The sequence below is a fragment of the Mercenaria mercenaria genome, chromosome 1 (genome assembly GCF_021730395.1).
Source record: "Mercenaria mercenaria strain notata chromosome 1, MADL_Memer_1, whole genome shotgun sequence".
NCBI lineage: Eukaryota > Metazoa > Mollusca > Bivalvia > Venerida > Veneridae > Mercenaria > Mercenaria mercenaria.
In genome coordinates, this window is record NC_069361.1 from 49,657,275 (window position 1) to 49,710,030 (window position 52,756).

The following is a 52,756-nucleotide window of genomic DNA, read 5'->3' on the forward strand; positions in this document are numbered from 1 at the left end:
GATGAGGGGCAAGTGACCTTAACCACTCGGCCACGAACATCCATTATAAGCCGTTCATGAAAAGAAGTGCTACTTTATTTCTGGTATCACCAAAATGCAAATAAGTGAAACCATTTTAAAGAACAAAATTGAGAGAGGAACATACAAGGATACCTCTGATTTATTTTGATGAACATCCAACTGGAGGTTCCTGACAAAAAGTATGTTTCAAGTTTTTTATTTTTTTTTATTTATTTTTTTTTTTTTGCATTGGTTACCCCTCGGTCAAATGGAACAGTCTGAACAAAATTGAAAAAGGCACATACTAGGATGCTTCTGACCAAGTTTGGTGAACATCAGTCAAGCGGTCCATGAGAAAAAAAAATCATTTAAAGTTTTGTTCTATTTATATCTCTGTCGGTCCCTAATTGGTCCAGTCAAGAGTGAGCATTTGAAAATATTTAAGAAAGACATACTCAAGAATGCTACAGACTAAATTTGGTGAAGTTTCATTGAGAGGGTCATGAGAGGAAGTTGTTAAATTCTTTTTTTATTTCAACTACTGGTAGTCTCTAAATGCAGTTTAATTTCATAGAACCATGATAGAACCATTTGAACACTGACACTTTTAAACATGCGAGGATAGTATACCGACCAAGTATGATCAGTACTTTCAGATAGGAAGATGATTAAGTAAAATGTTGAAACCGATGGACAACAGCGTTGAGAGGCAAGTGATTTGGAGTCCACGACCTTATATCCACATGGTTATGGTCAGTCCCCAGTTATACCTGTATTGACCTATTTTCCAAGTGAAACTAAAGATTTTTGAGCCAGTTTAATATTTGGGCGGCACAACATTATGGAAGACCTGCTATATTGTAAAATGCAAAATGGAAAATATTTAATGCTAAATTCGGCTTTCTAAATGCTATGTGCCACATATGACATAAATATAATTATATTTATGCTAAGTGCCAAATGCCTAATGTCAAACTGCCAAATGATAAAGTTATTCGGCAAATTCTTTAATTTAAATTATGGGGTAATTATACATATTTGTATAGATCTTTAAACTAATAACTGTTACTTTTAAAGGGAACGGCAATGTTGTTCTTCTGTTAATTCCGTCTGCTTGGATTCCTTAAAACATTTAAAAAAGGGAAAACATTCAAAATCGGCTTTAAAATGAGAAATTTCATATTTAATCAAAACAGCAGCCATTTTGTTTCTATGGCAACAAAAACCAAAAATGGTGGATTAATTAAATAACTATATGCATTCTCTGAATTGGATAAAAAAAATATTTCTGTAAAATAATTTCTCTATGTTTAAACATTTCACAATATTTGACAATAAGCATTTAGCAAATAGCATTTTTGCACTAACTAGCATACTGTATGGCATTTAGCATGACAAACTGGCCTTCCATAACATATGTTCCCCTCTCTCAAAGTTCCCCCTAGTACCACAGTTACCCTAGAGCAGACTGTTAGAAGGCTTGTTATATTCCAACCGTCCGCTAACCGGAACGGTACAATACGGGCTTCGTGGGATATAACTATTTCATGCTAAAAATAGATCTACGCAATTCAGTAGTACTTCATTCACAGCTAGCGATAGAGAAAAGTTAGGTACCTACAATCAATTAATGCACAATGTCTATATGATACACTTCTAATGTATTTCGAACTATTTGTTCCAAGAAATCTTTTAAAAGGGTTTGAAATAGTTTAACATATTTCAACAAGGCACTTGCAGATCTATGTGTATCAAATTAAATATTTGTAGCTCACGTAGGCTTGCCGTTCACGTGACCGGCGTCAGGGTCAGGGTTGAGTGAAACGAATTCGCCCCACAGGAAGTGAGGAAAATCAGCTGTGAACTCGGATTTTTTTCTTCTCAAAACAGTATTGGAATTGTACTGTATCAAAACATTTTAGGCAGGTATGCGCTAATAATTGGTTTTTTTTTTATGATTTATAGCAAGAAATAATTTGTGGAATGATAGACATTTCGACCCCTAGTCTATACGCTAGTCTAAATAATGAGACCTCGGGTAGACCGATTTTATCCTAGAGTCATTAGTTTTGACGCCCTTAAGCAGTGTAAGTTTAGTACTGTAACATGTATTTCATTAGTAATATAGATAAATCAAACCAATAAATAGTGTTGTTATAAACTATGGCATGTCTCCCTTTATTTTATTCCTGTTTTGTGAATTCTGTGGGCAAAAAGTTATCAATATTTGTATTATTGCTGACTGACCATCGAGGCATCCATATTTTAAGGCTCATGAGAAATAACGCCTTTTGATTGGCTGGCTCTCTTAACCAAAACTTCACTTTTCTGGAGCCTATATGGCCAAAATCATATTTGGTTGGTATAATTCTATGTGAATGCAGTCGAGACCTGAAACTTAAAAGGACTAAGCAAATGTCACCCCTGTCTTTAAAAAGGGGGAGAAGTTTAAACCTAGCAACTATAGGCCAGTGTCACTGACATGCATTGCATGCAAAATACTTGAACACATTGTAGTTAGTAACACCCTTGATCATCTGGATGCAAATGATATTATAGTTGACAATCAGCATGGCTTTCGAGCACGTAGATCATGTGAGACCCAACTTGTGGGCTTTGTTCATGATCTTGTCAAGTCTGTAAAGGAAGGCCAGGTTGATGTCGCTATAATGGATTTTAGTAAAGCTTTTGATGTAGTAGACCATAGAAGACTCCTCCACAAGCTTAAATTTTATGGTATCAGAGGCAATGCTCATCACTGCAGGGCTTAAGCTAGGCTAAGATTTTAGGGAGAAGTCACTTCTCCCTCAGCTAAGATTAGGGAGAAGTGGAGAGATTTTAGGGAGAAGTGGCGAGATTTTAGGGAAAATGGGAAATATTTTTATTATTTCCTGTCTTTGTTTATTAATTTAAAGTAAATAACAAATTCACTGAAAATGTCAGTGATTTTGTTTTCTTATCATTTTAAACCTTGTGAATCTAATGTGCTTAAACTGCAAATTCAAGATTTTTTTCACTCTTGCAATGATTGCCCAAACCAAGAAAACCCTTTAAATATGAAAACAATTTTAAAAATGTTAATTCCATATCAACAAAAAATAAATCAATCTCCCAGTGCTGCACTCAAAGTCAGTCACTTTAAATAACAAGTGTACAGTATGAATTAAATACATGTCAATAGCAGTGACATCACTATGACATCACACAGAATACACGTCTTCTTTGATCTGCTGGTGTCTCTTTGATATGCTGGTGTCGGCACACATTAAAAGAAACAGTAAACTGTTGTCAAACAGGTTTAACCCAGTTTCTGATGGCAGGTGTCAAAAATCTGCTAAATTTCAGTTACGTAATTTTATTCACAGAAAGTAACAGTGATAATATTATGTTTCTAAAGTTTGGGTTTTGAAAAATACGAGTAAAATGAAGTGGATTTGAGGAAATTACTCGACCTGGTCACGGTAAGATACTTTCTAAAGGTCAAAAAAGAATGTGTAAGCTTATGTAATATAAATCCCTACTGCTTTGTTTACAAAACAAGTGTCACCTTTGCACTTCTCCATAATCTGAAGTCGGCGGAGCTTAAATTATGCTTTCGTGTATTCCAGCCAAGTGTCAACAGGCCGATAGCGGATAACTGAAGGTGTGTCAATAAAAAAATCGGGCGACTTGAATTTCGCTTTGATGTTAGATTAGAGCGAAGTGGGGAGCTACAAAGCGACTATTTCGCTCAAGTCGCTCCACAAATCTAATTGTATAATTTCCATTACTAATCCATTAATTAATATTCAGTTATACCAATTTATTGCTCTCCTTTTTCTTGCTATGATTCTTAAAAAGTTAATTATTATATTATATTTTTATTACTAAAGGCATTGTATTTGTCTTATATTTTCAGTATATTTCTTTTATTAGCTCACCTGTCACATAGTGACAAGGTGAGCTTTGTGATCACCCTTCGTCCGTCATCCGTCGTCAGTCCGTCCGTGAGTCCGTCTCGTGCGTCCATGCGTCAACAATTTCTTGTCTGCACGATAATGGTTTCATTTATGATTTTATTTTAACCAAACTTGCACACAACTTGTATCACCATAAGATCTCGGTTCCTTTCTTGAACTGGCTAGATCCCATTATAGGTTTCAGAATTATGGCTCCTGAAAGGGCCAAAATTAGCTATTTTGACCTTGTCTGCACAATTGCAGCTTTATTATGTCTCCCACCACACAGTGGTGTGGGAGACATATTGATTTACTCCAGTCTGTGTGTCTGTGTGTGTGTCTGTCACAAAGCTTGTCCGCACTCTAAGTCGAACATTTCTCATCCGATTTTCACCAAACTTGAACAAAATGTGTTTGACCATAAGACCTCGGCCAGGTTCGATAACTAGCCAAATCGGTCCAGGCATCTTGGAGTTATGGCCCTTGAATTACCAAAAATTGGTCTTTTTACTCTTGTCCGCACTCTAATTCGAATATTTCTCATCCAATCTTCACCAAACTTAAACAAAATGTGTTTGACCATGAGACCTCGGCCAAGTTCGATAACTAGCCAAATCGGTCCAGGCATTTTGGAGTTACGGCCCTTGAATTATCGAAAAATTGACCTTTTTACTCATGTCCGCACTCTTAATCGAGCATGTCTCATCCGATCTTCATCAAACTTGAACAAAATGTGTTTGACCATGAGACCTCGGCCAAGTTCGATAACTAGCCAAATTGGTCCAGGCATCTTGGAGTTATGGCCCTTGAATTACCAAAAATTGGTCTTTTTACTCTTGTCCGCACTCTAATTCGAATATTTCTCATCCAATCTTCACCAAACTTAAACAAAATGTGTTTGACCATGAGACCTCGGCCAAGTTCGATAACTAGCCAAATCGGTCCAGGCATTTTGGAGTTACGGCCCTTGAATTATCGAAAAATTGACCTTTTTACTCATGTCCGCACTCTTAATCGAGCATGTCTCATCCGATCTTCATCAAACTTGAACAAAATGTGTTTGACCATGAGACCTCGGCCAAGTTCGATAACTAGCCAAATTGGTCCAGGCATTTTAGAGTTACGGCCCTTGAATTATCGAAAAATCGGCCTTTTTACTCTTGTCCGCACTCTAAGTCGAACATTTCTCATCCGATTTTCACCAAACTTGAACAAAATGTGTTTGACCATGAGACCTCGGCCAAGTTCGATAACTAGCCAAATCGGTCCAGGCATTTTAGAGTTACGGCCCTTGAATTACCGAAAAAATCCGCCTGTTTACTCTTGTCCGCTGTCTAAGTCGAACATTTCTCATCCGATCTTCACCAAACTTGAACAAAATGTGTTTGGCCATAAGAACTTACACAAGTTCGATAACTAGCCAAATCCGCCCAGGCACTTTTCATTTATGGCCCTTGAATTACTGATTGGATGCACTCATCCAGACCATCTAATAGCACATTTTCAGATTACAGGTATCACTACGTCACACTCAATGCGGTCATCCCTATTATTAGTAACAAACATGCATGGCTCAGAGATTTTCGGACAGCAGAATTCTATAGCACATAGAGTTAATTACTGTAAGGATTGCATTTGTACATTCTTATTTCACAGTAAATGATGTACCTGGCCAATGTTGCAAAATTAGTTTATATTTAAAGCACTAAAATGCATATTAACTGAGATGGTTGAATATTTGGTGAATTTTGTTTATATCTTTTTTAAATAATCATTCATGAATGAAATGTACATGTAAAAATTGATCATGTACACATGAGATTTTTCTCTAATATTCTTAGTAAAAAATGAAAATTCTCATACAATGTCTTAACAACTGGCAAAAAGGGCAGTTGAAATAAGAACATCTGCATGATTTAGATACAATAGTATAATGGGTTGTAATTTTATAGCCAATTTTAAGCTACTTAATTAATGTACCGAGTGAAGGTGCTGGACAAACTTTTAAACTATTATTTTCCACAATGTTAATAGATGATATTTGTTGATGATAATAAATGGATGGTATTCTGAAACAATCACTGATTTTGTTTAAGACGGAAAATGACAAAAGATACAAAAGGATTTTGATGAATTAAATTTGAATTTAGAAACTTTTACACATATTATTATCATTTATATAATCTTGAATGATTGTGAAAAACACAGAAAAAATATTGTTTCATTTTTGTTACGTATTTAAAATTTGTAAAATTTGCTCTGACAAATTCTACTTGTTTTTTAGCTCACCTGTCACATAGTGACAAGGTGAGCTTTTGTGATCACCCTTCGTCCGTCGTCCGTCCATCCGTGCGTTCGTCCGTCAACAATTTCTTGTCTGCACGATAGTGGTTTCATTTATGATTTTATTTTAACCAAACTTGCACACAACTTGTATCACCATAAGATCTCGGTTCCTTTCTTGAACTGGCCAGATCCCATTATGGGTTCCAGAGTTATGGCCCCTGAAAGGGCCAAAATCAGCTATTTTGACCTTGTCTGCACAATAGCAGCTTTATTTATGATTTGATTTTTACCAAACTGGCACACAACTTGTATCACCATAAGATCTTGGTTCCTTTCTGATTGTAGTCTGCACAATAGCAATTTATGGTTTTATTTGATACAGACTTCCAAAATATCTTCAACAACAATAAATCATGACAAATCAGATCCAGTCGTAGTTTCCAGAGTTATTTTATATCTGATTACCTCCCCTGATTGTAGTCAAAATGGATTTATATCAGTAGGTACTTATAGGACTTATTTGAAATTTCATTATTGTCATTAGTTGGACTGAGCCAATGAGGGGAGATAACTATGTCAAATTACCTCCCTTTATTTCAAATTAAAATGGGTATATCTCCGTAACTAATGAAGATACTGATCTGAAATTTCATTTATGTCAACAGATTTATTTGGCAGATCCTTCTTTTATACATTTGCTTTTTAATTACTTCCCTTTTATGTTACTATAAATAGCTTATTTTTAGTAACTTTTTTATTATTGGCCATAGGGAAAAACCGAGACCACTTTTCTGTGGTACAACATGGATGGTACCTCCAATTTTTAGGTGTATTTTGACATATCTGTACCTTGTAAGAATTATGTTTTTCTGTTTGGTTAAATTTCTTACTTTGTTGTTCCTGTCCTTTGGACTTCGATATTTTTTCTGAGGACCTTCTTGTCCTCAAGTGCAATGATAACAGGTGAGCGATATAGGGCCATCATGGCCCTCTTGTTTTTCTTTATTGTTTGATGCGGCATTATTATCATTTTATGCCAATTTAGGTTATGAATCATGAGTCTATTAACTGAAGCAATGTAAACTGTCATACAACTTCCCCACAACATTTGGATCGAGAACGAATTATTTCAGATTTACTTTTTTAGTCAAATTGTCACCGAGATCGAACTCGCAACATCTAGATTGGTCCAACTGAGTAGACTCATGTTTTAGTTTAAACAAAACAATATTTTTTTTTACAAAGTAAGACAGTTGTTCATGATCTCCCCACTCTGGTTCATACTGACAGATCACATTATCTAACTTTCATATGTATGTATTTTCTTTTTGATTGATATAGATTTCAATCTAAGGCTTCAATAACAGATGTTTTATTTTCCTATTGGTGTCATTTTTTGTTTACCTTCACGAATGATAATACAGAACAATATGTGATTTGATTTCGTTAAAGTTTTCCTGAATTATTATTTCTTATAACTAATGTCATAGCTCTCAGTATAGTCAGTCTAAATTTCAACATGAATAAGATAATCTAATTTTGTGTGAAAACAGTTTACTACATGTTAATAATAACATCAAGTTTAATAATAACATCAAGTAAAGTAAATGTTTTCTGTAATTCAGTCTACAGAGTTCTAAGACATGTCTGAAATCCATTTACAGTTCTTAAACAGAAAAAAAAATGTTTATAACATCATACAACCATCACACAATTCATTGAGTCTATGTAAATAACATACATCTCTCTCAATGTTTGTCCGAATCCTTTAACCATAAACCTGGGTTTTATCAGGTCATTCTAAAAATAGACACAGGGGCTGATTAGAGAATGTGCTATTGGATCCACTCATCTAAAACATCTAGGGAAACTAACATTTTTCATCATCTAAGGGGCAGTTGTGGGAGACATGCGCTTTTCTCAAAAGCATCTCTAGTTTATGATTTGATTTTTACCAAACTGGCACACAACTTGTATCACCATAAGATCTTGGTTCCTTTCTTGAACTGGCCAGATTCCATTATGGGTTCCAGAGTTATGGCCCCTGAAAGGGCCAGAATTAGCTATTTTGACCTTGTCTGCACAATAGCAGCTTCATTTATGATTTTATTTTAACCAAACTTGTACACAACTTGTATCACCATATGATCTTGGTTCCTTTCTTGAACTGGCCAGATTCCATTATGGGTTCCAGAGTTATGGCCCCTGAAAGGGCCAGAATTAGCTATTTTGACCTTGTCTGCACAATAGCAGCTTCATTTATGATTTGAATTTAATCAAACTTGCACAAAACTTGTGCCACCATAAGATCTCGGTTCCTTTCTTGAACCGGCCAGATCCCATAATGGATTCCAGAGTTATGGCCCCTGAAAGGGCCAAAATTAGCTATTTTGACCTTGTCTGCACAATAGCAACTTCATTTATGATTTGATTTTAACCAATCTTGCACAAAACTTGTATCATCACAAGATCTTGGTTCATTTCTTGAACTGGCCAGATTCCTTCATGGGTTCCAGAGTTATGGCCCCTTAAAGGTCCAAAATTGGCTATTTTGGCTTTTGCAGCCATATAGAGACTTCATTTATGGTTTTATTTGATACAAACTTCCAAAATATCTTCAACAACAATAAATCTTGGATTCCATGACAAATCAGATCCATTCCTAGGTTCCAGAGTTATTTTATATCTGATTACCTCCCCTGATTGTAATCAAAATGGATTTATATCAGTAAGTACTTATAGGACTTATTTGAAATTTCATTATTGTCATTAGTTGGACTGAGCCAATGAGGGTAGATAACTATGGACTGATTTTATGTCAAATTACCTCCCTTTATTTCAAATTAAAATGGGTATATCTCCGTAACTAATGAAGATACTGATCTGAAATTTCATTTATGTCAACAGATTTATTTGGCAGATCCTTCTTTTGTTAACTGACAATCATTTTGTTTTTTTAATTACTTCCCTTTTACGTTACTATAAATATCTTGTTTTTAGTAACTTTTTTATTATTGGCCGTAGGGAAAACCTGAGACCACTTTTCTGTGGTACAGCATGGATGGTACCTCCAATTTCTAGGTGTATTTTGACATATCTGTACCTTGTAAGAATTTTTTTTTTCTTTTTGGTTTAATTTCTTCCCTTTGTTGTTCCTGGCCTTTGGACTTAGATATTTTTTCTGAGGACCTTCTTGTCCTCAAGTGCAATGATAACAGGTGAGCGATATAGGGCCATCATGGCCCTCTTGTTATTCTAACCAACCAAATTATGTAAAGTTAACCATTTCCAATATAACTCCGTCAAAACTCACGATTTTTTAATACCAATTTTCAAAGTCAAAGATATCATAAAAAAGGATAAAATGCCTCATATATTTATTGGGACAAAATTACCAAAAGGGGGACGAGTTGACCAAATTTTATCATGAGGGGGGACTAAATGACCAATTTTGGGTGACGAAATGACCAAATTGGGGACGAGTGGACTTTATGCCGTCTAGACAATTCGACCTTAGAAGTTAGATGGGAGTTTCCTTTGGCAGGTTCTACCAAAGAAGTATGAAATACACAGAATGGCAACAGGAGATAATCTCTTGTAAGCTCATGTCAGAACATTATCTTATTGAAGCGATTGCTGACTTGATCACTCGTGGTCAAATTAACAGACGCTTGTAAAAGTATCTACATATTACACTGGCGATACGGCCGGCAAGTAATAAACCGAATAGGGTCCAATTTTCAACGACAACTGTTGATTTCTCAGACTTCCAATCATAAATTTATTCCTTCCCCGTGTAGGAAATACTAATAACATTAAAGAAACACCATTATTCTTATAAACAAACGATCTGATAGAAAGTTATTCACGACACAAATTTTTATCCTTCTGCTGTCTGTTTCATACACCGGTAAAACGAGATCTCATTCAGTTCCCACGTGATGTTGGCGAGATTTGCTCTATATGCCTTTCAAGTTGCCGATCTATTTATTTTTATAGCTCTTTGGTTCTATCTCGAAGACATTCCGACTCCAATGACATTTCAACTAAATTCATTTTCAAGTAAATCTGCATCATTCAAAAACAAATTACCATGGATCAGGTTAGAACTAACTCTAGCCTTACTCATTTGGCTTATCGGGTTGACTTTTATGATCTGATATTTTATATTTGTCATCCCTCTAAGCCTTCCCCGTATCTGCATTTTACTGCTACGAAAACGAAGACATTAAAAAATCCAAAAAAGTCACAATATACTGGTCAGACTTACTTGCTCTAATAAATTGAGGCAGTGACTGGAGAACCGGAACTGGTTCCCTAGACAGCGAACTTATTCATCCGGAATTGGTTCTCTAGCCAATTAATACGTACTTATGCTAGGGAAGTTTATTTCTATGCATAAGTATCATGCATATTACTAACTTTATGAATTTTGCCATTTCAGCATTTCATGCCCTTGCATTTATCTGCATTTACCATGTCAACAAAGTGTCATCGCCGCATACTGTCCGCCATATTGATATGATATAAACTAGTACCAGTGGAGGTAGAACTGGTTGTCGGCACTGTCTTATCAGTGAGGTGTTGGCATTGAAAGTTACATTATTTTGAGGAAAGATAAATGTTCGTTCCCTGATGGAATTTGCTGGAAGAAAAATAGGGTATTATACCTGTACTGGTTGGGAACAATTTTCCAGACAGGACCAGTTTCCGGAGACATGTAATATCCGCTTTATTTCATTGTTATTCATGTAATTGTTTCATCTAGATCATTTAGTTGTTTGTTCTTCATGTCTACAACAAACCACTAGTTTATACAGCTGTATAATGTTTGGGTTTTTGATGATAACTCACCTGCGTTTACAAAACAACTTTCTGTCTAAACGGGGCATGAAGATAGTTTGCGCATGTGCAGTAGTTCACACATGCCGAGGTATCAAGTGGGGAAGAAATAATCAAACTACATAATGATTGTCTGCTGATAACTTGTTCTACTTTTAATTCCACGCTAAAAGTTACGTAAGATGCAGGGCTGTCGATTTTTGCACTAATTTTATTCTATATCAATTGGAATTATCAAGAATTCGTATAAGACGAAATCCGAGTTTATTACAGTCAACTTCGGTTTGCTTTCGTAGCTGCTATTGAACGTCGGGCTATGTTTCATGTGCAATTTTGAAGAGATGAATGATAAAGAAATGTGAAGAAATAGTTCAGTTACTTATTTTGATATCAAATTAACAACAAAACACCGTCAAAATATTTGTCCGGATACTGGTTTACCTGACGGGAAAATAACTTATTTTAGTGACCTCATTTGAGGCCCCATGGAACCCATATTTTACGTCACAACGCGATGCTGATTACAACATCGGATGCGGAAGGAGCTGAAGTTTGTACAGTATGAACTTCATTGATGTCAAATATTTTTTTAGGGAATAATGGGGCCGAAATATGAAAATGTGTCCGGAAAATGGTTCCCAACCAGTACGGTAATTAACAAAGTTGGAACATTACTGATTCACTGTAACTGATTATAACAGTGTGAAAACTACTTTGCCATTTTAAAATTTAAGCTTCCAGCGGATTCATTGATCACTTATTGGTTTGTAACACCTCATTCCAATATGGTGGACAGTATGCAGCAAGTACACTTTTAGAGACACAGTAAAGGCAGATAAAATGCCTGGCCAGCAGGCTAAAGATTAACTGAATAAATTGAAATATGGAAACACAACAGCTTCTTTATACAGAGTATGAAGTGGTTGAACTCCTCATTTTGTTCCATGTTTTGCTGTCAGAAATCCTTTCATCAGTGTTCACAGTAACTTTAATTAAGAGCAAACATTTGTTTTTGGTGGGAGTATTTGTTTTGAAACCTCCTGATAAGCCGCTATGTACTGAGGTGCCTGATCAACTTATTGGAACATTTGTCGGTATGTGGTTATGGAAGTGATTATCACCCAGGGTGTAATTAAAGAAAGCGTTGTCTCAGTTGCCAGATTAAATCATTGGAACATTTCTCTATACAGGGAGTTTGGGAATTAAATATTACCGTACCTGGCACAGTGGTATTCAAAACAATTTTCACTTTGTTTTTGTTCAAAATGTAGTAGTTAAGATAAATCCATGTTGGTCTCTGGAAATTTTACGTTGTGTGCTTAAACTAAGTATAATAAATTGATTAGATTTTATATAAAAATAATTTCATTGAATTTTATTTTTTTATTTCAGCCCACTGATACTGAAAGTAAGTTTCTATGCCTCAAAATAGTGACAGAGAAGATGAAGAAATGATGGCATTATTGCCAAGTGACATCTGGTTCAATGGTGCTTGCAACATTCCATTCCATATAGGGTAAATTCGTCTTATTGTTAAAAACTTTTTTCCATAGAACTACAATACAACTGGTATTTATGCTGACACGAATTTAGGAAAATTTGAAGAAAAAAATTCATATAAGACTTATCTAATGTATACATTTATCAAATTATCATAGCATGACTACCTTTATTTGTGTAACAGACTGAAAATATTTCAGTCCTGACCGTGAATCGAACCTTGGACCTCTCACACCTAAGGCGGACACTATATCATGCCGCTATTATAAAAGCTATCTCAATAGTAAGGAAGTATAAGTGCACCCTTATACTCTACCCTACCACATACACCCCATCCATTTTAGACTTTGTCAGTTTGAACCTTTTATAATGGGTCTTTTTCAAAAAAGCTTGACTGAACTGCCAAAAATTGAAATACAACACAGTGTTTTCTTACAAGCAGAATTTTTTCACGCTATACACAATTGTTCCCATTCATGATACAAGTATGTAATACATGACTGTACATATATTGAAGGTAAAAACTCTTCACCCAGTGTTGATCTCAATTTCAGCATTAATTTTTACCATTGTTCCTTTTATATTTTTTTTTCAGTGGGATACTGCTATATTTAATTAACACTGCCATATCACAGTCTGGAATCCCCCATGTATTTGATGACATTGTATGCAGAGCTCCACGTCTTTCAGGGTATTTTAAAGATCTCAACATATATACATTCCTTAAATCAAGGTAATATTTTATTCATATATAGAGTTAAAATTAGAAAAAAACACTATATATGTTTATTTTTGTGTTCCCCAAATTTTTTGGGGGGCGGGGGTGGTACATAGAATTGCTCTTGTCCGTCCATCTGTCCTTCCGATCGACCGTCCCAATTTGTGCTGTTCATATTTTAAAAAATACAGGAATTTTTTATCTTTAAGTAGTTCTATTTTTGAGAAATTAATTGTAAAAATGACATACAGCATTAAACAATTTTCTTGAAAGATCCATGACTTTGTACAATTACAATTGATAATTAAATTTTCATAGAGAATGGTTTAATCAACACCAATAGTTACTAATATATAGAAATAAAATGTCCAGGCTACTGTACGGTAGCTAGTGTTTTTTGATTGTATGGTGTTTTAAAAATCTCATTGTCAAACAATCTGTCTTTGCTTTGATTTTACCTTCATTTTAATTTTCTAAATGCTTTACATTGATGAACAGGTTCAGAGGCCATGGCTTGCTCAACAAGATTGGTTTTGGTAACGCACTTCTTGGCTCAAATGTATCAGGTACAAAATTAAACAGTTAAAACTGTAATTAGTATTTTTTGTATGCTATTTGTAATAAATGAAGATTTATATTAGGGATGCCAACAAGTACCGATTTTGGTACTTGAGTACTCGTCGTTTTTTTAGCTCACCTGTCACAAAGTGACAAGGTGAGCTTTTGTGATCACGCGGTGTCCGTCGTCCGTCGTCAGTGCGTCCGTGCGTCCGTAAACTTTTGCTTGTGACCACTCTAGAGGTCACATTTTTCATGGGATCTTTATGAAAGTTGGTCAGAATGTTCATCTTGATGATATCTAGGTCAAGTTCGAAACTGGGTCACGTGCCGTCAAAAACTAGGTCAGTAGGTCTAAAAATAGAAAAAACCTTGTGACCTCTCTAGAGGCCATATATTTCACAAGATCTTCATGAAAATTGGTCAGAATGTTCACCTTGATGATATCTAGGTCAAGTTCGAAACTGGGTCACGTGCCGTCTAAAACTAGGTCAGTAGGTCTAAAAATAGAAAAACCTTGTGACCTCTCTAGAGGCCATATATTTCACAAGATCTTCATGAAAATTGGTCAGAACGTTCACCTTGATGATATCTAGGTCAAGTTCGAAACTGGGTCACGTGCCTTCAAAAACTAGGTCAGTAGGTCAAATAATAGAAAAACCTTGTGACCTCTCTAAAGGCAATATTTTTCATGGGATCTGTATGAAAATTAGTCTGAATGTTCATCTTGATGATATCTAGGTCAAGTTCGAAACTGGGTCATGTGCGGTCAAAAACTAGGTCAGTAGGTCTAAAAATAGAAAAACCTTGTGACCTCTCTAAAGGCCATATATTTCATGAGATCTTCATGAAAATTGGTCAGAATGTTCATCTTGATGATATCTAGGTCAGGTTCGAAAGTGGGTCACGTGCCATCAAAAACTAGGTCAGTAGGTCAAATAATAGAAAAACCTTGTGACCTCTCTAGAGGCCATATTTTTCATGGGATCTGTATGAAAGTTGGTCTGAATGTTCATCTTGATGATATCTAGGTCAAGTTCGAAAGTGGGTCACGTGCCTTCAGAAACTAGGTCAGTAGGTCAAATAATAGAAAAACCTTGTGATCTCTCTAAAGGCCATATTTTTCACGGGATCTGTATGAAAATTGGTCTGAGTGTTCATCTTGATGATATCTAGGTCAAGTTCGAAACTGGGTCAACTGCTGTCAAAAACTAGGTCAGTAGGTCTAAAAATAGAAAAACCTTGTGACCTCTCTAGAGGCCATACTTTTAAATGGATCTTCGTGAAAATTGGTCAGAATGTTCACCTTGATGATATCTAGGTCAGGTTTGAAACTGGGTCACGTGCCTTAAAAAACTAGGTCAGTAGGTCAAATAATAAAAAAAACCTTGTGACCTCTCTAGAGGCCATACTTTTCATGGGATCTGTATGGAAGTTGGTCTGAATGTTCATCTTGATGATATCTAGGTCAAGTTTGAAACTGGGTCACGTGCGGTAAAAAACTAGGTTAGTAGGTCTAAAATTATTAAAACCTTGTGACCTCTCTAGAGGCCATATTTTTCAATGGATCTTCATGAAAATTGATCTGAATGTTCACCTTGATGATATCTAGGTCAGTTTCGAAACTGGGTCACGTGTGGTCAAAAACTAGGCCAGTAGGTATAAAAATAGAAAAATCTTGTGACCGCTCTAGAGGCCATATTTTTCATGAGATCTTCATGAAAGTTAGTGAGAATGTTCACCTTGATGATATCTAGGTAAAGTTCAAAACAGGGTCACGTACCTTCGAAAACTAGGTCAGTAGGTCAAATAATAGAAAAACCTTGTTACCTCTCTAGAGACCATATTTTTCAATGGATCTTCATGAAAATTGGTCAGAATTTTTATCTTGATAATACCTAGGTCAAGTTCAAAACTAAGTCACTATGTCAAATAATAGAAAAAACGACGTCATACTCAAAACTGGGTCATGTGGGAAGAGGTGAGCGATTCAGGACCATCATGGTCCTCTTGTTTTTATCGAGTACTCTGTTACTCGTTAAAAGTGATTTCCATAACCGGAATAGAATAGTGGAGAATCAGCCGTATTTAGCATTTGTTCACTATTAAAGGGGGATAATTCAGTTTATTTATTTATTTTATTGGGTTTAACGTCGCACCAACACAATTATAGGTCATATGGCAACTTTCCAGCTTTGATGGTGGAGGAAGACCCAGGTACCCCTCCGTGCATTATTTCATCACGAGCGGGCATCTGGGTAGAACCACAAACCTTCCGTAAGCCAAGAGGATGGCTTCCTCACATGAAGAATTCAACGCCCTGAGTGAGGCTTGAACCCACATCGATGAGGGGCAAGTGATTTGAAGTCAGCGATCTTAGCCACTTGGCCACGGAGGCCCCCAGAGATAATTCAAAATCATTAGTTGTTTCACCATGGCTCCCGTAAGCAGTGATATAATGTTTCAAAACCATTTTTAGCTCGACTTTTCAAAGAATAGGTAGAGCTATTGGACTCGCCTGTGCGTCAGCGTCCACGTCGGTCTCAGCGTCCCGATTCGGTTAAGTTTTTGTATGTAAGCTGGTATCTCAGTAATCACTTGTTGGAATGGATTGAAACTTCACACACTTATTTACTTTGATAAACTGACTTACATTGCACAGGTTCCATAACTCTATTTTGCTTTTTTACAAAATTATTCCCCTTTTTTGACTTAGAAAATTTTGGTTAAGGTTTTGTTTGTAAGCTGGTATCTTAGTAACCACTTGTTGGAATGGATTGAAACTTCACACACTTATTCACTGTGATAAACTGACTTACACTGCACAGGTTCCATAGCTCTATTTTGCTTTTTTACAAAATTATTCCCCTTTTTTTGACTTAGAAAATTTTGGATAAGGTTTTGTATGTAAGCTGGTATCTCAGTACCCACTAATGGGAATGGATTTCAACTCAGGGACTACCTTAGCCTGGAAAATTAGGGAGAAGTGACTTCTCCCTCCTGGGGAAATAGGGAGAAGTTTTGAAATTTTGGGAGAAGTTTGGCAAACGTGAGACAGGACATTGCTTACATGCATTAAATAACAATAATATGTTTATTCAGTTCCATTTGTAGTATTATCTTTTTATGACATAAATAAAAATGGTGCAATGTTTCAACAATACAGTAAATATTTGCACTGTTTTACTGAAAAATGTTTGACAACTTGACACAACAAATCTTTCCACATATAACCAGTACTTAACATTTCTTGGATTTCTTCCTTCCTAGAGCAGCTTTTTCACTTATGTGAGCATTTTGAGTTTAAAAATTTTACATGTAGTTCCTTCAATTTGACAAACTACAGAGTCTAAAAAACTCTCAAACTTTCAATGAAATGTTATTATATTGATCAGTAGATAAAAGACTTAAAAATCAGGGTCAATATTTTTTAAAACTACGTATTTTGACATAAAAAATCTAAAAATTGGTTAAATGTATTACCTCCCTTTAACACATTTCAAAATGTACTAAAAGAGTTGTCTGCTATTTTTATCAAACAACAAATTTAATAGTTTATCAAGGGCCTTATATTTAACTTATATCTATGTTTTAATGAAAGAGATATGAAGATTAAAATGATTAGTAAGCAGATCCCGATTGAAAAATAAACGTCAGGATGTAGTCTACATTGTGATGGCAATAAAAATTTCGAAACGATTTTTATCCAAAACCATGAATTACTGGATAAGACATCTCCTTATAAAGTACCGAGGGCGTTCGGTTGACCCGAGGTTCCGTGTTTTGACCCGCGAAAATCAAGAAAAACTCGAATGTGACCCACACAAAAAAAGTGTCCCGTGTGCCGGATCGATCCGCGATATGCGTCTCTAGTTTTGCTTTGTCAATTAAAATCTTGGTGAATTTCAATTTCAATGTTAATTGTTCGCCGCCACAAACGGAAGTATGACAGTAGGTGGAGCGTCGTATGTAAATTAGATACTGACAGATGTCAATCACGCCACGCGCCGACTGACAGGTAATTAGGTTTGTAATTCGGAAGTTAATTATCGCTGTTTTACGAAGTTTTCGGGCTCTCTGATCTCAGATTCGGTCAACTTTAATTATTACTCTTCATTCTTTAATTATCGTTTACTGCAATCACATTAAATGCAAACAATTAGCAGCTTATCCTGCGGCGGCGTCAATCTGAAATCGAGTGATCATCTTTTGTTGTCATGGACACGTGTCGCCGCACGTGCCTCCCTGTGACATCCTGTGTATTGCGTATTGTGTTTACAGACTTTACATAACCGAGATGTATAATTTCGGCGCACTTTATTGCCGATTATGTTTTCCTTTCATCCAATTTTAGGGCGACTTGAACTTCGCTTTTCTGGGCGGGAAGGGCGAAGTGAAATATTTTAAAGCGAAGTTATCGCTCAACTTCGCCTAGAACGCAGTCCCTGTTTCAACTTCACACGCTTGTTCGCTGTCATGATCTGACATGCACTTTTCAGGTCCCATAACTCTACTTTGCATATTTTCAAAATTATGCCTCTTTTTTGACTTAGCAGTTTTTGGTTAAGTTTCTGTATGTAAGCTTGTACCTCAGTATATACGGGAATGGATTGAAACTTAAAACATTTGTCCACTGTCATGAGCTGATAAGCACTGTGCAGGTTCCATAACCCTGTTCTGCATTTTTACAAAATTATGCCCCTTTTTCGACTTTCGTATCATTCAGCTGACAAGGCTGTTGAATAGTCGAGCGTTGCTGTCCTCCGACAGCTCGTTTGTTGTCGGAGACAGTTGTAAATAATAACTTTGTACTAAAGGAAAACTCGAGAATGTAAAACCAACACAGATGATAACAGTTTATTGATTCTATATATTGGTGACTAATAAAACGCTAAGCCAAACTGCTGGGGCAAACTGTGAAGACGGCATAAAATTGGACTGGTTTACTTTTTGAATTATAAAGGATATGTTCTTTATGATTTACCGCTAATTTTTACATTTTCACACAGGTGTGGTGTACTTTTCTAATTGTTTATGATGTAAGCGGTTCTGCAATAAGCAGCTAATTACAGTTTACAGCGATCATGATTTTGCAAACAAGTGTTACCTGTCAGGGGTGTGCATCAATTCACACCTTCATGTTTGTATAATCTGGGTTATTGATCCAAAAGATGACATGTAGACACTTTGGTGTCGTTTAAACGGCCGTGTAAAAATTGACGTGTTTCTAGTCTTTTTTTCGAGTACTCGATAACTAAATTTCATAATCGATACTCGGAACACCGAGTGAGTACTCAGTTAACTGGTTAGCCATCCCTAATTTATACATAGTGGCCATTTACCTAAATTATACTAGTACATGTACAAGATGCTTAGAAATTGTTAAGCCCACCCACTTAGCTAAGCAGGGAGTGCACAAAGGGTCCTAAATTTGATCCCTGGACAAGGTGACATTCTCCATGATGATTTGATAGAAGAAATTGTGTCCGAAATCATTCATACTCCACCTCTGTTATATGGAGAAGTTGGCAGTTACTAGCAGAGAACAGGTTGTTACAAATACAGAATCCAGGTATATTGGTTAGGTTAACTGCCTGCTGTTACATTAATAATCGATTTTCAATGGACTGTTATGAAATTTTCACACATTAAAGTTGACGATATTTCAGCGTTTTTTGTTAAGTTTTGGGGGAATGGTGGTTGGGCCCGTAAGGAGGGGAAAATGTTGTAACCACTAAAATAGGGATTGTGCCATAACCACTAAAATACGGGAAAATTGCATCCTGATAAAAGCAATATTTTTCCAAAATACGTTTCACTAAAACAGAAAATGATTTAAAAGCACATTGTCTCATGTTTTAATTCAGTTAATTATCATTTACATCTAGAAAGGGTTTTGTTGGTTGGGATATGTAAAAATAAGAAATCAGAAATAGGGGGAAAAAGATAAGTTTTGGACAGGGGAACGGGGCCGAATTTTGGCCCCAAAAACGGTCCAAAAAATCTCTGTATTTCCAAAAAAGGACTAAGTCTTGTATTTTTCCAGATCTCTGTTATTCTCCAGTTTGCTGCTGTAAATCTTTAAACATGACCACTATTGTCCTTGTCTCATTAAAATACAAAATGACGTACTTGACAGGTTTATTAAGTAGCGTGGAGAATAGCAGAGAACTGAAAAAATACCAGTCTGTCAGAAATATCAACTTAAATTTGTGAAAATTTCATAACAGTCCATTGAAAATGCACATTCTATATTAATTAAAATAATGTTGTTGTTTTTTTCGAGACAGCTGACTTGATAGTTGGACAGTGCTTTTGTAAATGTTTAATGTAAAGTTAACAACTGTGCTTTTACCATGACTACTAAAATCGGTTGTATATTTTGCAGGTCTTACTGTCAAGAATGAGTCCAGTACTATAGAAGTGTACATTGCTTACTGTACAAAGCTAATGGACAAGAATAAGGTAATAGGGGCCCCGTATTCTTCAACATTTTAAGTTTGAAATTTAAACTTGAAAAATGTTAAATTTAATTTTTGTTCTGTGGGGCCAACCTTAAAAATACCTCCCCCACCCCCGCCCATGACCCATGCCAGTTAGGGCAAATATTTTTTATTTAAAATATTTTGTTTCAAGTAAAAGAACTGAACAGATATTGGCATACTGTGAAATCATTTAATTTCGTTGGCACGAAATTTTGGGTTTTGGCCAAAACGGCTGTTTCGTGGGGACTAAATTTGTGGATTTTCAATTTTTGAGAAAAAAAAATCATAATTTCCACAGGAATAGTTCTACTAGTACTTCTGTCCTTACATGTTAAACCTACACGTGTCAAACAGCGCTACCATGGTTACCGAATTTGCAATCTACGCCTCGGGAGATTAGTGAGTGATCATGTGCCAATTAACGACCGCATTATCTATAATTATACGACCCCAAATTTGCAAAACTTTTCAAAACTGTGAAATATTCAATGAGAATAGTTGGCGCCAATTAACAAGTGTCAAAATCCTAGCAACTTGCACAATACGCATTCATAATCGAAACAAATATAAAGTTGATCATTTGATCGTTTTTTAAACAAGAACTACTTATTGTACAGCAAATTAAAACAAACTATAATAGATTAAAGTAATGTAGTACTAGTATAACCATAATAATCCTTACATAAACCAAAGAAGTATAAAATACATTTTTATAGCTCTTTGCATAAACTATTATAAACTGGTCCGATCTTTTCTTTTCAAAATGAATGCGCGTCTGCATCTAAAATTACAAGCTGTTGAACTTGTGCATGTGTTATTTCCTACCAAGAAACGTGTAATGTAAATTAGATATTAATGCATTGGATACAAATCTAACAATTAATTTGTAATATTTAATAGTTCCAAAGGCGTAGTATTTTACTACATGTCAGTAAAATGTGTATAAACATTGCATAGCGGGGCCGAAAAAAATCAAATAACAGCCGTATTAGTGTGGTTGGCACGTGATGCTACGTCAAACTTCTATTTTTAGTATCTACTTTCACTTTGACAAACATGTCATAAACAAACCACGGGTACATTTCTAAATGAAATAGACGGTTTTGTTTCTACGCATGCTGATGTTTATCATTTATGGAGTCCCCATAAACTACACGAAAGCTGCAGGTTGGTACTGCCGCATGCATACAACTACGGATAAGATCGAACGGTTATGTTGTCTGTTTTGGCGACTTTGCGTACAATTAAAAATTATCGTGGACACAATTTGTTCGTTGGAACTTAAATTCGTGGTTGAGCTCAACCACGAAATCCACGAAAATTAATCCCCCACGAATAATAATGATTTCACAGTATTTTGACAAAGTACTGAATGGTTATATTTTGACTACAGTTTTTGGTATTTCCTTGATTTCTCTTTAAATATAATTATTACAATTTCATTCATATTATTTATCATTCTAAAGAACTCATGATTGTGATGGTAAAAGGACCATTATGTTTCAAAGTATCTTGACTAACACTGAACTTACCTTTAAATATGATTGAATGGGTGTTTTCCATTGTACATTTCAGCCATTTAGGACACCAAAAAATGTTTGAATTTTAATCTGGCTGTTATAAAACTTTCATGATATCTCATGAATAGATTATATCATAAAAGCAGCATATCCCTGTAAAATACCTGAACTTTTAAAAAGAATATTTTTTTCTAAATTTTTCATAGGCCCCAATTTGAGGAATCCAGTATGACCTCGGGCGAAAAATGCATTTTGGTCACAAAAATGACATTATTAATAGTTAGATGTTAAAATGAAAAGAAAAATGTCTGAAGACATTTAGAATTGTGTATATTAACTTCTATCAGGATCTTGGAGTTGAAAAATAAAGCGGAAATTCACAATAAACTGTTACTAAACAGTAGACTTAACTTTTTTCCCATGCATTTTATATATCTTTTTTATATATTACAAAAATATCCCCATGTCCCTGTTCCACTCTCAGTTATTTCTAATTGACAGAAGTTGACACTGGATGTTGTCTTTAGTTTCTCTAGGCAAACTGTGTATCTGTTTTTTTCCACCCTTTTCAACCGGTGATTTAAAATTATGTAAACTAACCCTAGGTCAACTAGTGTTTAAAACAAACATGGACACGGAAATTTATTGGCACTTTCAGAAATATTTTTACATTTTTGACAAGAATGACATTTTATACCAGTACAGTTGTACTTCTGTTTTCATCCCATAACTATTAAACCTAGAAATATTTAATTTAGAAGAAATAATAATATTTCACTGGATCTTGCAATAAAATACTTTGGGTTGCAGCATTTCTTTGTTGTTTTGTTCGTCTGTCAGGGGAAACAAACAATATTTTATTTATTTTAGGCCAGAATGATCCAGCATATGTCATGCTGTGTCCCTTGATCTGCGTCAACATTTTTGCTTAAACATCTTCTCCTGTGAAACTAGAGGTCAGAATGTTAGCAAACTTGGTCTGTAACATCCTGGCATGGACCTCTAGAATTTTTTATGCCCCCGAAGGTGGGCTTATTAAAGTCGCACTGCCCGTACGTCCGTGTAAATTCTTGTCTGGGTTGTAACTCTGTCATCCATGAAGGGATTTTGAAATAACTTGGCATAAATGTTCACCATACTGAGACGACGTGTCATGCCCAAGACCCAGACCCCTAGCTTCAAGGTCAAGGTCACACTTAGAGGTCAAAGGTTAACAGGGTCTGTTCCGTGTCCGGTCCATAACTCTGCCATCCATGAAGGGATTTTGAAATAACTTGGCATAAAATTTTACTATAATATGACAACATGTCATGTGCAAGATCCAGACTCCTAGCTCTAAGGTCAAGGTCACGCTTAGAGGTTAAAGGTTAACAGGGTCTGTTTCTTGTCTGGTCCATAACTCTGCCATTGATAAAGGGATTTTAAATTACTTGGCATAAATGTTTCCTATATTGAGATGACATGCCATGTGCAAGACCAAGACCCCTAGCTCCAAGGTCAAGGTTGTTTCTTTTCTGGTCAATAACTCTGACATTCATCAAGGGATTTGAAAATAATTTGACACAAATGTTAACCATATTGTAGGTTATAATGCAGTAATTCGGTCCAAAATGTGCTTCTGTGGTGTAGTCGAAAGAAGTCCCTAATAAATAGATCCTAATTTTTCCATTTTTCGCGCATTTGCGCGTAAATCAGGGGCCAAATGGGCATTATTTCACTCAAGGAATGGGTTTTACATAAAATAGGACACGTTTCATGCTAATACTCGCATGTTTTCGAGTTGTTTACTTGAAAACGAAAGTAGGGTGTTTATTCTGCGGACCGCTTTCTGAAATGCGGCAATATGAGGGTACCTGACTTCAGTTGACTTGCATTTCACTGCATACTATTCAACACCCCTTTTTATGCCCCCGAAGGGAGGCATATAGTTTTTGAACCGTCTGTCGGTCCGTCGGTCTGTCAGTCTGTCGGTCTGTCAGTCTGTCCGCAATTTTCGTGTCCGGTCCATATCTTTGTCATCGATGGATGGATTTTCAAATAACTTGGCATGAATGTGTACCACAGTAAGACGACATGTCGCGCGCAAGACCCAGGTCCGTAGCTCAAAGGTCAAGGTCACACTTACACATTAAAGGATAGTGCATTGATGGGCGTGTCCGGTCCATATCTTTGTCATCGATGGATGGATTTTCAAATAAATTGGCATGAATGTGTACCACAGTAAGACGACGTGTCGCGCGCAAGACCCAGGTCCGTAGCTCAAAGGTCAAGGTCACACTTAGACGTTAAAGGATAGTGCATTGATGGGCGTGTCCGGTCCATATCTTTGTCATCGATGGATGGATTTTCAAATAACTTGGCATGAATGTGTACCACAATAAGACGACGTGTCGCGCGCAAGACCCAGGTCCGTAGCTCAAAGGTCAAGGTCACACTTAGACGTAAAAGGATAGTGCATTGATGGGCGTGTCCGGTCCATATCTTTGTCATCGGTGGATGGATTTTCAAATAACTTGGCATGAATGTGTACCACAGTAAGACGACGTGTCGCGCGCAAGACCCAGGTCCGTAGCTCAAAGGTCAAGGTCACACTTAGACGTTAAAGGTCATTTTTCATGATAGTGCATTGATGGGCTTGTCCGGTCCATATCTTTGTCATTCATGCATGGATTTTAAAATAACTACGCATGAATGTGTGACACAGTAAGACGACGTGTCGCGCGCAAGACCCAGCTCCGTAGGTCAAAGGTCCTAAACTCTCACATCGGCCATAACTATTCATTCAAAGTGCCATCGGGGGCATGTGTCATCCTATGGAGACAGCTCTTGTTTTTTTCATTTTCTTGAAGCAAATGTATGGATATCTTGTGGAAAATAGGTCTACGACGGAGTGAAAATCTAGAAACTGTAACAAAATTGGTCTGAAGTAGCTGAATTTTATATGAAACAAAGAACAATTTCTTTTATTGGTATATAGCCTATTTGAGGTGTGTCATGCTTATGACCCGGGTCTCTGTGGTCAAGGTCACAAAATGATGTGTGATTTTTTTTGCACAGACAACTGTAGCATTCTTGGGCATGCTTCAGGGGCATTTGTCACCAAAAGTGACAGCTCTTGTTCCAAATGGTTCAGTTTAGCAATTTTGGGCAATCATGACCCTCTTATTTTTTCGCACAGTGCAGAAATCTGGTTTTGATATGAGCTTATAAGAAAGACAGATGATTTAATACTAAGTGTATGTTTTATTATGAATATTCACATGAACTAACATATGCTTTTTGTTACAAGTCGAACTAATGCCGATGTCAGGTGAAATCTTGTTTGTCACAGTATATTATCACAACATTTTTAGCTCACCTGTCACATAGTGACAGGGTGAGCTTTTGTGATCACCCGTCGTCCGTCAGTCCACAATTTCCTTGTGAACAAGATAGAGACCACATTTTGTATTTGATTTTAATCAAACTTGCACATAACTTGTATGGGCATAATATCTCAGTTCCTTTCGAAAACTGGCCAGATCCCATCATGGGTTCCAGAGTTATGGCCTCTTAAAGGGCCAGAATTTGCTATTTTTGGCTTGTGAACACAATAGAGACAGCATTTTGCAATCAACTTTATCAAACTTGCACACAACTTGTATTGGCATAATTTCTCGTTTCCTTTTGAAAACTGGCCATATCCCATCATGAGTTATGGCCCCTTAAAGGGCCAAAATTTGCCATTTTTGGCTTGTGAACATGATAGAGACCACATTTTGCAATCAACTTTAATAAAATTTGCACACAACTTGTATTGGCATAATATTATGGTACCTTTCGAAAACTGACCAGTCATGGGTTTCAGAGTCATGGCCCCTTAAAGGGCCAAAATTTGCTTTTTTTTTGCTTTTGAACAAGATTGAGACAACAATTTGAAATCATCTTTAATCAAACTTGCACAAAACTTGTATAGGCATAATATCTCGGTTCCTTTCGAAAACTGGCCAGATCCCATGGTGGGTTCCAGAGCTATGGCCCCTTAAAGGTCCAAAATTTGCTACTTTTGCTTTTGCAGCCATATAGAGACTTCATTTATGGTTTGATCTGATACAAACTTAAAAAATATCTTCAACAACAATAAATCATGGATTCCATGATGAATCTGTCAGATCTAATCATAGGTTCTGGAGTTATTTTGTATCTGATTACCTCCCCTTATTTTAATCAAAATGGATTTATATCAGTAAGTATTTATAGGACACATTTGAAATTTCATTATTGTCTTTAGTTGGACTCAGACAATCAGGGTTAAAAACTATGGACTGATTTTATGTCAAATTACCTCCCTTTGTTTCAAGTTAAAATGGGTTTATCTCGGTAACCAATGAAGATACTGATTTGAAATGTCATTTATTCCATCAGATGGACTCGAACAATCAGGGTAGATAACTTTTGACTGAATTTATGACCAGTTACCTCCCTTTATTTTATGTAAATGGATGTACCTCAGCAGCATCTAATGACACTGGTTTTAAATGTTATTGAAGTCTTCCAGGGTAAGGAATAGTCATGCTAGTACAAAAATGCAGCATTTGAGCCAAGGACCCCCAGACTTGGTATGGAGTTTGGCTATGACTAGTATTTGACCCATAGGTCAAAAAGGACTGTTACAAGAAAATATTTATCCTGATGATATTTAAAGTGTATGCCAATGTGATCTATGTCAAAACTTGATCTTATCATTAAGAGCAATGGTACTCAGGTGAGCGATATAGGGCCATCATGGCCCTCTTGTTTTCTATATAGTTCCAAATGTTGCACTTTATTTCTCACACATCTTAAGTGTGAAATGAAACCGACCACTGTTGAATAGTTTGAAATAATATTTTTGTGAATATATGCAGCACTTTAAGCACATATCATATATCATTCATACACATACAAAATTAAAGTCCACAGAAATGAATAATTACCCATTTTATTGAATCATGACTGGGGTGATTTTTTAGCACACATGTGCACAAAATGCTCAAATTAGGATATTGTGTCAGTTTGTTATTGTATGTCATCCTTCCCGTAAAGTTTTACCGTTAACACTGAAGGTCATAATTTTGGTCCAATCATCTTACTAATAGCCAAAATGATTGTCTCTAAAAAGTCACACAGGATTATGATACTTCATTTTCTGGGGTAAAAACTAGGTCACTAAGGCAGATCATAGGAAACCTAGTTAAACACTTTAGGGGTCATATTTTCCATCTGATTAGTATGAAAATCTGTTCAGAATGTTTGTTTTTTTATCAAATTCTAAGATTGAAACTTCGGGTCCAAAAAATTGGCCACTGGGTCAAACCATAGAAAGTCTTTAACACTCTATAGACCACATGTCTGATGTAGAAAATATGATCAGAATGTTTGTGTTGAAAATCTAGTTTTCTGAGTGAAAACCTTGATAGTATCATACTCATAACCTGATGTTTATGAAACATGTTTGGAATGTTTGTCATTATGTAATGTAGTTATGAAACTGGGTCACCTGTGGTCAAAAACAAGGTCACATGGTCACTTCACAGAAAATTTGTTTAACACTCAAGAAGTTACATTTTGAACTTAAAACCTTGTAAGAATATTTGCCTCTATCAGTCTTGGTCAAGTTTGAAACTGGGATTTTAGGAGTAAAAAAACTATGTCACAAATTTTTATATGATTCATTTTTATACGCCCGAAGGGACGTATTATGTTATGACGCTGGTGTCCGTCTGTCTGTTAGCAATTTTGTGTCCGCTCTGTAACTCTTGAACCCCTTGAAGGATTTCAAGGAAACTTTACACAAATGTTCACCACACCAAGGCGATGTGCAGAGCGCATGTTTTGGATGTCTCGCTTCAAGGTCAAGGTCACACTTAGGAGTCAAAGGTCATATCAATTTGTTTCGTGTCCGCTCTGTCACTCTTGAACCCCTTGAAGGATTTCAAAGAAACTTGGCAGAAATGTTCACCACATTGTAATGATGTGCAGAGCGCATGTTCCGGATGACTCGCTTCAAGGTCAAGGTCACACTTAAGGGTCAAATGTCATATACAACTTTGCTTTGTGTATATTGCTCTGCATTGCTGTGCTCTTGTTTTTATTTGGCAATTCTCTTTTTTGTACTTACAATATTTTTTTTTTTTTAATTACTTCCCTTTTATGTTACTATAAATAGCTTATTTTGAAACTTTTTTATTATTGGCCGTAGGGAAAAACCGAGACCACTTTTCTGTGGTACAACATGGATGGTACCTCCAATTTTAAGGTGTATTTTTACATACCTGTACCTGGTAAGGATTTTTTGTAGGCTTTGAATATTTTTTTTGTGGACTTAGATTTGTTTTTTGAAGTTTTCCTTTTGTTGTTCCAGTCCTTTGGGGCTACAACAGTAAAGTTCTTAAAATTTTGCTCCCATCCTATGATGTAAGCCTTCGGGCATATATTGCCCTGCTTGGCGGCGCTCTTGTTTAGAAATCTTTTGTTACAGCCCTAGAGACCAAATTTTCTACCTGCTATTGACAAAACCTGATCAAAATGTTTGTCTTCTTTAAATATAAGCCCTGTTTGAAACTGACTAAGCAAGAAAAGTTAGTTTGTCATTACATAGAAAAAACATTGCAACACTTCAAAGGCAATAATTTCTACATGATTAAAACCCCAGTCACACATACGGCGCGGATAGCTACCTTTTGCCACGGATAAAAACGTAGTAATCTGTATCTATCCATACCTTAGCCGTACCTTAAAGTAGTAATCCGTATCAGTCCATACCAATCCGTACAGCTCAGGTACGGATCGATACGGATTACTACGTATCTATCCGTGGCTAGACGTAGCTATCCGCGCCATATGTGTGACTGGGGTATTACATGAATCCTAGTCAGGAAGTTTGTCTATATATAAATTATAATACAGGCAAAGTTTTGAACTTGGCCATTTAAAGATCAAACTCCAGCTGAAACAAATAGCTCGGTAAGTCATATAACAAAAAATTTAATGTTCTGTTACAAAACTGAGTTGTAGATTATCTAAAACTAGGTCACAAAGTGAATCATAAAAGACTCATTAATACTCACTACTCTGAGATATGAAACTTCAATTTTCTTCGTTTGTTGGTCAGTATTTGGGTCGCTCGAAACCATGGATAACTTGAGCATTTTGCTCATACCCTGCAACCTTGAATGAGGGCTGTTTCACTGTACATCTTTGTTGCACACTGTACATAAAAACACTATTTATAAAAAAGCACTTGACGACATAACTTTTATATGACATCTTTGTAACAGTCTGGTATATGATTTTGTCTCCTACACTGCTGTGGTGGGAGATATATTGTTTTACTCCTGTCTGTGTGTCCATGTGTCTGTCTGTCTTTCACAAATCTTGTGTTTGCTAAGAAGTCCTCTGCCAGGTTTGATAACTAGCCAGATCGGCCCAGGCACTTCTGAGTTATGGCCCTTGAATTACTGAAAATACTGATGCCAGTGATGCAGGTCTTGATGCATGGTTGACTCAGATACATAATGGAGAACAAATGCCAATCTAGATGATTAGGCAGTTGTGGTACTGACATGCCCTTATCTCAAAAGCAGCTATAGTTTCAATAAAGTGGCTTTTGGTGTAATAGATAAATGGTTAGAACAGTATCACTGAGAAAATGAATCTACAATACCATTAAATTTTCTATTTTGACACTTTCAGCCATATTGAGGTTTCATTTATGCTTTGATTTGATACAGACTTGCACAGAATGATTATCTTGATGATCTCTAGGCCTGGGTCGAAACTTGGTCATGTCGGATCAAAAAACCAGATAATCAGGTCAAATCAAAGGAAAAGCTGGTGAGGCTACATTTATGACTGTATCTTCATGAAACTTTGTCAGACTGTTTGATGATTCCAAGGTTAACTCTGACCTACTGTCTTATTTTCAAATCTACAGCAAAGAGATTTGGACCCCCTGTATAATTTTTAGCTAACCTGGGCAATGCTCAGGTGAGTTTTTCTGATCACTTGATGTCAGGTGTCTGTCTGTCTGTCGTCTGTCCGTCAACATTTAGCTTGTGTATGCGATAGAGGCTGTATTTTTCAACTGATCTTCATGAAATTTTGTCAGAATGATAACCTTGATGAAATCTAGGCCAAGTTCGAAAATGGATCATCTGGGGTCAAAAACTAGGTCACTAGGTCAAATCAAAGAAAAACCTTGTGTATGCGATAGAGGATGTATTTTTGAATTAATCTTCAAGAATTTTGGTCAGAATGATTACCCTGATGAAATCTAGGCAGAGTTCGAAAATGGATCATCTGGGATCAAAAACTAGGTCACTAGGTCAAATCAAAGAAAAACCTTGTGTATGCGATAGAGGCTGTATTTTTCAAGTAATCTTCGTGAATTTTGGTCAGAATGATAACATTGATGAAATCTAGGCCGAGTTCGAAAATGGGTCATCTGGAGTCAAAAACTAGGTCACTAGGTCAAATTAAAGAAAAACCTTGTGTATGCGATAGAGGCTGTATTTTTCAGTTAATTTTCATGAATTTTGGTCAGAATGATTGCCTTGATTAAGTCTAGGTCAGCTTCGAATATGGGTTATCTAGGGTCAAAAAGTAGATCATTAGGTCAAATCAAAGAAAAACCTTGTGTATGCGATAGAGGCTATATTTTTCAATTGATCTTCATGAAATTCAGTCAGAATGATTGCCTTGATAAAGTCTTGGCCAAGTTTGAATATGGGTCATTTTGGGTCAAAAATTAGGTCACTAGGTCAAATCAAAGAAAAACCTTGTGTATGCAATAGAGGCTGTATTTTTCAATTGATCTTTATGAAATTCAGTCAGAATTATTGCCTTGATAAAATCTAGGTAGAGTTTGGTTATTGGTCATCTGCGGTTAAAAACTAGGTCACTAGGTCAAATCAAAGAAAAACCTTGTGTATGCAATAGAGGCTGTATTTTTCAGTTGATCTTTATGAAATTTAGTCAGAATGATTTCCTTGATGAAATCTAGGTCAAGTTTGAATATGGGTCATCTGGGGTCAAAAACTAGGTCACTAGGTCAAATAAAAGAAATACTTGTGTTTGCTCCAATTTTAATGATACTTGGTCAGAATATTTTTTCCATGCAATCACTAGGTCTATGTTTACACTGTTATGGTGTGTTTCTCAGGTGAGCAACCCAGGGCCATCTTGGCCCTCTTGTCTAACAGATTTCAGTAGTTATCTTGAATAAACTTTACCATGACATACTCATCTAGTTTTTTGTTTCTGAAGCTTTAGCAAAGAAATTTGATTTTTATTGTGAAAATAATGCCTAAAAATTGGCAAAAATAGTGCCTAAAAATTGGCAAAAATAGTGCATTTTTAGCAGTGACAGTGTTAGCTTTTGTGATCGCCCTATTGTCCGTGTCCGTCCGTCCATAATTTCTTGTGAACACAATAGAGACCACATTTTTCAAGCAATTTTTAATCAAACTTGCACACAACTTGTATGGGCATAATATTTCGGTTCTTTCGAAAACTGGCCAGATCCCGTCATGAGTTCCAGAGTTATGGCCCCTGAAAGAGCTAAAATTTGCCATTTTTGGCTTGTGAACACGATAGAGACCACATTTTACCATCAACTTTAATAAAACTTGCACACAACTTGTATTGGCATAATATCTCAGTTCCTTTCGAAAACTGGCCAGATCACTTAAAAGGTTTCAGAGTTATGGCCCCTTAAAGGGCCAAAATTGGTTATTTTTGGCTTGTGAACACGATAGAGACCACATTTTACAATCAATTTTAATCAAACTTGCACACAACCTGTATTGGCTAATATCTCACTTCCTTTCCAAAACTGGCCATATCCCATCATGGGTTGCAGAGTTATGGCTCCTTAAAGGGCCAAAATTGGCTGTTTTTAGCTTGTGAACACGATAGAGACCACATTTTGCAATCGACTATAATCAGACTTGCACACAACTTGTATTGGCGTAATATCTTGGTTCCTTTCAAAACTGGCCAGATCCCATCATGGGTTCCAGAGTTATTTCCCCTTAAATGGCCAAAATTTGCTATTTTGGCTTTTGCAGCCATATAGAGACTTCATTTATGGTTTGATTTGAGACAAACTTGCAAAATATCTTCAACAACAATAAATCTTGTATTCCATGATGAATCTGTCAGATCCAATCATAGGTTCTGGAGTTGCGGCCCCTGATTGACCCCTTTAAGAGCCACAATCTTGTGAACACGATAGAAGTGACATTTTGTATTTGATTTTAACCACACTTACACACAACTTAAGTCACAATAAGATCTTGGTTCCTTTGAAAAGTGGTTAGATTCCACATGGGTTCTAGAGTTGGTACTGATCCTGAAAGTGGCAAGTATTTTCTATTTTGGCCCTTTCAGCCATATAGAGGTTTCATTTATGCTTTGATTTGATACAAACTTGCACAGAATGATTATCTTGATGATCTCTAGGCCTGGATCCAAACTGGATCATGTCGGGTAAAAACCATGTCATCAGTTCAAATCAATAGAAATCATGTTAACAACCTAGGGGCCACATTTGTGACCCTATAATCTTCATGAAACTTGGTCAGAATGTTTATCTTGATGATTTCTAGGCCAAGTTTGAAACTGGGTTATATGGGGTCAGAAATTAGGTCATAAGGTCAAATCAAAGGAAAAGCTTGTTAACACTCTTCAGGCCACATTTATGACCCTATCTTCATGACACTTGGTCAGAATGATTACCTTGATGATTCCTAGGTTAGGTTTGAAACTGGGTCATATGAGGTCAAAAACTAGGTCACCCAGTCAAATCAAAGGAAAAGCTTTTTGACACTCTTTTTCATTTGAAGTGCATGAAACTTGTTCAGAATGTTTGTCTGCATGAAATATCTTATGAATTTTTATCCGGGTCATGTAGGGTCAAAAACTAGGTCACCAGGTCAAATCAAAGAATAAGCTTGTTTACACCCTAGGGGGCACATTTTTTATTCTATCTTCATAAAATTTGGTTAGAATGTTTATTATCATGAAGTCTTGGACCATTTCAAATCTGGGTCACGTGGGTCAAAAACTAGGTCATAGGAAAAGCTTGTATACATTCTAAGGACCACATTTTTGCTCGGATCTTCCCGAAACTTTTTCAGAATGTTTGTGGACAAGTTCTATTCTGGGTCAATTTGGGTAAAAAAACTAGGTAACTAGGTGAAATCAAAGAAAATGCTTGTTTACACTCAAGAGGCCATATTTTTTGGTCCAATCTTAATGAAAATTGGTCAGAATATTTGTCTCCATGAAATCACTAGGTAAAACATGTTTACACTGTTATGGTGTGTTACACAGTTGAGCCTCCTAGGGCCATCTTGGCCTTCTTGTTTTATGATTGTCACAATTATGCAACCTATCAATATTTCTAATTTCAAAATGGAATAATGTTGTAGTAACTTTTATATCTATTTACCATACCTCTTCTGTAATATAGTGTATAGTTTCTTGCCAGATATGTCATGCTAAACAGAAAAAAAATGTCTATTTACAAATAACCAACAGGTTGAAAATTTATTTAGACCACATAATGATTCTCATATTACCATGTTGCGATAAATTCTGAACTTGGAAAGCAGCAGACAGTGCTAGTCTGGTTATGGCTCAAATAAGAAAGTTTCAACTGGCTATGACATAATTAAGAAATGACAATCATCAGTAAATTGCAAAAATCAGGGGCAGTAACTCTTTGTTAAGGAAAAATATTGCAGGATTTGCTATTATGATACTTTAAAGTGATAAACTAACCTGTACACATACTGGATAAACGTTTCTCATTCATTTTTAAGAAGATGATATTATAGATACAATGTATACAGAGTTTTGTTTGATGTAATCTATCTGTTGAAATTAAGTGACTTATTGCATGACTGTAAATTCATGTAAAGCTCTTGTTCTTATAAAAGGTTATGTAAGGTTCTCTGTCTTCCCAGTAAACAGTGATCCCTGTTTATTGGAACCATACTGTGAAAGACATTAGCCCCAAACTATTCTAAATAAGACTGAAATCATTTGGCCTACTGCCAAGATCTAGGCTTTTGAAATGAAAGTTATGGTTGTTAAATATTTTTGGCTTTGTCTTGAATTGTTTTATTATTACCAGTAATGAAAGATACTGTTGATTTTGCAGATTTTGACATTGATAGTGATATTGTTGCTTCTGGCTGGACGAGTTGAGGGTGGTCCTGTCCGAGAAAATGATACAGCCGAAGGTCATGACAGGAGCCTCTTTACTACTTTTCCATTGCCTGAGTCACTATGGTGCCAGATCCCTGAGAAAGATATCGAGTGTCCTGTTGGAGATTACGCATTTGAATTAAAGACAGAAAATTGCCAATATGAATGTCCGTCTTGGGAACAGATTATATGTATGAACAGTGAACAAGGAATGGTGTTTTTCTGCATTCCAAAGGGTACAACTTGCTCACAAGGTACTATTTCTCAAGCAGAAACAAATCAAGCTTGCAGTCATTATGGGGTATTCAGCTTTTACTGATTATGATTATTGATGCACTGGTAGTGTTAAGTTAATTGACCACCGTACTTAGATGAAACACTACTAGGAAATGCCTGTAAATTGATTCAAATTTCATGATAAACAAGAGCTGTCACTAATGGTGACAAATGCCCCTGCAGCACCTTGACCTTTGCTCTGGTGACCCCAAAGTCAGTAGGGGTGGTGTACTCAATAAGTACTATCAGCATGTGAAGTTTGAAGGTCCTGAATGAAGTTGTTTGCATGTAAAGTGCCTTCATGCAAAAAGTTAATGTTGGCCCCTGTGACCTTGACCTTTGACCTGGTGACCCTAAAGTCAGTAGGGTTGGTGTACTTATAAAGTACTATCAGCATATAAAGTTTGAAGGTCCTGGGTGAAGTGGTTCGCAAGAAAAATGCCTTCATGCAAAAAATTAACGTTGGCCCCTGTGACATTGACCTTTGACCTGGTGACCCCAAAGTCAGTAGGAATGGTGTACTCAATAAGTACTATCAGCGTGTGAAGTTTGAAGGTCCTGGGTGCAGTGGTTCGCGAGTAATGTGCCTTCATGCAAAAAGTTAACGTTGGCACCTGTGACCTTGACTTTTGACCTGGTGACCCCAAAGTCAGTAGGAATGGTGTACTCAGTAAGTACTATCAGCATGTGAAGTTTGAAGGTCCTGGGTGCAGTGGTTCGCGAGTAAAGTGCCTTCATGCAAAAAGTTAACATTGGCCCCTGTGACCTTGACCTTTGACCTGGTGACCCCAAAGTCAGTAGGGGTGGTGTACTCAATAAGTACTATCAGCATAATTATGAAGTTTGAAGGTCCTGGGTGCAGTGGTTCACGAGTAAAGTGCCTTCATGCAAAAAGTTAACGTTGGCCCCTGTGACCTTGACCTTTGACCTGGTAACACCCAAAGTCAATAGGGGTGGTGTACTCAATATGTACTATCAGCATGTGAAGTTTGAAGGTCCTGGGTGCAGTGGTTCGCGAGTAAAGTGCCTTCATGCAAAAAGTTAACATTGGCCCCTGTGACCTTGACCTTTGACCTGGTAACACCCAAAGTCAGTAGGGGTGGTGTACTCAATAAGTACTATCAGCCTGTGAAGTTTGAAGGTCCTGAATGCAGTGGTTCGCGAGTAAAGTGCCTTCATGCAAAAAGTTAACGTTGTGACTAACGAACGAACGAACTTACTAACGAACGAACGGACGGACAGTTGAAAACTAATATGCCTCCCTTCGGGGGCATAAAAAGAGTGACAGGATTTGGACCTGGGAACCATAGTACAAATTCATTACTGTAATATACCTGTAGATCTGATTCTCTACCAACTGAGCTATAGAGCTGCTTACAAGGGTTTTTGAAATAATTTAAATTTTAGTGTCACACTCTCCTGCATATGTAAGCATAGGAAATATAATTGCACCTTTACTAATCCTACCTGTTCTGTATTATGTTTTTTTACTGAGACATTTTGATACAAGCAGAATAGTATCATCTGCAGTATAAAATTCATTTTGTTATCGGCTTGTTAAAAGTTTTTTTTATGCCCCCGGCATCTACTGATGCAGGAGGCATATAGTGATTGTCCTGTCCGTCCGTCCATCCGTTCATTCGTCCGTCCGTACGTCCGTCCGTACGAGGTTAACCAAATGGGACCATTTCGTCTAGCATCAATACCCCTTACTAGAATGACTTGATACTAATGCAGATGTAACCCGTGACCATTCCTCATCTTCAGACATCACCTGATCTCAGTTTGACCTTGACCTTGACCTCATTTTGGACTTAGGTTGCTTTATATGGGCCATCTCTTGGTTGCCAAATGGGACCTTTTCGTCTAGCATCAATACCCCTTACTGGAATGACTTGATACTAATGCAGATGTAACCTGTGATCATTCCTCATCTTCAGACATCACCTGACCTCAGTTTGACCTTGACCTCATTTTGGACTTAGGTTGCTTTATATAATGGGCCATCTCTTGGTTAACCAAATGGGACTGTTTTGTCTAGCATCAATACCCCTTACTAGAATGACTTGATACTAATGCAGATGTAACCTGTGACCATTCCTCATCTTCAGACATCACCTGACCTCAGTTTGACCTTGAACTTGACCTGGTTTTGGACTTAGGTTGCTTTGTATCGACAAGGATGCCACCGGGGGCATCAAGCGTTTATTGAACGCAGCTTCTTGTTTTTACCATAAGCTGACAAAATTATATAAAGCAGATTTTAAAGGGTAAATCAAACATATATGAATAAATCCTAAATGATTTTGTTGTGCAAAAAGGTATGATATTGTGTCTTAAACCGTTTTCATTTTCCACTCAATTGTGTTGTAATTGCAACGGGCGTAAACTAATAGATATCTCTGCTTATAAGTACTGGCCTAAGGCAAGAGTTGTCATTCTTTGCGGATCACAACATAACCGGTAAATTAAATATTAAAACTTCTGTTATTGTTACTAACAAAACTATCGTAAATTTCACATTTCCAGGGTTCAACGCAATAAGGGAGTATCTACATATTATTATTATATGTAGATACGACCTTATTGCGTTGAACCCTCGAATTGTAAAATAGCATATATGCATGTATATGATTTTAGTCAAGTAATGGATTTATTTAGAATTTCAGCATCTGGTAATTTACACTTATTTCTGTCCACTAAAAGCTTTAAGAGAATTCCTATAGTTGTTTTTGCACCTGTCAGTAGACCATTTGGTTTGAGATTTATAACTAGGAAAACTTTTCCTGAAATCAGTAGAAGAACATTATGGTTTTTGGGGTCAGTAGGTCAAAGGTCAAGGTCGAAATAACCATGAGATTAATTTTTTTTTCAGTTCAATGACAAAAGAACACTTAGGTCTATAGTTGTCAAACTTCTAGAAAAAGATACATTTAGTCAAAGGTCAAGGTCACAGCGGTGTTGAGATTGAAAAAGCTCCTGTAGTGTAAAGGAGACAGTTTATTCCAATGCATCAATTGAACTTATTATTACTTTCTGAGGGTTAATTTTTGTTGATTTCACCCTCTTGTCAATTCAACATCCAGTGTGTAAAAGTTTTCATTCTTTTTAATCCTTTATGGTTAATCCATGAATTGTGCCCACTAAATTGTGGCTGAAACCACGAAATTTTATGGCTTGAAATTAAATGATTTAACTAATAAATATATTTTCAGGTATTGGCTGGAATGTTGAGCATATCGACAGCACTGATGTAGTTGTGAAGGAAAGTTCTTGTCCAGAGGGTTACTACCAGGAAGAACCGTCCAAATGTCATAATGCATGTAAAACAAGGCATCTGTCCCTAGAAATTATTCCTATTCAGTTTAAAATATTCTCCAAAGGGGACCATAGCCATCCGACAAAGCTGATGTGTGATTACACTGCTGGATACTACAATGCTAACAACAAATCATACATCAGATACGATGGGAATTTTGCTTACTACTATCAGGATTTCTGCACACACATCAACATTTCTAATCCATGTTCCAGTGGACAAATACCTTTATACAGTAAGTAGTAATAACTTATTATTAGCATGTTAAAACTACAACAAATGAACCTCCTGCACTTAACATACTGTAAGATCCTAAAATTCCCATTCCTTTTATGTTCAGAAATTGAAATCCACGAATTTATATCCCCGCGAAATAGCAGATTTTGCCAAAACCACGAAATTAAATGATTTCACAGTATTTGTCAAAAGAATCTTGAATAATTTGTTCACAACTAGAAGCTTGTTCATCTTCACATCCTTTCACAAGACACAAAAGCATTTTTACATTAACATGCAAAGCAGTATAATGGCCAAATTAATCTGGGATGGTGGAACAGTGACTAACTTTTGATTTGTAGCTTCCAATCTGACTACTTGAAGTTGATTAACAAGTGTTTCAGCAATCATGCAGGGAATCTTTTGGGATGTACTTTTTACCTCATCTGAGCCAAAGGCTCAGGGTGAGCTATTGTGATCACTCACCGTCCGGTGTCCGTCCATAAACCTTTACTTTAAACAGCATCTCCTCATAAACCGCTAGGCCAATTTCATCCAAACTTCACATGAATGTTCCTTGGGTGAAGCTCTACAAAAATTATTCAAAGAAGTGAATTCCATGCAGAACTCTGGTTGCCATGGCAACCAAAAAGGAAAAACTTTAAAAATCTTCTCAAAAAACTAGAAGCCCTAGAGCTTAGATATTTGACATGTAGACCTCTACTAAAGTTGTTCAAATCATGATCCCGGAGTCAAAATTGACCCCCCACCCCCTCTGGGTCACTTGATTTTACATAGATTTCTATAGGAAAATCTTCAAAAATTAAAAAAAAACAAAAAACCAGAAGGCATAGAGCTTAGATATTTGACATGTAGCATTGCCTAGTAGACCTCTACAAAATTTGTTCAAATCATGACCCCAGGGGTCACTTGATTTTACATAGGAAAATCTTAAAAAAATTTCTAAAAATAAACAAGAAGGCCTAGAGCTTATATATTTAACATGTAGCATTGCCTAGTGGACCTCTACAAAATTTGTTCAAATCATGACCTCCGGGGTCAAAATTGACCCCTTCCCAGGGGTCACTTGATTTTACATAGGAAAATCTTCAAAAATTTTCTAAAAAATAAACCAGAAGGCCTAGATCTTAGATATTTGACTTGTAGCATTGCCTAGTAGACTTCTATAAACTTTGTTCAAATCATGACCCCTGGGGTCAAATTGACCCCGCCCCATGGGGTTACTTGATTATACATAGAAAATCTTCAAAATTTTCTAAAAATAAACCAGAAGGCCTAGAGCTTAGATATTTGACATGTAGCATTGCCTAGTGGACCTCTACAAAATCTTGACCCCCAGGGTCAAATAGACCCAGGCCCAGGGTTTATTGATTGTACATAGAGAAATCTTCATAAATTTGCTAAAAATAAACCAGAAGGCCTAGATCTTAGATATTGGATATGTTACATTGCCTAGTAGACTTCTACAAACTTTGTTCAAATCATGATCCCCGGGATAAAATTGGCCCCTCCCCAGGGGTTACTTGATTGTACATCAGAAAATCTTCAAAAAAAAAATTCTAAAAATCATCAGTTTGACATTTGAAACATGTAGCTCATCTTACTCAGGTGAGTGACCCTCTTGTTTTGTTTTGGTTTTAGCTCACCAGAGCATTTGTGACCGCTCAATGTCAGTCGTCCGCCGTGTGTCGTGTGTCCATCAACATTTTCTAAAAAAATCTTCTTCTTGAAAACCACTGGGCAGAATTACACCAAACTTCACAGGAATGATCCTTGGGTGGCCCCCTTTCAAAATTGTTCAAAGAATTGAATTCCATGCAGAACTTTGGTTGCCATGGCAACCGAAAGGAAAAACTTAAAAAATCTTCTTGTCCAAAACTGCAAGGCGTAGAGCCTTGATATTTGGCCTGTGACATAATCTAATGGTCCTCTATGAAGATTGTTCAAAACTGTGCCCCTGGGGTGAAAAGAGGTCCCGTCCCAGGGGGCACAAGTTTTACATGGACTTATATAGGAAAAAAATTTAAAAATCTTCTTGTATAAACCCACAAGACCTAAGCCTTTGATATTTGGTATGTAGCATCGCCTTGTGGTCCTCTACAAAAATTGTTCAAATTATGCCTCTTGGGTGAAAAGAGGCCCTGCCCCAGGGGGTCTCAAGTTTTACATAGACTAATATAGGAAAAAACTTGCCTGAAATTGCAAGGCCTAGGCCTTTGATATTTGGTATGTTGCATTGCCTACTGGTCCTCTACCAAAATTGTTAAAATTATGTCCCTGGGCTGAAAAGAGGCGCAGCTATGGGGTCCCAAGTTTTACATAGACTTAAAAAAACTATAAAAATCTTCTTGTCTGAAAGTTCAAGACCTAGGCCTTTGATATTTGTTATGTAGCATTGCCTAGTGGTCCTTAACCAAAATTGTTCAAATTATGCCTCTGGGGTGAAAAGAGGCCCCGCCTAGGGGGTCACTTTTTAGCTCACCTGTCACATAGTGACAAGGTGAGTTTTTGTGATCACGCAGCGTCCGTCGTCCGTCGTCTGTGCGTCAGTGCGTAAACTTTTCCTTGTGACATCTCTAGAGGTCACATTTTTTGTGGGATCTTCATGTAAGTTGGTCAGAGTGTTCATCTTGATGATATCTAGGTCAGGTTCGAAACTGGGTCACGTGCTGTCAAAAACTAGGTCAGTAGGTCTAAAAATAGAAAAACCTTGTGACCTCTCTAGAGGCCATGTATTACACAAGATCTTCATGAAAATTGGTCAGAATGTTCACCTTGATGATATCTAGGTCAAGTTTGAAACTGGGTCACGTGCCGTCAAAAACTAGGTCAGTATGTCTAAAAATAGAAAAACCTTGTGACCTCTCTAGAGGCCATATATTTCACAAGATCTTCATGAAAATTGGTCAGAACGTTCACCTTGATGATATCTAGGTCAAGTTCGAAACTGGGTCACGTGCCATCAAAAACTAAGTCAGTACCGGTAGATCAAATTATAGAAAAACCTTGTGACCTCTCTAAAGGCCATATTTTTCATGGGATCTGTATGAAAGTTGGTCTGAATGTTCATCTTGATGATATCTAGGTCAAGTTCGAAACTGGGTCACGTGCCATCAAAAACTAGGTCAGTAGGTTTAAAAATAGAAAAACCTTGTGACCTCTCTAGAGGCCATATATTTTATGAGATCTTCAAGAAAATTGGTCAGAATGTTCACCTTGATGATATCTAGGTCAAGTTCGAAAGTGGGTCACGTGCCTTCTAAAACTAGATCAGTAGGTCAAATAATAGAAAAACCTTAGGACCTCTCTAGAGGTTATATTTTTCATGGGATCTGTATGAAAGTTGGTCTGAATGTTCATCTTGATAATATCTAGGTCAAGTTCGAAAGTGGATCACGTGCCATCAAAAACTAGGTCAGTAGGTCAAATAATAGAAAAACCTTGTGACCTCTCTAAAGGCCATATTTTTTATGGGATCTATATGAAAGTTGGTCTGAAAGTTCATCTTGATGATATCTAGGTCAAGTTCGAAACAGGGTCATGTGCGGTCAAAAACTAGGTCAGTAGGTCTAAAAAATAGAAAAATCTTGTGACCTCTCTAGAGGCCATATTTGTGAATGAATCTTCATGAAAAATGGTCAGAATGTTCATCTTGATGATATCTAGGTCAAGTTCGAAAGTGGGTCACGTGCCTTCAAAAAGTAGGTCAGTAGGTCAAATAACGAAAAAACGTTGTGACCTCTCTAGAGGCCATATTTTTCATGGGATCTGTATGAAAGTTGGTCTGAATGTTTATCAACTGGGTCATGTGGAAATAGGTGAGCGATTCAGGACCATCATGGTCCTCTTGTTATATGAGTTCTATAGGAATAAATAGTTCTAAAATTATTAGATCTTATATCCGAGACTGTTTAATTATAAATACCCGATGACCACAAGTGATTAGGGGTCACTTTACTGTGACCTTGACCTACTGACCTACTTTCTTGTTTTTAGCTCACCTGTCACAAAGTGACAAGGTGAGCTTTTGTGATCGCGCGGCGTCCGTCGTCCGTCGTCCGTCCGTGCGTCCGTGTCCGTGCGTCCGTGCGTCCGTAAACTTTTGCTTGTGACCACTCTAGAGGTCACATTTTTCATGGGATCTTTATGAAAGTTGGTCAGAATGTTCACCTTGATGATATCTAGGTCAAGTTCGAAACTGGGTCACGTGGGGTCAAAAACTAGGTCAGTAGGTCTAAAAATAGAAAAACCTTGTGACCTCTCTAGAGGCCATATTTTTCATGAGATCTTCATGAATATTGTTTAGAATGTTCACCTTGATGATATCTAGGTCAAGTTCGAAACTGGGTCAGGTGGGGTCAAAAACTAGGTCATTAGGTCTAAAAATAGAAAAACCTTTTGACCTCTCTAGAGGCCATATTTCTCAATGGATCTTAATGAAAATTGGTCAGAATGTTCACCTTGATGATATCTAGGTCAAGTTCGAAACTGGGTCACGTGGGGGTAAAAACTAGGTCAGTAGATCTAAAAATAGAAAAACCTTGTGACCTCTCTAGAGGCCATATTTTTCATGAGATCTTCATGAATGTTGGTCAGAATGTTCACCTTAATGATATCTAGGTCAAGTTCAATACTGAGTCATGTTGGATCAAAAACTAGGTCAGTAGGTCTAAAAATAGAAAAACCTTGTGACCTCTCTAGAGGCCATATTTTTCAATGGATCTTCATGAAAATTGGTCAGAATGTTCACCTTGATGATATCTAGGTCAAGTTCGAAACTGGGTCACATGCGGTCAAAAACTAGGTCAGTAGGTCTAAAAATAGAAAAACCTTGTGACCTCTCTAGAGGCCATATTTTTCAATGGATCTTCAGGAAAATTGGTCAGAATGTTTACCTTGATGATATCTAGATCAAGTTCGAAACTGGGTCACGTGGGGTTAAAAACTAGGTCAGTAGATCTAACAATAGAAAAACCTTGTGACGTCTCTAGAGGCCATATTTTTCATGAGATCTTCATGAATATTGGTCAGAATGTTCACCTTGATGATATCTAGGTCAGGTTCGAAACTGGGTCACGTGGGGTCAAAAACTAGGTCAGTAGGTCTAAAAATAGAAAAACCTTGTGACCTCTCTAGAGGCCATATTTCTCAATGGATCTTCATGAAAACTGGTGAGAATATTCAGCTTGATGATATCTAGGTCAGGTTCCTAACTGGGTCATGTGCGGTCAAAACTAGGTCAGTAGGTCGAAAAATAGAAAAACCTTGTGACCTCTCTAGAGGCCATATTTTTCATGAGATCTTCTTGAAAATTGGTGAGAATGTTCACCTTGATGATATCTAGGTCAAGTTTAAAAGTGGGTCATGTGCCTTCAAAAACTAGGTCATTAGGTCAAATAATAGAAAAAGCTTGTGACCTCTCTAGAGGCCATATTTTTCAATGGATCTTCATGAAAATTGGTCAGAATTTTTTATCTTGATGATATCTAGGTCACATGTGCTCAAAAACTAGGTCACTATGTCAAATAATAGAAATAACGACGTCATACTCAGTTCAACACTGGGTCTTGTGGGGATAGGTGAGCGATTCAGGACCATCATGGTCCTCTTGTTTAAGATACAGCCTTGAAATTTGTACAGTTTTGCACACCAATCTTAAAACTGACTTTCAGTGACCATGAATGTGACCTACTGACCTACTTTCTAATATACTTGCATCAGTTTGCCATTTTAAATATGTGGCTCATATTACTCAGGTGAGCAATTCAGGGTCATCATGACCCTCTTGTTGAAGCTTTAGATGAAAACAAAATAAACTGAAAAGGAAAGGAACTATAACTCTTTCTTGAATGATTAGTAGGGTTATGAAATTAAGTGATAGCTCAAGTTTCTTTTGCTGCCTTTTGTGGTAAAAGACTGCTATTTCATTTTTGAAACACATTTTAATGATTTTTTAGCTCACCTGAGCAGTGAGTTATTGTGATTGCTCAATGTCCGGCGTCTGTCATCTGTCTGTCTGTCTGTCGTCTGTCAACATTTAGCTTGTGTATGCGATAGAGGCTGTATTTTTCAACTGATCTTGGGTTATCTGGGGTCAAAAACTAGGTCACTAGGTCAGATAAAGGAAAAACCTTGTGTATGCCATAGAGGCTGTATTTTTCAATTGATCTTCATAATTTTTGATCAGAATGATTACCTTGATGAAATCTAGGCCAAGTTCGAAAATGGGTCATCTGGGATCAAAAACTAGGTCACTAAGTCAAATCAAAGAAAAACCTTGTGTATGCGATAGAGGCTGTATTTTTTAAGTGATCTTTATGAATTTTGGTCAGAATGATTACCTTGAAAATGATGAAATCTAGGCCAAGTTCTAAAATGGGTCATCTGGGTTTAAAAACTAGGTCACTAGGTCAAATCAAAGAAAAACCTTGTGTATGCGATAGAGGCTGTATTTTCCAATGGATCTTCTTGGAATTTTGTCAGAATGATTACCTTGATGAAAACTAGACCAAGTTTGAAAATGGGTCATCTGGGGTCAAAAACTAGGTCACTAGGTCAAATCAAAGGAAAACCTTGTGTGTGCGATAGAGGCTGTATTTTTCAATGGATCTTCATGAATTTTTGTCAGAATGATTGCCTTGATAAAATCTAGATCTGTTACGAATATTGGTCATCTGGTATCAAAAACTAGGTCACTAGGTCATATCAAAGAAAAACCTTGTATATGCAATAGGGGCTGCATTTTACACCAGATCTTCATGAAATTTGATCAGAATGTTTGTCTGTATGAAATCTAGGTCGAATTTGAATATGGGTCATCTAGGGTCAAAAATTAGGTTAGCCGGTCAATTTAAAGAAAATCCTTGTGTTCGCAATAGGGGCTGCATTTTACACTGGATATACATAAAATTTAGCCAGAATGATTGCCTTGATGAAATCTAGGTCAAGTTTGAATATGGGTCATCTGTGGTTAAAAACTAGGTCACTAGTTCATATCAAAGAAAAACCTTGTGTATGCGATAGAGACTGTATTTTCTACTTGATATTCATGAAATTTGGTCAGAATGATAGACTTCATGAAATTAAGGTCAAATTTGAATAAGTGTCATCTGGGATCACAAACTAGGTCACTAGGACAAATCAAAGAAAAACGTTTTGTATGCGATAGAGGCTGTATGTTTCCATTGAGGTTCATGGAATTTGGTCAGAATGATTGCCTTCATCAAATCTAGGTCAAGTTCGAATGTAAGTTACCTTGGCTCAAAAACTAGGTCACTAGGTCAAATTGAAGAAAATACTTGTTTTACCTTCAAGAGACCACACATTTGGTCCAATCTTAATGAAAATTGGTCAGAATATTTGTTTCCATGAAATCACTAGGTCAAACATGTTTACACTGTTATGGTGTGTTTCTCAGGTGAGCGACCTAGGGCCATCTTGGCCTTCTTGTTTTTAGCTCACCTGTCACAAAGTGACAAGGTGAGCTTTTGTGATCGCGCGGTGTCCGTCGTCCGTCCGTCCGTGCGTCCGTAAACTTTTGCTTGTGACCACTCTAGAGGTCACATTTTTCATGGGATCTTTATGAAAGTTGGTCAGAATATTCATCTTGATGATATCTAGGTCAAGTTCGAAACTGGGTCACGTGCCTTCAAAAACTAGGTCAGTAGGTCTAAAAATAGAAAAACCTTGTGACCTCTCTAGAGGCCATATATTTCATGAGATCTTCATGAAAATTGGTCAGAATGTTCACCTTGATGATATCTAGTTCAGGTTGGAAACTGGCTCATGTGCCGTCACAAACTAGGTCAGTAGGTCAAATAATAGAAAAACCTTGTGACCTCTCTAGAGGCCATATTTTTCATGGGATCTGTATGAAAGTTGGTCTGAATGTTCATCTTGATGATATGTAGGTCAAGTTTGAAAGTGGGTCACGTGCCTTCAAAAACTAGGTCAGTAGGTCAAATAATAGAAAAACCTTGTGACCTCTCTAAAAGCCATATTTTTCATGGGATCTGTATGAAAATTGGTCTGAATGTTCATCTTGATGATGTCTAGGTCAAGTTCGAAACAGGGTCATGTGCGGTCAAAAACTAGGTCAGTAGGTCTAAAAATAGAAAAACCTTGTGACCTCTCTAGAGGCCATACTTGTGAATGGATCTCCATAAAAATTGGTCAGAATGTTCACCTTGATGATATCTAGGTCAAGTTTGAAACTGGGTCACGTGCCTTAGAAAACTAGGTCAGTAGGTCAAATAATAAAAAAACCTTGTGACCTCTCTAGGGGCCATACTTTTCATGGGATCTGTATGAAATTTGGTCTGAATGTTCATCTTGATGATATCTAGGTCAAGTTTGAAACTGGGTCAACTGCGGTCAAAAGCTAGGTCAGTAGGTCTAAAATTATTAAAATCTTTTGACCTCTATAGAGGCCATATTTTTCAATGGATCTTCATGAAAATTGATCTGAATGTTCACCTTGATGATATCTAGGTCAGTTTCGAAAGTGGGTCACATGCGGTCAAAAACTAGGCCAGTAGGTATAAAAATAGAAAAACCTTGTGACCTCTCTAGAGGCCATATTTTTCATGAGATCTTCATGAAAATTAGTGAGAATGTTCATCTTGATGATATATAGGTACAGTTCAAAACAGGGTCACGTACCTTCGAAAACTAGGTCAATAGGTCAAATAATAGAAAAACCTTATGACCTCTCTACAGACCATATTTTTCAATGGATCTTCATGAAAATTGGTCAGACTTTTTATCTTGATAATATCTAGGTCATGTTCAAAACTGGGTCACATGAGCTCAAAAACTAGGTCACTATGTCAAATAATAGAAAAAAACGACGTCATACTCAAAACTGGGTCATGTGGGAAAGAGGTGAGCGATTCAGGACCATCATGGTCCTCTTGTTTGTTGGGTTTAACGTCACACTGACACAATTATAGGTCATATGGGGACTTTCCAACTTTGATGGTGAAGGAAGACCCTAGGTGCCCCTCCGTGCTTTATTTCATCACAGGCAGGTACCTAGGTAGAACCACTGACCTTTCGTAAGTCAGCTGGATGGCTTCCTCACAAGAAGAATTCAACACCTGAAGTGAGGCTCAAACCCACATGGATGAGGGGCAAGTGACATTTAATAAAGATATCCACTTGTGCCTTGTGTGTAAAACAGAATTCACTTTAGATATCTGGATATGTATAGATATGCACATACAACATTTATCATGTTTGAAATGGAGTTTGAATTAGCATTTGCATTTTGTAGAGCTGAAAGGGTGTATCATTGATATAACCAGTGTATTGATACTAAATTCAGCATCTTTTACAGATGGGACTTGTGTGGACAAATGCAGCACTGGGTATGAAAGAGATGAGACAGACTTCAAGTGCAAAGCTTTGTAAGATGTCAAAATGTTACTATTACTATTACTATTACTATTTCTATTATTAAGAATAGAGCTAAGTACAAACTTGTTCCACCTACACAATTCAGTATATTGAAAGATTGCATAGTTTTTTGGAAGAAATGGTAAAATACTGATTTAAAATTAAAACGGAAAGTTGGTGTTTAAATAAAAATGTAACAGCCTGTAGAAGTTTCAAACAATGGCCTAGGCCACGAATGGGTGTGGTCAATTTCCGATTATTTACGGGAGCTTTTAAGAACATTTTTGCCTGTTTGAGCTGTGAAATTTAGTAGAGCAATTTCATTATATTGTTATGCTTTTGTTTTAGGAAAGATAATAGAAGTGATCGAAACCCCAAAACATCTTTTGTCACGCCAGCAGGTCAGGATAAAGTAACAACAAGCGAAAGAAACACTGGTAAAAATAATCTTAGATTTCCCGTTTCCGTAGGTGCTTCTTTATGGAAGGGTTTACAAAATGTTATGTTGAATCTTAACACGACATTCAAAATTTATACTGACCGTAGCAGCAAATAAGGTCTCCTACATTTTAATCCTGATTATGCTAGTATTATTATGCTAGTATTACGAGTTGATTGGTGAAAAATAAGTCCCCCCTTCGTGATGGAGGGCGGCATTAATATTTTCCTATATGTTAGTCTCACAGTTTATAGAGTGTATTAGCTAAAGTAAAACTTTACAGAGATATCAATCGACAGGACTGGTGAATTTCTGCATATGGGTTTTCCCAGTAACAGCAAAGTTATGGTCATTATTAAATTTGTGTTTAATGCTGCTGAGGAGGTACAAGTCCTGTAGACATGAAACTTCTTGGAAATGTTAGCCAGTTTGTAAAGTTGTACAACTGAGGTTTGAGGTCAAAGTCATCATAACCAACAAAGGAAAAACATCTGACCCCTCAATAAATTTATTCTTATAATTCAGCTCTTGATGGGAGTGTTTTTGTACCCCCCGACAACAAAGTTGTAAGGGGGGGGGTATACTGGTTTCAGGTTGTCTGTCTGTCTGTCCGTCCATCTCTCTGTCCATCCATCCGTAGACACAATCTTGTGCGCACCATCTCTTCTCATCCCCTTGACACAGTTTAATGAAACTTCACACAAGTAATCAGAAACAACACTAGTTGTGCATGGGGCATGTTAGGTTCTTACAGAAAAAAAAATTGCAGAGTTACGGGACTTTGTTTTTTGTTACTATACTATATACATAGACACAATCTTGTGCGCACCATCTCCCCTCATCCCCTTGACACAATGTAATGAAACTTCACACAAGTGATTAGTAACAACAGTAGTTGTGCATGGGACATGTTAGGTTCTTTCAGAAAAAAAAAGCAGAGTTACAGGACTTTGTTTTTAGCTCGACTATTCGAAGAATAGTCTAGCTATTCTACTCACCCTGGCGTCGGCGTCGGCGTCACACCTTGTTTAAGTTTTTGCATGCAAGTACATACAGCTATCATTTAAAGGCATATAGCTTTGAAAGTTATTTATTCTTTTTCTAGGTCAATTACCAACCTCACTGGGTTCCATAACTCTGACATGTATTTTGGGTAAATTATGCCCCCTTTTGGACTTAGAAAATTCTGGTTAAAGTTTTACATGCAAGTTACTATCTCCAAAACCAATGCAGATATTGAATAGAAACTTCACATGTGTCTTCGGGGTTATAAAACTAGTTGATAGCAGCAAGTCCCATAACTCTGACCTTCATTTTGGCCAAATTATGCCCCCTTTTGGACTTAGAAAATTCTGGTTTAAGTTTTGCGTGCAAGTACATACAGCTATTACTAAAAGGCTTATAGATTTGAAACTTATTTTTTCTTTTTCTAGGTCAATAACCAAACTCACTGGGTCAAGTCCCATAACTCTGACATGTATTTTGGGTAAATTATGCCCCCTTTTGGACTTAGAAAATTCTGGTTAAGGTTTTACATGCAAGTTACTATTTCCAAAACTAATGCAGATATTGAATTGAAACTTCACATGTGTCTTCGGGGTTATAAAACTAGTTAATAGCAGCAAGTCCTGTAACTCTGTCCTTCATTTTGGCCAAATTATGCCCCCTTTTGGACTTAGAAAATTCTGGTTAAAATTTTGCGTGCAAGTACATACAGCTATTACTAAAAGGCATATAGATTTGAAACTTATTTTTTCTTTTTCTAGGTCAATAACCAACCTCACTGGTTCAAGTCCCATAACTCTGACATGTATTTTGGGTAAATTATGCCCCCTTTGAACTCAGAAAATTCTGGTTAAGGTTTTACATGCAAGTTACTATCTCCAAAACTAATGCAGATATTGAATAGAAACTTCACATGTGTCTTCAGGGTTATAAAACTAGTTGATAGCAGCAAGTCCCATACCTCTGATATGCATTTTGGTCAAATTATGTCCCCTTTTGAACTTAAAACTCTTTTGATATTTAACATTTTGGGTAATATTTTCCTGCTTCTGGGACAATATTTCGAATAGTCGAGCTTGGCTGTCTTACGGACAGCTCTTGTTTGTTACTATACTATATACATAAACACAATCTTGTGCGCACCATCTCTCCTCATCCCCTTGACACAGTTTAATGAAACTTCACAGAAGTGATCAGTAACAACAGTAGTTGTGCATGGGGCATGTTAGGTTCTTTCAACGACAAAAATTGCAGAGTTATGGGACTTTGTTTCTTGTTAACATACTATGTACATACAGTCTGCATATGCAATCTTGTGCGCGCCTAATCTTCCGAACCCTTGCACACAATTTAATGAAACTTCACATAAGTGATTGGTACCAACCCTAGTTGTGCATGGTGCATGTTACGTTCTTTTAGATAAATATTTTGCATAGTTATCGGACTTTGTTTTTTGTTACTATACTGTATACATACAGTCTATATACATACAGTCCACAAAATTATGCAATCTTGTGTGCGTCAAATTGCAATGTACTGTGTCAGTGCATGCGGGGGGTACATTCATCACCTGTAGTGATAGCTCTAGTTGCTTTTGTAATTAGAAAAGAGTCATTGTTTAGTTTGATTATTAGAAGAATAGCAAGGGCTATTCTACTCAACCTGATGTTGGTGTGCGGAATCAAGAAATTAATACCAAGATTTTACTTGGAGTAAAGTATGTGGGTTACTTATAATGTCTTAAAACTTGAGTACTCACAAAAAGCCAAAGAAAACAATATTATTGATTAAGAAATGAAGAAAAAGTACTTTAATCCGCAAGTGTTAGCAAAGAGAACTTAAGTATCCAAAGTTGGTTGGTTTTATAATGTTTGGATGGGTAAATGGGTGGGTCGGAAAACCCTGGATAGCTTGAGTATTTTGCTTGGCCCTTTGTGACCTCAAGCGTTCTGTGTTTTACTGTAGACTGGATATAAATGAGCCTTATTATATTCTTTAAACATGACTTTTCCACTTTTTAGCTCGACTATTCGAAGAATAAATAGAGCTATCCTACTCACCACGGCGTCGGCGTCACACCTTGGTTAAGTTTTTCTTACCAGTTCACATTTGTCTTTTGAGATAAAGCTTTGAAACTTTCAACACTTGTTTACCATCACCATGTCCAGTTATAGGCAAGAGCACACAACTCCATTAAGGATTTTGGCTGAATTATGGCCCCTTTTGACTTAGAAATCATGGTTAAGTTTTTTGTACCAGTTCATATTTTGACAAAGTCTTTTTATGCCCCCGAAGGGATGCATATTAGTTTTCAACTGTCCGTCCGTTCGTTCGTTCGTCACAACGTTAACTTTTTGCAAGAAGGCACTTTACTCATGAACCACTGCACCCAGGACCTTCAAACTTCACATGCTGATAGTACTTATTGAGTACATGACCCCTACTGACTTTGGGGTCACCAGGTCATAGGTCAAGGTCACCAGGTCAAAGGTCAAGGCGCTGCGGGGGCATTTGTCACCATTAGTGACAGCTCTTGTTTAGATAAAGCTTTGAAACTTTCAACACTTGTTTATCATCACCATGTCCATTTATAGGCAATAGTACATAACTCCATCAAGGATTTTGGCTGAATTATGGCTGAATTAAAAATCTTGGTTAAGTTTTTCGTACCAGTTCATATTGTGACAAAGTCTTTTGAGATAAAGCTTTGAAACTTTCAACACTTGTTATCCATCACCATGTCCAGTTATAGGCAATAATACATAACTCAATCAAGGATTTTGGCTGAATTATGGCCCCTTTTGACTTAGAAATCTTGGTTAAGTTTTTCGTACCAGTTCATATTGTGACAAAGTCTTTTGAGATAAAGCTTTGAAACTTTCAACACTTGTTATCCATCACCATGTCCAGTTATAGGCAATAATACATAACTCCATCAAGGATTTTGGCAGAATTATGGCCCCTTTTGACTTAGAAATCTTGGAAGAGTTTTTCGTACCAGTTCATACTTTGTGTAAAATGTTTGACATATGGCTTTGAAACTTTTATCACTTGTTCAGTATTATAGTCTCTATCTGTAGGCAAGAGTACATAACTCTGTCATCTATTTTGGCTGGATTATGGCCCTTTTTAGACTTGGAAATTGGTTCTGTTTTCATACAAGTCCACGTTTTGTCAAAATTATTTGACATATGGCTTTTAAACTTTGAACACTTGTTTATCATCATGATTTCCATCTGTAGGCAAGAGTACATAATTCTGACAAATATTTTGGCTGAATTATGTCCCATTTTGGACTTGGGGAATCAGTTAAATTTTTCATACCATTCTATATTTTGATTAAACTGTTTGACTTTGAAACTTTGAACACTTCATTACCATCATGGTCACACATTGCCATTTAGCGCAAGACTTATCAAAATCCACATATACAGGAACATAGTTTGTCTAACCTATTTTATTCTTTAGTCAAAAATCTGTGGTAATATTTTGACCCCATTCTTCAATCAATTCTTCGAATAGTCGAGCGTGCTGTCATCCTACAGCTCTTGTTGATTTCTCAATAATGAAAGTAATTGCAATATACTTGTATCATAAGTGCATGGCATACCATTGACAGTAAGTTGGAGGCATTTTAATTGTTTCACAGTGATACTTTGTTCGCTTGAACTCTGATAATTTAAGCACCACCCTTCGCTCGAACTCATCATCAGATCCTGGCAAAATCCCAGTACATTGTTTATTTTAAGACTTCTCAAGCAATAACTAACAACAGCATATATAAAATAACATTTTATTCCAGGTCAACACTTCAACATACAAACAAGTTATGCCAAAGGTATCAAACAAAATTGTATATCAATAATATAAATTAGTAGCAGAAAAGGCCGCATGATATCAGGCTCACTGACTGACGAGCAAGCAAGCGCATGTTTTCAATAAAATGACTAAAATAGCAACTGGGGACTGCAGACTTGTGAAACTAGGAATTACGCTACGTAGT

General features: G+C 36.7%; 1 protein-coding gene across 1 annotated transcript; it reads left to right on the forward strand.

The window, feature by feature from the left end:
* The first annotated feature begins 1,802 nt into the window (after positions 1-1,802).
* Positions 1,803-48,147, forward strand: LOC123522866 (uncharacterized). The gene is made up of 10 exons (XM_053546491.1): positions 1,803-1,926; positions 12,459-12,582; positions 13,162-13,299; positions 13,783-13,850; positions 20,231-20,307; positions 34,035-34,335; positions 37,573-37,911; positions 47,251-47,320; positions 47,658-47,746; positions 48,032-48,147. Exons 2-10 carry the CDS (start codon positions 12,485-12,487, stop codon positions 48,145-48,147), a joined length of 1,296 nt encoding a protein of 431 aa, XP_053402466.1. The 5' UTR covers positions 1,803-1,926; positions 12,459-12,484.
* Positions 48,148-52,756: the final 4,609 nt, after the last annotated feature.

Bases quoted from the DNA above. Each gene is read 5' to 3' on its own strand.
- LOC123522866 (XM_053546491.1), top strand. From the start codon at position 12,485: ATGCCTCAAAATAGTGACAGAGAAGATGAAGAAATGATGGCATTATTG. The intron at 13,300-13,782 runs GTAATATTTTAT...ATTGATGAACAG, and splicing joins TATACATTCCTTAAATCAAG to GTTCAGAGGCCATGGCTTGC. The intron at 34,336-37,572 runs GTACTATTTCTC...ATATATTTTCAG, and splicing joins GGGTACAACTTGCTCACAAG to GTATTGGCTGGAATGTTGAG.